The sequence below is a fragment of the Vicugna pacos genome, chromosome 35 (assembly GCF_048564905.1).
Source record: "Vicugna pacos chromosome 35, VicPac4, whole genome shotgun sequence".
Classification (NCBI taxonomy): domain Eukaryota; kingdom Metazoa; phylum Chordata; class Mammalia; order Artiodactyla; family Camelidae; genus Vicugna; species Vicugna pacos.
The window spans coordinates 16,303,935-16,370,482 of NC_133021.1; the positions used below are offsets into that span (position 1 = coordinate 16,303,935).

A 66,548-nucleotide genomic window follows, 5' to 3' on the forward strand; every position below is an offset into this window, starting at 1 on the left:
TTATTTTAAAGTTAAAATATAGGAGGGTACAGGTATAATTTGGGATAATGGCAATGGTTTGTCACTGCATTGCTTGTCTATTGCCATGTAACAAATTATTCCTACACGTAGCAGTTTAAAACACTAAACATTTATTATCTCACAGACTTTCTAAGGATCAGGAATTTCAGTGGCTTTGCTGAGTGGTTCTTGTTCAGAGTCTTCCATGCGGTTGAAATCAAGTTGTTGGCAAGGGCTACAGTCATCTGAAAGCTCAAGTGGGACTGGAGAATCTGATTTTAATTGCACCCATATGGTTCTTGGCAGGTTTCAGTTCCACACTGGTCATTGGCAGGAGGCCTCCATTTCTCCCCATGTAGACCTTTCCATAAGGCTCCTCACATCATGGTAGCTTGCTTCCCTCAGAGTGAGAGATGGAGGGAGGGGAGAGAGAGGGAGAGGGAAAGGGAGAGAGGGAGAAAATGAATGAGAATGAATGCACCCAAGATGGAAGCCTCAGTCTTTTTCTAACCAAATTTTAGAAGTGACATCTCATCACTTCTGCCATATTCTTTTCTCTGGAAATCATTAAATTCAGCCCACACCCAATGGGAAGGGAATGAAACTCTACCTCTTGAGGGGAGGAGTACCACAGGGATTGTGGGCACATCTTTAACACCACCACAGTAACCAAGAGGAGAATAAGCCACAAAAAAAAAATCTGGTTATATGAAGATACAGAACATTTGCATGGCAAAATACTGTGAAAGTTAATGGACAAGAGACAGCTTGAGAGAGTTTGTAGTGCAGATAAGAGTAAATCTCTGATATATAAAGAATGTGTAAAATTTGACAAGAAATAGACGACCTGCTAGACAAATCTGCAAAGGATATTGAATCAGTAAGGACTTTCGTTTGACTGCTGTTGACAGAGACCCACCTGCAGTGGCTTACAGACTTGAGGGTTTGTTTGCTTTTGTAACAGGTCCAGAGGGAGGAGACTGCTGGCCCTGGTTCAGGGCTGAGATGTTTTCATTCACTTGATCTTTCCCTTACAGTTACAAATGGCTGCTAGAACTTTATTTTATTGAAGTACTGTCAGTTATGATGTGTCAGTTTCTGGTGTGCAGCATAATGTCCCAGTCATGCATATACATACATATATTCGTTTTCATATTTTTTTCACTAAAGGTTATTACAAGATATTGAACATAGTTCCTTGTGTTATACAGCAGAAACTTGATTTTTATTAAATCTATTTTTATATATAGTGGCTAACATTTGTAAATCTCAAACTTCCAAATTTATCCCTTCCTAACTCCTTTCCCCAGTAACCATAAGATTATTTACTATGTCTGCAAGTCTGTTTCTGTTTTGTAGATGAGTTCATAGTGTCCTTTATTTGTTTGTTTTAGATTCCACATATGAGTGATATAATATGGCATTTGTCTTTCTCTTTCTGGTTTACTTCACCTAGAATGACATCCTCCAGGTCCAACCATGTTGCTGCAAATGATATTATTTATACCATAACTTCTTTATCCAGTCATCTGTCAATGGACATTTGGGTTGCTTCCATGTCTTAGCTATTGTATATAATGCTGCTTTGAACATGGGATGCATGTATCTTTTTGAATTAGAGTTCCCTTCTGATACGTACCCAGAAGTGGGATTGCTGGATCATATGGTAGTCTATTTTTAGTTTTTTGAGGACTCTCCATACCGTTTGACATAATGGCTGCACCAAACTACATTATCACCAGCAGTGTAGGAAAGTTCCCTTTTCTCCACACACTCTCTAGCATTTATTGCTCATGGACTTTTGGATGATGGTCATTTTGACTGGTGTGAGGTGTACCTCATTATAGTTTTGATTTGCATTTCTCTGATAATTAGTGATATTGAGCATTTTTTCATGTGCCTATTGGCCATTCGTATGTCTTCATTGGAGAATTGCTTGTTTGGGTCTTCTGCCCACTTTTGGATTAGGTTGTTTGGTTTTTTGTTATTGTATGAGTGGTTTATATATTCTGGAAAGTAAATCAGTCACATCATTTGCAAATATTTTCTCCCATTCCATAGATTGTTGTTCTGTTTATGGTTTCTTTTGCTGTGCAAAAGCTTATAAGTTTAATTAGATCCCATTTGTTAGCAATGGCTAAGGGGGGAGGCAATGGAATGTTTGCCACAGCTATAAAAGAGCTGGAATCAGACTGCATTAAAATTTGAATCTGTATCTCTAGATACAAGACAATAGGACCCCTGCTTTGAAGTGGGGAAGGAAAAGAACTTTGACCTAGAGCTTTCCACGCAGTAAAACCACTCCAGGTAAAGCCCACAAGGGAGCGGATGTGGAGATAGAGAGCAGCCTGGGGAGTTTGGTTAGGAACCAGCCCTGTCGGAGGAAGGGAAGGAAGCAAGGTTAGGTGAAGAGTGAAACTGGACTGCACTGGAGCCCTGGCAGAGGCCACAGCAGACCCCAGGGGGAGCTCTCAGGCGGGATGGCCTTCAGAATTGCCCTGCATTGTGTGGGGTCTTTCTACTCCTATAATACGGACCAGTCTCTGGGTGCAGGATGCCCCCAGGAAAGGGAATGCAACCTTAGATGAGGCAGCTTCGTTCACCTGGGAGCCATTTCTGGAAAAGACTGAAAGGTGGGACTCCTAGCTGCTGGGGAACTAAGTTCTTCAGTCATAAGGGAGGGATCTGAGGGTCACATCCCAGCACGGAGCACAGAGATGAACATTTATTCGACAAATATTTTTTCAGCACCTGCTATGTGGCAGGCATACTTCGAGGCACTTGCTTATGGGCAGACAAATCATAAATGTAATAAATAAGAATGTTATATAGTTGGGCATCGATCAGCATTCAGCCAAGAAAATCAAACCACCCTAGGATTTTCAGATGGAAGGAGTTTTGTACAGAGAATTAATACAGGTATTGAAAGAGTGAGGGAGCCAAATGGGATGTCATGTGCCCAGAGTCAGCAACAGCAGGACGCTGCTACCATCTGTAGGGCCAGAGCAACAAAAGGAAGGTGCAGTTTTACTAGAACCTAGAAGCTGAGGCTACTGATGGGAGCTGGAGGCTCAGTGAGGGCAGCCTGGAAAGCACTGAATCACAGAGGAAGGGGACGCATGCAGGGAGGCGGAGTCACGGGGAGGACATAGATGACATAGGAGGTGCCCCAGGAAGCAGAGAGGGGAGGAGGACCCCAGTCTTTTTCATCTTTCCATCCTCAGCCTCCTGCCAGTACCTCTCATGGGCTGGATCCCCCAGAAACCAGAGGGCAGTTGAATCCAGGAAACTTCGCTCCCTGTGCCCAGGACAGGGCAGGAGAATGGTGGGGACTGATCTGTGAGCAAACCACCGTTGAACATCATAGTATGTTTAGAAGGCGATCAGTTTAAGGTTTTTTAATTTTAGAAATAAAAGAAATTGGGGAGCAAAATACAGGGAACCAGGGGTTTGAGAGTAGGAGGAGGAAAGGGAAGACCACATTGTGAGAAGGTGATATTTGAGCAAAGAATTGAGGTGAGGGACAGGGCGGAATGATTGTCCCGGGGAAGAACACCGTGTGCCAGAGAGGAAAGAGCTAGAACAGAGGCACGAGGTGAGCTGGCCCCTGCCTGCTCCTGTTAGAGACACAGTGAGGAAGGTGGGTTGGAGCTGGACAAAGGCAATGTGAGTGGCCAGTGGTGTGGCTGAGAGGAATGTGAACCAGGTCACGGTGGCACTGAACAAGTGTGACTTCAAGTAAAATCAGGAGCCACTGCATGGTTTTAATCAGAGGAGGGACATTCAAATGCGTGGTTTAAATGTAGGCTTTACCAAACCTGTGGACTTCTCAGCATGCCACCCACAGACTTTCTGAAAAAAAAAGATTACAGCCTACTAGAGGCTGTAATTCAGCCAGAAGAAAAATTAGTTCAGGAGGAAGTGGAGAGATGCAATGGTAAGGAAAATCTCGAGCTCTCTAAATAAGTCCTAACTGAGGAAATGTTTCAGAAGAGTGATCTGGAATTAGAATTCTAGATGATTTCAGTATGGAAGTAGGGCAGCGAGGGGTAGGTGCAAGCAGAGGGGTAGAAGAACACACGCTGCCTCTTGCCCTGTCTTGAGAAGTTACAAAGAGGGACCTCATTCGAAAAATATGTGAATTAAACATTTAAAGCTTAAAATTCAAGGTTCAACATTTAAGGGTAAATCACTGAGAGAATAAATATAGAATACACAACTTTCTAACTTATGGAGGAAAAAAACTGGAACTGAGGAGGTTTAATTCAAGAAAAGGCAAGAAAAACATGTGTGGGTGGTAGGCAGTACTGATAGAAGAAACAGAGAGCTTGGAAAAGGAAAAAACAAAATTAGGTAGCAGGAATCTGTTAAACATAGTTACCATTTGACCCAGCAATTCTCCTGGGTATCCACACCAAGCTGTACACAAATGTTTATAGCAGCATTATTTGCAATAGCCCAAAGGTAGAAACAACCCAAATGTCCATCTGCAGATGAATGGATAAACAACATGTGTATTTATATACCAGAATATTATTCAGCCCTAGAAAGGAATAAAGTGCTTACATTCATGCTATAGCATGGATGAACCTTGAAAACATTACGATAAGCAAAAGAATGCAGTCACAAATAGACCGCATATTACATGATTCGATTTGTATGAAATGCTCAGAATAGACAAATGTATAGCTAGAGAAAGTGGATTCAAGGTTGCTTGTTGGAGGGCAATGAGGATGAAATGGGGATGACCGTTGAAGTGTAGGACTACAGAGAGAAACTGATGGACATGCAGTGGTGACCAAATGGCTGATTTCTCCATGAGCTCCCTTGCTGTTAGGTGTGGTAGGTTCCCCTGCATCTCTGATAGAGTTTGCACAGCATTGGGCATTTGACAGATTTATTCAGCGAATGTTGATGGGCACTGGTGATGCCACTGTGAATGCCATGGACCCCTGCCTAGCCTCACAAAGCACAGGATGGCCACGGTCACGTGGGACATGTTGCACTGACTGAGAACCCTGAGGAGGCGTATTAAATCAGAATGGACCTCCCCGGAATAGGATGCAGGGAATGACCTTGAGTAGAGAGAAAACCAGGCTTCCATGTTAATTATGCATTCAGTGTTGGTGAAATGGAATTAATTATCTCTATCTTCGGAAATGCTGCAGCACACTTTCTACCTTTTTTTTTCACATTCCTGGAGCTACAGGCATCCTCACAATTACTTGCAAAATGTTTAAAAACAAGTGCTGCAATATAGTGGAGAAACAAATCTGAAGATTTTCTGAGTTTGATTACAGTTGGACTTAGCTGACCTGTGGTTTGTATGTGTGTGTGTGTTTGTGTGTGTATGTATATATACATTTTCTTTTTACTGTGTTGCTTTTTTTTTCAGCTTTGAGATACTATTGACATGTAACATGTAAGTTTAAAGCGCACAATGCGATGATTTGTTGTGTGTATGTATTGTGAAATGATGATATGTTGGTATATTTTGATTTCTACTTTGAAATGTGGATTCAGGTGTCTGTAGGCTTAGCCCTGCCTCTGTCTTTGATTTAATGTCTGTGACTTTGCAAAGGTGACTTAATTATTCCTGGATGCTGAAGGCTGTATCAGACTGTTTATATCGTCAGCACCCCTTTGAAAAGAGAAAATGTGAAAAAGCATTTTAGATGAAAACAATAGATTATTTTTCATTACCCCTAGCCCAGGGTTCATCAGCTCACCATGAAAGAGAATCTAGCCAATCTCTTCTTTCTTTAGGGAGTCTACCAAGTCTTTATACAAGATCTGGGTCTAATTTGGTTCTGGGTATTTCTGCCCCTCCTTCTGTTGATGGTGAGACTCTTTCATAACTCATGACTATGCATTTGCCACATGTGTTCCGTCTGACACCACCTCTCTGGCCGTGGCTGTCTGGACATTGACTAAAGCTCTGACCCAAGGCAAGTCCAACTACACACCAGTCAGTGACCCAAGTGGCCTGATTTGAAGGCATCAGTAGAGTCAATCAGATTCCCCTTTGTGGAGTGTGGAGTGAGCCAACAGACTGAGGCTAACAGTAGGAGGAGGCCAGAGGTGAGCAAATGCAATCAAGCTGCACAGGGGCCATGAGAAGCCCATGGCAAGGCAGTTAGGAGCGGGGAGAAGAGGAGGCGTTAAAAGGATTGAGCTGGTGTCATTCACCAACCTACCAACCTGAACCAGTCTGATGGCTTGGTGAAGGTCAGGGGCGTGGTTGGTATGTGTGTGACAGTGTCACAACTGGCAGCCTCACTGCTTCCTAAGTCACAGATCAAACTTGGCCAAGTGTTCTGGCTGTGCTAACAGAGATCTCCCAGCTTGTCTGGGGTGGGAAGAAGTCCCCCCTCCCTCTCATTCCCCTCTGGTTGTTCGACCAGCACTTGTATGAAAGGAACCTTCCCAAGTAGATGGGATGCCTTAAGGTGGGAGGTGGCAGTAGCCTCCTTAAAACAGACCAACCCCAGAGGAAAGGCTTCTATCCCCTGTGAGATGCCACATGATCAGTGGAAAGAAACAGACTCGGAAAATGAAAATAAATTGGGGACAGTGATGTGACCAGCATCTGCATCAGGGTTACATGAGCCGGATGCCTGAAAGCATCCGTGCCTGCATCTGTGTGGGACGGGCAGGCAGGAGAGTACTGGGTCCCCTTCCTCAGGCACTGGAAGGGATATCCACCTTTACCTGCTGGAGAGGGTCAAAATCTCTGCACCACAACATAGTAAAGGATTGGGGCATGATGCCAACATTTCAGTAGGTGAATTGCAGGACTTAAAAATGTTTTGAAACTACATTTTGAAGTAGAGAAAATAGCATTTGTTATTCCAAGAAATTGGGAGCTATCATTCCATTCATCCTCTCTTTCTCCACTGTGGGTGATTTTGTAGCTGTACTACGTCTCCCTTCCTTTGGACCCGATCTGGTTCATCCCCACTGGCAAGTGAGCGGAGACCCAAAGGGTGAGGCCAATGGAGCAGTGACTTGCTTAGCTCTGGATGGATGTTGGCTAACAGGGGTGATGAAAGAGGCTAACTTGAGGGGAGACAGGCAAAGCAGGGAGGCTGCTTTCCTGGAGACAATGTAGGGTTTATGCAAAGGGAGGGCAGGAAAAAACCCTCAGTGCTACTCCTACTGCAAATCATTAGATCTCACAGGCAGGCTGGCATAGTTGATACCAAATGAGAACTGTAAAAAAAAAAAAAAATTAAAAATTCATGTCCACAACCTATTTGAAAACCTACTGAAATTAAAGTACTTTAAAAACATTTTTTTTGAAGAATAGATATATTTTAAGGTATCACAGACTTTCAGAAATTCCCAGCTGGGACTCCAATATAGATAAAGACAAGTTGACTAGAAATTAATGCTCTTGAAATATGGATGGAAACATTTATTCCCATCCCACATATTTTAGATAACTTCGGTTACATCACACCCTGACTGTTTAGGATGCAGTAATTTAAGTAGCAATAACATAAACGATCCATGCCATTGACAGTGTTTAGCCTTGCTAGTGCTCCGTGTTGCTGCTCACACATTTTGCATTTCAGAGATGCATCCAAATAGATTGGAAAATGTCCTGATTTTCTCCTCTACAGGGAAATCAAAATGCCAGGCAAGCATTTCATTGCTTCTCTGAATTACAGATTGTCTGCTGACCCCAGCCACGTGTGTATGGAAGCCCCACTCTCCACAGTCTATTTCCTAAAAGCCAGTTAACTTGCTATGTGTTATTCTGGTTCAGTCCAAAGAGAACTTAAGCCAAGTGTTGAAAATTACAAAGGGAAAGATCAGCCTGTGTGCTGGTGGCCACTTACATGGTCTGAGTATTCCCTACGTGGACTTCTCTAGGTAAATGGAGAGAGGGAAGACTGGTAGTCATTTCATCAGACCAACAGATCCCTGGGTAGTGCTTTAATTTTATGATGAGAAAGCAATTTCTGAGAGGTTATATATCTTGCCTAAAATCACTCTGCAATGAACAAAGTCAGGAATCCAAACCAGACCTTTCTGACAAAAACTCGGATTTTTTTCACTCAATCCCTCTACTGCCTCACTGTAATCCAAGCCCAACCATATGAGCACTTCCACTCTTCAAAGCAAATATGTAGGTTTTGATTTTCTGGGAGATGTAGTTGTGGTTTAACTCTGAGCAAATGACAAACTTGTCAGTCCCTTGCCTAGGTCAGCTAATAAAAAACCATCTGAAGCAGGAAATGTCATTAACTAGACACAATGGAACAGAGATGAAAGTCTTCTGTCTTGTAAATCTTGTTTCCAAGGGTGTTTTGAAGAAATTGTTATGGATATCTGGGAAGACCTCATGTTTTGAGACCAGGCTGGTCCCAAGAGAACTGCATGTTGCTTCCTCTGGTGGGAATAAGAAAGCCTGTTGGCTGGTAGGGAGAATCCAGGAGCTACAGCAGACACTGTTGGCTGCCAGCCTGATGTCTGCCCCCATCACCTCCCACACACTCTTCCTGTGTTCCCAGGTATGTACCTCCTAATGTGCATACATCCCAGGTTTCAGATAAGGCTAACCCACTCTGTCCCCTGGGACAGGGGGGAGTCTGATGGAGTAATCAGAAAACACCTCTTCTTTTGCAGGTAATTGGATTAGGCAAGGGGTAGGGGGGTCACGATGAACATGAGAAAGAGGGTCTGGGGTCTTGAAGGGTAGGCTCTTTCTTTAGTTGCCAGAAAGAGGCAGAAACTCTTTGGCCTCCGGCTGTTAGTCTACTTGAGGCGCCTGGAATGGTGATAACAACTGTTGGGTGAGAGTGAGTTAGATTGAATGAGTTGGTGTGATTGAAAAGGTTGACTATGAGCCCATCATTTTTTGAGCCTGTCCAGAAGCTGTCCTGCTTATTGGGGATTCTTTTGTGTGAAATAATCTCCTTGCAGTTAAAGCCAATTGAGTTGGTTTTCTGTTACTTACAACTTCAGATGTTCTCCTTGGAGAGGGGGTGAAGGAGAACCCCTGGTATTTTGGGAGGGCTTTGGGACAACTGACAGCTTTAAAATGCCCAGTCCAGTTGAGAAACACACCTGGACAAAACGAGTGCATCCCATGGCTCCTGGGTTCTTCTTTATCCCCTGATTTCCAAGAGGCCTTGGGACCTCTCAGGTCAGTTCAGTGATGCTGTCTTTGATGGTCCTAAAAGTGCTTTCAGTTTTGAAAGGACATTGTCTTCCAAGGACTCCCTGTTGATTGGTGGTTTGTGTTTTATGATTGTCTAAGTTTTACATGTTAATGGTGGAGAACATCACAAAGGCTGCACAGAAAGAGAAATACTTGCAATCATAGCATTCAGTTATTTTGACCTATGTGCTGGGTTTGTGTGTGTGTGTTTCTGATTCATTTTCTCCCTTTCAAAAATGTGCACATATATATTGTATATGTAGTTTTATATCCCATTATTTGAATGCAAAACCATAACGTGAAGTTATTTTCCATGTATCATTAAATGTATTTGAAAACTTGCCTAATGATTGCACATTAATTTTTTGCATGAATATGTAATAAATAGTAAATTGGTTATATTTTACATGAAGAAAGCACTCGTGACAATCTTGTATAATTCAAGACTTTTTCATAAATAGGAATAACTCAGGTGTTTTCTCTCTATATTAATAACAAACACTAGTGACATTCAGCTCACCAGCTTTGGACCATGATTCTTGAAGAAGTTAGAATTTGGAGTTGATCTACATTATTTCAAAATTTGTCAACAACTGTTGGAATGCTTATTATGTGCTGGTCACCTGTCTAGGGTTTTGGGACTCTCTGAATAGGAGTTAACATTATAGTTGAAGGAAAACAAGAAATATCAGATTTTCTCATGGGTATTACATTAAAAGGTGTGGTTAGAGGTATGGAAAAAAGAAAAACACTGAGGCAGGGCAGGGGAGATCGGATCTGAATGGACAGCCTTGAGAACCTGATTAGCTTTCCTATCAGAAAAATGCTTTGCATTATGACTGATGAAGCCATTGACTGGTGAGGATTAATTTATCATAATGGTTGGTCAAAGAGCCTGGCAAGAGAGATGCTCAACTGATGTCTCCTTAATTGGGATAGATGCTGTCTGTCCAAGGAAATCATATCCTTATGGCTCCCAACAACAGCCAAGTCTCACAAAATGGAGTGATGTGTCTGAAGTCACTGACTGCCCTCCCTGGTCATCTTTTCAGGCTCCTCCTCCTGTATCCAACCTGTAAACATCTGCAGTCTTCAGGGCTCAGTCCTGGGTCCTCTTCCAGCCTCCACCTGCTCTCTTCCCTGGATTTCAATCCTATCTAATTGCAGACTGTTCCCAAATTTCATCTCGACCTTTGACTTCTCTGAGGTTTGTCCTCAACTCTCTAACCACCCACTCGACATTTCCACTTAGATATTAGCAGACAGATCTCCTCCTGCCTCGGTCTTCTCCTCCCTTAGTCTTTCCAATTTCAACAAATGGCTCCTCTCGCCACCCACTTCCTCCATCCAGAAATCAGCTGTCCTTCAGCAATCTATTTAAGAAGCAGGGAAATCTTCTAAAGATTTAAAAGACATACAGATTGGAAATGAAGACATAAAGTGATCCCTATTTGTGGATGACTTGCTTTTCTATGTGGAAAAAAAAATTCCAAGGTATCTACAAAACTCCTGGTATAAGTGATTTCAGCAAGGCTGAATGGTACGAGAGAAATGTACAAAAATCAACTGCATTTCTGTTTACTAACAACAAATATGTGGGAACTAAAATTTAAAAGATACCATTTACAATCACACTAAGGCAAATGAAATACTTAGGTATCAATCTGATACAACACATCCCAGGACCTGTATGCTGAAAATCATAAAATGCTGATGCACAAAATCAGAGAAGCTCTAACTAAAGGGCGAGACATCCTGTGTTCATTCATGGATTAGGAGACTCCGCATAGCAAGGATATCAGTTCTGTCCAAATTGGTTTATAGGTTTAACGCAATTCTGATCAAAATCCCAGCAAGTTTTCACTATTATTTTTTGTAGTTGCACATACATAAGCTTATTCAAAAAAATTACCTGGAAAGAGAAAGAAACTAGAATAACTAAAACAACTCTGACAAAGAAGAGTGAATCAGGGAGCCATCGGTCAGCCTGACTCTGAGACTTGCTGTGTGGCTACTGGTATAACTGGTACAGCTGGTATAACACAGTACACTACTGCAGAGTGATGGCTGCGGAGATCAGTAGAACCAGATACTGAGCCCAGGGACCCACACAAATATGCCCATCTGCTTTTTGACAAAGATGCGAAAGCAACTTAGCGAAGGGGTGGAGGGAACACCAACAGATGGTGCTGGAACAAATGGACCTTCGAAGGCAAAACGACCAAGAAACCCCAAAACCAACCTAGATCTGTCAGCTTACACAAAAAAAATTGATCAAAATGCATCATAAACTTAAAAACAAAACATAAAATTATTAAAAATTTAGAAAAAATAGAAAATCTTCAGAGCCCAGGACTAGATAAAGAGTTGACTTAACAGCAAAAGCCCAACTTACAAAAGGAAGCGGGTAAATCAGACCTCATCAAAATTCAAAACTTTGGCTTTGTGAAAGACCTTAAGAGGATGAAAAGACAAAGTATGGACTGGAAGAAAATATTTTCAAAGCACATACCTGATGAAGGATTTGTACATGGAATATATAAAGCACTCTCCAAAGCCAACAGTAAGAGAACAGTCCAGTTAGAAAATGGGCAAAAGACACAAACGGACATTTTACTGGAGGATAAGCAGATGGCAAATAAGCCCCTGAAAGGATGTGCAGCATCATTAGCCCTTAGAGGAATGCAGTTAAGTCCGCAAAATGAGATATCACTACATACCTTCCAGAGTTGCTAAAATAAAAATATTGATTACCACTGAATGCTGGGGAAGATACAGAGAAAGCTGGATCCACTCATACATTGCTGGTGGGAATATAAAATGTCCGGCCACTCTGGAAACAGTTTGCTATAAACCTGTTTGTTGTGAAACTAAACATGCAGCTACTTCACAGCCCAGCCATTGCACTCTTGAGTGTTTATCTCAGAGCAATGAAGACTTAAGTTCACACACAAACCTCACTCAGGGTCTTCCCTTTCCTCTCACTGGAAAAGGCTCTTGATCACAGGGTGGCTAGGGGGCTGGCACTGGTGAACATGTTTGTAGTAAGATGGTAACATTGGATTCTTTCTCCCTCATTCCCTTCTGGGAACATTGAGTTCCCATGAATGTCATTCACTCCAGAACATGCAGCCCATCTGACATGTATTTCTTGCCTGGCAGTGAAAGCAGACCTTTTCATTTCTGATCGCATGATCTGGTCGTTTGCTTTGTGATCTCTCTAACATTTGGGGGCATCTGTGATCCTTCTTTGCTGCCCTGTTGCCTCCACCATCTACTTGGTATATGGCGGGGGTGGGCTGCCCCTTGCCTGTTTTGAAGGCCGTACCTGTCAGCCTCCACCTTGGCTGAACAACTTTTCCTTTCCAGAAAGTGCAGAAGGTGACTTCCATGCATCTTTAAAAAGTGGGTGTGCTTTTATTTTTCTTTTTTCTTCAGAGACACTTTAACCTCTTTGGTCAACATTTTTCATCATTTTTCCGTTTCAGATACCCAAGGTCAAGTACTATTTTTAGCCATTGTTCTCCCCAGTAGGGTTCTCCTCAGAGCATCCTGGCTACCGGGGCTGTACTTTTATAAGCTTCTTCAAGGGATAATACATACGTAGTTACATCTCATTTCTTCCCCTTTTAAGTAGGTTAAATCTTCCACAGATCATTTGCTTGTTGCATATTTAGCTAGTCTTAAATAATAATGAGTATTGGAAGGGTAGGAACAACACATAGCGATGGTTGTTTTGAAAGAGTGCGTTATTTGGCAAATGTTCTTCTGGGAAAAGCACTGGATGTGTTTGAAAGAATTGCTTTTTAAAGTCATTGGGAATCAGGTGAGACCCCGAGGGGCTTGGGAGAGGATGGAACAGTCTGTGAAAGAAAAAAGCAAGGATTTGTGAGTTAATTTGAGTTTGGAGAAAGGAGAAGTGGAGGTGTTTGGAAGAGAGAGGGAATAGCCAGCAAGGTGGCTAAAGGCCATAGGTTGCAAGATGTGACCCTATGACATGGTCTCTCAAATCCCTGAAGTGCAGCTAAATCATGAAATACCAGCCATGCGTACATTTCTGTGTGTGAACTGGTGAAGCCAGATTGGCGTGATGCAAACTTGGAACATATGCTGCCAGGTTGAAAGCTTTGAGAAATACAAGGGTGTAAACCACAGGAACTTACAGAAATTGTGAAGAGGGTAAAATTAAAATCAGAAGCAGAACCTCCCCAGTTGGCTCCAAGTCCGTGGGAGAGAAATAGTATTCAGGGCCACTTTGTTACACCCCAGTTGTGCAGCAGTCGCTGACTTGTGTCACCCTCCTCCTGTTTAAAGACCCAGCTCTGCCCCTACCTTCTGTAAAAAGCCCTCTCTCCTAAAACTCGTGTTCTCAGTGCTGTCCCTCCCCTCTCAAATTCTACAGCTTTTCCCATCTTTGGTACACAGGTTAGTGCCTGCGTTAGTAAAAAAAGAAAAAAAAAGAAATTCAAAACAGAAAGCCTTCAGTGGCCTTGTGAGAGTTCTCTAGAGAAGAGAGACTTTGAGTGGGTCAGAGGGATGCAAACAAGTAGGGATAGCAGACAGTCGTCCTTGGTACAAGCACAGTGGGGAGAGGCAGAAGGGTCAGTTTTCTGGGAGTAACAATGACAACAGCATTAGTGGTGATCAGGGGCGGGGCAGTTCCCAGTGACCAACACTGTGCAGGGGTGCTGAGAGGCAGTCCCCGGTGGGTTGAACTTGGGTTCAGGTTCCATAACCTCTTCAGCCAGGTTTTTTGGGCATTCATTAAGCCACTCAATATCCCTTTAAAAATGTATTTTCTACTTAAATCAGCCAGATTTACGTGAAAACAACCAGATTTTGTTGCTTGCAAAGAATAACGTAGAGTATATAACTTTTGTAAGCACTGTTGTGATGAAAATCCTTGAGTACACGGTCTCAGCACATAGCTTTGATTGCTTCTCGAGGATGAATTCCTAAACTTGGCCTTCAGGTTGAGTAGGATGGAGTAAGCACGCGACCCATCACTCCCAATGATGTGACTATAAAACCTGTGCAAGGGGGGTGGGGTGGCTATTTGAGGACTTTGAAAAGTAAATGGTAGCAAGCAGATTGGGGAAGAACACTAGAAACCAGAGTACCATCAACCTGGCAGGGATTTTAACTTTTTCTTTCCCTGCAGAATCTCCAAGTTGAACTCAGTGTAGCCAGAAGCTCAGAAGTGAGCACTGCAGCAGAGAAAGGTGCCAGGAGAATTCTTCAATCCTTCCAGCTTGAGATGCTGGGAAAGGAACTCCTGAGAGAGAGAGAGACAGAGAGGAAAGTGGGGTGGGTAGGGGAGGAGACATTCCCAAGAGCAGCTGAGCAGAAATCCTCCTGGATTTAATCTTCTCTTCTCTCTCTTCCTGCAGCCCCCAAGCAGTCCTGTAGAGTGGGGGCAGTTGTGGATCTTTGATACCAAAAGGGTAGACCAACCTTTGTTGACCATTTTTTTTTCCATTTTTCAGTTTTATTAGGTAGAATTGTAATAATTTGACTGTACATATACAATATATACCATGTAAATACACATATGCAATAACCACGCGTATTTTTTAAAATTTACATAGATGTACTGTTCATTGTTTCTAAGAAGTTTATAACTTTAGCTTCTTTAAAAAATTGAGGTACCATCAGTTACAATGCATCCGCTTCTGGTGTACAGCACAGTGTCCCAGTCATGCCTATATATACATATGTTCATTTTCATACTCCTTTTCATTAAAGGTTATTACAAGATATTGAGCATAGTTCCCTGTGCTATACGGCAGAAACTTTTTTTAAATCTGTTTTTATATATAGGGGCTAAATTTGTATTTGTAAACCTCAAACCCCCAAATTTATCCCTTCCCACCCCCTTTCCCTGGTAACCATAAGTTTATTTACTATGTCTGTGAGTCTGTTTTGTAGATGAGTTCATAGTGTCCTTTTTTTTTTAGATTCCACATATGAATGATCTCAAATGGTATTTTTCTTTCTCTTTCTGGCTTACTTCACTTAGAATGACATTCTCCAGGTCCATCCATGTTGCTGCAAAAGGCATTATTTTATTCTGTGTTATGGCTGAGTACTATTCCATTGTATAAATATACCACAGTTTCTTTACCCAGTCATCTGTAAATGGACATTTAAGTTGCTTCCATGTCTTGGCTATTGTATGTAATGCTGCTATGAACATTGGAGTGCATGTATGTTTTCAAATTAGAGTTCCCTCCAGATACATGCCCAGGAGTGGGATTGCTCAATTATATGGTAAGTCTATTTTTAATCTTTTGAGAAATCTCCATACTGTTTTCCATAATGGCTGCATAAAACTACATTCCCACCAACATTGTAGGACGGTTGCCTTTCTCCACACCCTCTCCAGCATTTATCATTTGAGGACTTTTTAGTGATGAACAGTCTGACCAGTGGGAGGTGATACCTCATTGTAGTTTTGATTTGCATGTCTCTGATAATTAGCGATGTTGAGCATTTTTTCATGTGCCTATTGATCATTCATATGTCTTCATTGGAGAATTGCTTGTTTGGGTCTCCTGCCCATTTTTGGATTGGGTGGTTTGTTTTTTTCTTATTCAGTTGTATGAGCTGTTTATATATTCTGGAGATTAAGCCCTTGACAGTCACATCTTTTGCAAATATTTTCTGCCATTATGCAGGTTGTCTTTTTGTTTTGCTTATGGTTTCCTTTACTGTGGTAAAGCTTATAAGTTTAATTAGGTCTCATTTGTTTAATTTTGCTCTTATTTCTATTGCCTGGGTAGACTGCCCTAGGAGAATATTGCTAAGATTTATGTCAGATAATGTTTTGCCTGTGTTTTCTTCTAAGAGGTTTATAGTGTCTTGTCTTATGTTTAAGTCTTTAAGTCATTTTGAGTTCATTTTTGTGTAAAGTGTGAGGGAGTGCTCTAACTTCATTGATTTACATGCAGCTGTCTAGTTTTCCCAACCCCATTTGCTAAAGAGACTGTCTTTACTCCACTACACATTCTTGCCTACTTTGTCAAAGATTAATTGACCAAAAGTTTGTGGGTTTCTGGGCTCTCTGTTCTGTTCCATTGATCTGTATGTCTGTTTTTGTACCAATAGCATGCTGTTTTGATCACTGTAGCTCTGTAGTATTGTCTGAAGTCTGGGAGGGGTTATTCTTCCAGCTTCATTCTTTTTCTTCAGTAATGCTTTGGCAATTCTAGGTCTTTTGTGATTCCATATAAGTTTTAGGATTATTTGTTCTAGTTCTGTGAAAAATGTCCTGGGTAATTTGATAGGGACCATATTAAATCTGTAGATTGCTGTGGGTAGTATGGTCATCTTAACAATATTAATTCTTCCAATCTAAGAACATGGGGTATCTTTCCATTTCTTTAAGTCATCTTTAATTTCCTTAGTCAGTTTTTTGTGGTTCTCTGTGTATAGGTCTTTCACTTCCTTGGTCAGATTTATTCCTAAGTATTTTATTTCTTTTGGATGCAGTTTTAAAAGGGATTGTTTCTCTACTTTCCTTTTCTGATACTTCCTTGTTAGTGTAAAGAAATGCCACTGATTTCTGTATGTTAATCTTGTATCCTGTCATAACATAATCCTTAAAATGTGATACATGATACAATACACAATTATTCAGCATGTGGGGAAACACAAAAATTTCAAGTTGCACAGGAAAGGACAATTCATAGATGCCAATGCAGAGATAATACAGATGACAGAATTATCTGACTAAGATTTGAAGTCAGACATTAAAAAAATGCTGAAACAAGCAACCAGGAACACTCCTGAAACAAATGCTAAAAATGGAAAGTCTCAGCAAAGGAATAGAGAACCTGAAAATAAATAAACAATACAGTACACCTCCGCTCTGTCTCAGGGTGGAGGAGGTGTTTCCCAGTCTGGAATCACTCTTTCAGATGTGGGAAGTCTCTGATTAGGTCTGATTTGGATTTTTCCAGTCCCAAGGGGAGGCTCAAGTTCAAAACTGTGTACCTCTAGTCAGATCAGCCATGTCTCCTCCGTTTGTCCTGGCGTGCTGCTCCTTTCTGGTCAACAGAGAGGTGTGGAATGGCTTTCTGGGCCAGCATGGTGCTCCGACCCATCGGGGTACACGACAGGCACTGCTCTGGATGGACTCAGGGAGCTTACAGTTCAGTGGGGGATACAGTGTTAATCCAATTATGAAGGTAATGACCGATTAAAAACCCAGGCAGAGTTCTGAAGGAATGTGGTCTCTGAAGGTACGTTGGGAAGGAACCTGACCCAGACCTGGCCTGGTGATGCATTAACCAGTCAGCATCTGCCCAGGCCCTGAGGGACTCAGAGTTCCCTCCCAGGAAGAGGAGTGTGGTTTAGACCCACAGCCCCAGGCAGAGGGTCCTTCTCCTCAGGGGTGCGTTTACTCCACCTTCAGCCATTCCTGGGTCCAGTACCTGCCTCTTGGTGACACTGGGAGCAGGACAGCTGTTCCTGGAAGGCTTAGGAAATCCTACAGAAAGTCCCTGGCCTGTAAGGATCAGCGTTGTCAGAGTTAATGCTCTAGCGGGTCACATCCACGTGCTCTCTGTGGAGACCACAGTCAGATTTTATAAAGAAAACCCATTTCTCCAGCAGATTTTCACTATGCTTTTGCTTTTTCTTTATTTTCAATAGCTCTTTACCCCACACTTTTTTTTCTTTCCTCTAACCCAGATAAGGAGCACAAGGAGAGGTGGAAAGTTCAAGTAAGAAACCAAGCCTTGGGGGTGGGAAGGTAGCACTCAGTGTTAAGAGCACATGCTTAGCATGCACAAGGTCCTGGGTTCAATCCCCAATACCTCCAGCAAAAATAATAATAAATAAATAGATAAACCTACTTACCTCCTCCTCCCCCATCATTTTTTTTAAAGAAAGAAAGAAAGAAAGAAACCAAGTGGGGTTTCTAAGTTAGTGAGAAGGACTGGAAAATAGAGCTTTTATGTTTCTTTTGTCTTATATGAAATGATAACCTTGATACAATATGGCATCTCTACTTCAGATGGAGTTCATGGAGCATCACGGATTGACTGATTCAGTTCTGTGCATCAAACTTTGACCTTTAGTATGCTTATTTCGTGGAACCTTCCAAATATATTTTTACTTTTTACTAACTGAATTTAATCCTTTCCTCTAATAGAGGAAATTAAACAGAACTAATACAAAAATTAGTTTAAGGAAGAGCAAGTGTGGTACTTTGAAAGTGCCAACCCAAAATAAGTCACGCCAAACCAAGTCCTAAGCTGTCACCTTCACTTATCATTGACATTTGCACAGCATTGTTTCCCCAAAGTAAAACAGTCCAGTTCCCTCCTTCTGGGCATTTGCCTGTTAGTAGCTGGTAAAGGAATGTTTGCCTAATCTTTAAACTCCTTTGTGCTCTGTGCTTATGTTCTCTCTTCTGGAATAGGAGTCTCTGTAGCTTAACAGGGATATGATGAAAAATAAAGAACCAATGTTGGCAGTGTACTGTAACGTGCTGGATCAACACTGCTTTTCAGCATATTAAAGCAGTATTTCACCTTCCATTGACTGATTAGTGTTCCACATTTTGCTGCTCTGAAACCATGAGCCACGTGAATACTATACGTTATGTAATACTTTATATAATATTGTAATACAAAAGTGAAATCTTGAACACATAGGTTTCTGATTGAAAATTGTCAGTCCGAATATCCCTAAACTGAAACAGTGTTTCCCAAATCTTGTTAGATTCAGAACTTTCTCAAAGCCCCGGCCAGTTAGAATGGCTTGGGGCTTCCCCAGGGGCCCCAGCCATCTGAGACTTGAGAGATCACAGATTGGCCTTAAAGAATTTGTGATTCCAAGATGTGAGAGAGAAAACTAACAAATCAGTAGATGATAGCAAGCGGGGACGTTCGGAAAAGAGCTAAAAAGTCTAAGTGATGCAGAAGATGCTGGCAGTTGAAGAGTGAGGAAAAATCTAAGACAAATCTCTGTGCCCATTGGAATTGATGACCTTCTACAGTGACAGCAGTTTATGAAGTGAGAACATAAATTGTTGGTCCTATACTAGCTTTTATTACAATATATTCTTAATATTTTTATTTTGTGCTTTATTTTGAAAGTATCATAGCACTTAGCACACCATTTTGAGAACTATCAGGATATTTTCTTTTAAAAATGTATCAGTATAGGCTGCTGTGGGTTGAATTGTGTCCTCCAAAAGGTACGTTCAGGTCTAACCCCACGTAACCTGTGGATGTGACCTTATTTGGAAATAGGGTCTTTACAGTTGTAATCACATTATGATGAGGTCATATTGGATTAGGGTGAGCTCTCATTCAGTGGGATCCTTATAAGATGAGAGATACTTGGACTTAAACACATGCAGGGAAAGTGAAATGTGAAGACAGGCTGAGGTTGAAGTAATGTAGCTGCAAGCCAGGGGTCACCAAGGATGACTGACAGCCGCCAGAAGCTAGGAAGAGACAAGGAGAGGTCCGTCCCTGGAGTCTTCAGAGAGCATGGCCCCTACCGACACCTTGACTTTGGACTTCTAGCCTAGATCCGTTGAGACAATAAATTTCTTTTTTAAACCACTTGGTTTGTGGTATTTAGTTATAGCAGTCATAGGAAACTAATATGTAAGCTTCTGTAGTCAAAATATGATTCAGGGAGAAACTGATGCTTGATAAGGCAAGGTGGAGTGAGGAGGCTATTCTAGGCAAAGGAGATAACATCTTCAGAGTCACCTGGTTCCAATAAAGTGTAAAATACCTTGATGTTAGGGAGTCACCTAAAGTGCCATTACTTTATTTCTTTGGACAGGACATGTAAAAATCGTCAGCAAAGGAAGCATACCATATCAGAATAAAGGACATTTCTCTGGGTTGAATAAATGTGTCATTTTAAATGATTGTACTCATTTTTTTCCCATTCATTGAAAATTGGTGAAACAAGGACCAAAGTTTGGGGAACACTACAATTGTGATTCTCCAGTGGCTGTGCCCTGAGCCCTCTGGTGTGCAGATTCCGGTTCAGCACGTTCAGCTCCGCACCTGACCAGCTCCCAGGCCGTGCGGGTGCTGTTGTTCCAGGGACTGCGATTGCACATCAAGACGCTATACGTGGGGGGAGGATACAGCTCAGTGGTAGAGTGCATGCTCAGCACACACGAGGTCCTGAGTTCAATCCCCAGTCCCTCCTCTAAATAAATAAGCAAAACCCAATTACCTCCCCCTCCAAAAACAAACACACAACAACAACAAGAAAGACACTATATTATATTAATGCCTCCATGCCATAGAACTGTGAAAATGTTGTTCTTTGGAAAATCAAAAGTTTATGATCATTTCTCTTGACCATTTAAACTACAAAGCCTTCCAGTCCTTGCCTGTCACTTGCCTTTCTCTGAAGTCTCCTAAATATGTTAGTCACGTCAGTCCCTCAGGATAAGTATCTTGTCTTCAGCTCCCTCACTATTCCTTTTGGATGGCCTAGGGGTATCCTGATACATGTCCCAATCCTAGCTGGCTACCCACTGCTGCTTCCTGGTCTCCCGTTGTTCTCGTGCGCCCGTTGCCTGAGAGAGGATCTCTTTTTCAGTGAAGTATAGTTGATTTACAATGTTGTGTTAGTTTCAAGTGTACAACAAAGTGATTCAGTTATACACATATATACTCCTCAGATTCTTTTCCATGATAGGTTATTACAAGATATTGACTATAGTTCCCTGTGCTATATATATGGTATGGCCTTGTTGTTTATTTATTTTATGTATAGTAGTGTGTGTATGTTAATCGCAAGCTCCCAATTTATGCCTCCTCCCCTCCCTTTTCCCCTTTGGTGACCATAGTCTGTTTTCTACGTCTGTGAATCTATTTCTGGTTTGTAAATAGGTTCATTTGTGTCATTTTTTTTAAGGATTCCACGTATAAGAGATATCATATCTTTACTCTGAATATTTCTTTGGAATGAGAAGGGAGCTGCTGCTGTTTCTCTCATTTCTTCTCTTAAACCATCCTCTAGAGATTAGTCAGACTGATGTAATTAGGGTTTATTTCCTATTCCTAATAACTCCATTAGAATATTTGCCAGTGAAAATAATTTGAGGGAAAACCTTTGACTCTTCTGCATCCTGTAACTTGTCTTTGGACGTCACTGCTTTCTCTGCCGGCCTAATCTTGGGAACAGACTGAATTCCATTTGTCTGAAGAACACTTGACTTCTGCTTCTCTGCAGCTGTGAGTATGGATCAAAAGCTAGAATGACATGCAGGGTATGATCATTTAAAGGGTGGATAAAGTAAGGCAGATGTAAAGGGTAGCTCACTACAATGCAACACATCAGTCAAATTAATGCTGTCTGCAAATCACCTTCCCCTGTAATCCCTGCTAAGCTTTCTAAGCAAACATAAGTTCATGTTGAGAGAGATTTGGCCAATATAAATAAATCCCTGATAGTGCCGATATGATACGTGGAGGACTCGTCCTTTGTTATTCTGCCACAGCCAAATGCAACCCTCCTCGACTCAGAATGGTGAATGCTTATAAGACAACACTTAGTGATCTTCGTCTTTTAGTACTTTCTCATGGGCTGTGTTCCTGGCATTTAAGAAGACTTAAAAAGCAGCTAATGATAGTTGGATATGGGGGAGGATACTATTCATAAAGTGTTAATAAATTATCAATAAGAGGATGAGGTGGGGGAGGATATAGCTCAAATGGTAGAGTGCCTGCTTTAGCATGCACAGGGTCCTGGGTTCAATCTCCAGTCACTCCTCCAAAAAAGTAAATAAATAAACCTAATTACCACTGCCTACCAAAAAAATATATGAAAACGAATATATGTATGTATATGCAAGACTGGGACATAGTGCTCTACACCAGAAACTGACACACAGTAACTGACTGTACTTCAATAAAAAATGAAAATAAAAAAGGGTATATTTTAGAGGGAGGTTTATCATTTTTCAAATATGAATGTTTAATCTTCCAGAAAAACTGGGGACTTAAAAACACAGCCTCTCTCCCTCTTTTGTTGTAATTAAAAGTATTATTATGTAATTAAGACTATTACTAAGGTGTGCTCACTCAGTTACAGTATACTGGGGCTTTAGTTCACTTGCTTACACTGGTTATTACAGGAGTCCTCATAAAATAAACACCCCCTCTTTGCTGCAGGGACTTGGCAGATCTGTTTTGCACTTCAGTGAGCTCCCGATTGTGACAAAGCACATCTCTTTCAAGACTAGACCGCAAGCTCTTTGAAAGCAAGGGACCGCTCACGTGGCTTCCCGACCTGTTCCTGAACACAGCCTTCAGGGAGTGCTGCGCGAGCCTTTGGTTTGATTCTGCTTGGGAGGTGGTGTATTACCCTCTCAGCTACAGAATATGAAACAAAAAGCCAGGATGAATAGGACACCCAACTTGAAGATGTACTTTAATTCTTATCTTTATGGTAGAAGTCGAACAGTTTTTTATATTGTGTTATATAAATGCAAATCTAATGAACACCTCTCTACAGACCGCGTTGTCTGAACTAAAGCAGTCACATGAGCATCCTTTATGAAAATGGACAGCCCTCTGAGAAGTCACATCTGAGACCAGCCCCCAGCGCAGTGCAGAGGTGCCTTTGCTCTGCTCCTGGGGCTGCAGCCCTTGACCGCTGCCTGGTTAAATGTAGCTCTGTACCTACCGAGAGAGCTGGTTGGTGGAAGCTGGCCGGTCTAGGGGTATGAGAGCCCAGAGGTGGGTGTGCCCGTGAGGCACTTTGGGGAGCTGAGTGCCCTGCCCTGGGGGTAGACATCAGGTGACTTGAATCTGCTCACCAAACATTCAGATGCCCAGCAATTGGTAGTTACTAAATAAATATTTGTTGAATGAGCTCTTCTATTTCTAAAGCCATGTTTACTAAACCACCTTCTGACTATAAATTGACTCTACATGACCAAAAATAAAATATCTTAAAAATTATGCTTAAAGGAGCATTTCTGTTTGATAGATAATACACGATTAGCTCCTTCAGTCATTTTATCAGGTGGAGGGTTTCCAACTGCAAGTGACAGGAAACCCAACTCCAAATGCTGTGGGGGAGGGTAGAGCTCAGTGGTGAGCACATGCCTAGCACGCAAAAGGTCCTGGGTTCAATCCCCAGTACCCTCTCCAAAAATAAATAAGTAAACCTAATTACCCCCGACCCCCCAGTTTCTTTTTAATTCCCTCCACCGTAGGGAATAGCTGTAGATGAGGTTCCAAGGCTTGTTTGTTCAGAAGCTCAGCTGTGCCAGCAGGGACCTAAAGTCTTCCCACCCCTCTCCTCTGGCAGTATTAGCCTCATTCCTCACCCTTTCTGAGTCATAAAACAGCTACCGTTTGTCATCAGGGTACCCTTGTTTATGAAATAAAGTCCTTCCTGCCCGTCTGTTTGGGCCATGTTAGGTCAAATGCCTGCTCCGGAGTTACAGGCCGGGGAAATAACTCGCACTAATTAGACCGATCCTGTTTCTTTCTAATCCAGGGAGGAGGGGGCTGGGAATGACCATAATTGGTTTACAGTAACCAGCGCCTGTCCCGGAGCGCTGGGGGTCATGTCCCCTTAGATTACTTCGGCCCCTTGGGAGAATGACTGTTGGGCAGACAACTTCTACTGCAATAGCATCTCCTCTAGTCTCCAAAAATGTCGGCTGCACTGCAGTTTGAACATGTATGTACCAGCTAGTGGTCTTCCTGGAGCAGGTGACGGACTTCAGCGGCCCTTCTCACTGCCCCTCCTGCAGCGAGGACGTGGTCAGTGCGGCACAGCTGTGGGCCCTCCGCCTCGGGCATGTACCGAGGAGTATAGAGTTCCTCGTCTTCTTGGAAAGATCAAAATCTCTCTTGTTATCTTGCAGACACTTGCATTTAATCTTAGTTGTTACTGTCCTTTGTGAATCTGATAAAAAATATTTGGTGCTTTGAAGACTGCCGTTCACAGAACCACTCTGACCACAATGCTGCTTTGGAGGGAAAAATGGAAGCTGGTTATTTGGTGACCATTGCTCTTTCCCCACTTTTCATAAATTAGCACCTTGAGTAATTTTGTCATGAGTATGTGCATAAACTAGGATGCTCTACCTTTATGACAATGAAGTCCTTATTTTAGATTCCCTTTTAATATTAAAATCCAGAGACTTTAGTCTAGATGTTGACTGATCGAACGTCATTGGTAAAATTGATATTAAAACCAGTTTCTTTAATTGTTCACAACTGTAAAAGCATGAGCTAAAAGTGACCCATCTCTGTATTTTTTTCCAGTATACATTACTGAGTAATAAAGTTAATTTTCCCTAGTTACATTTTCCTAAGAGCAGTGTTATTTCATGTGACTAAAGGAGCTTTCAAATCAATATCCCTGAGTAAGATTCTTCTGATATTTACCTATTATTCTGTTTCCGTTGTACCTGGAAATCTTCCCTTATTGAGAAACCATTGGTGTGTTGGCCTGAATTACAATGCTAATCTCTAGATAAAGGGTGAAGTTAGAATAATCTACACAAAGTACTTGGCACCATGTCTTTCCTACAAGAGCCCCCCACTCCCCTTTTCAAGCCATGAGCTGCTCCCTCTCCAGGTGTGACACCCACGGCCTCTCCTTCCACCTCTTCTTCCTCCTTCAGCTGCACATGCTCTGCAGATCCTGACCCCGGTCTCCCGACCACCCGCCTTGCCTGCTGCTGTGCAGACAAAGCTCCCTTTAGATGGAGATCGCTGTGGATTCCTGGTCTCTGCGGTACGCAGTAATACTTAGCAGTCCTTTTTCCTATCCTGGCCATCTCACTTTTTCTCCATGTCCGCTGTTTTATACTTTCACTAATCTCTTCAAGCCTTTTGTCTCACCTCCAGGACATGCCCCTTCCTTCCATCCTCTTCTCCAACCTGTATTTACCTCCAGGCTTAACCTTAACCCTTTTCCTGTTGTCTCAGAAGAAATGATAGCGGATACGAGGACTCTGAAATTAGGAAGAGGCCCACCAAAGTGTGGGTCCTTGCTGCCGGATGTGAAAGGGTTCACAGCAGAGGCAGAGGGACAAAGTGAATGACTGCTTTATTGCTTCAAAAGAGGAAAAGGAAAGAAAACGTTGGAGCAGGGAAGAGGAAAGCGCTAGAGTAGGGAGCCGGCAGCCGAGATGGCCCATTGAGACAGCTCCAGGCTGGGCCACGTGGACTTTCATGGGAGACTTCTGTCCTCATGTCTTCCTTCTGGGTGTGATGGAGCCAATCGCCCTGTCTTCCGTGCTCGTACGGGCTTTTCCTGTTGCTGTCATGGCGCTGGTGGGTGTGTCGTTTAGCAGCTCATACACTGCAGTGTGCTTGAGGCTCCACTGGAAGTCAGATGCTCCGCCATCTTGGGCTCAGTTGGTTCTAACCAGTTCTTGTTTCTTCTCTTTGCAGCAGCTTCCTGAGAGCTAGATAAGAGTAATTGGTTTCTATTCAAAGGAGGGGCAGGGGTATGATCCTGGGAACAACAGCATTGATAACAAAACAGAAAGTTACTTTGAATCAGCATGCTGGCAATCTGGTGAACCCAGTGTCTCCCCTGCCCTCTCCAAAAAACCATCTCCAAAGATCCTGCTCAGCCATAAACAAGAGACAGGGGTTGGGGGCCAGAGAGGGGTGGGGCCTTAAGGAGGATCTGGGACCATGTCCTAAGGCTGCACTGCTCCTCCCCGTCTCTGCACTCCCTCCTTTCCCAGATTAGCTCCCGTTTGAATCTGCCCTTCTGAACTCAGGGAAGATGAAGGAGGCGGAATGAAGCCTATTTCCTACAAACAGGAAACAGGGAACACAGAACGATCTGTACCAGGGAGGACCCCTCGGGGTCCTGCTCAGTATCAGAAAGGAGGTCTCTCTTCATTTTTGAGACTAAGCTCTACCTTTTGCCTCAGACCTCATCTCTCAAGTCTCAGAATCTCCTGTCCCCAAGCATTCCTTTCTTTTTCTACTGGTACCTTCCTGTCTGCTGGCCGTCCGCACCACACCCTCCATTCCTGCCCCATCTCTTTCCATCACAGCCAGGGCGCTGCTGAGAGTTGGCAGTGCTTTTTATCTGTGGCGTGTCACTTCCTCAGCTCTTGGGCTGACCGCTCTTGGCCCCCCTCGTGTAAACCTGGTTGTACTCGGGGCGCAAGTAGGTGCACCCAAGGCCTTTGCAGCCTCTGTAATTTAGCCTCTCTTCACAGCCAGCCCTTATAAGAACTGCTTCCACGATCTCCCTGGTGGCTCACAGGTATTTGATGTTTCATCTCTCTAGATCTGCACTCAGTATTTTGTCACAAAATGAACACGTCCTCAGAACCCTCAGTATTTCTTATCTCAGTTATCAGTGTCACGAAGGAGCTGTTTGCCTAAGCCAGAAACCAAGGAACCCTTCTCAGACAACTCCACTGTCCCCGCACCGTTTCTGCCAAGAAGTGAACTGTGTGGAATGAATCCTGCAGTCAAGGCCATCTGCCTTTGCTCCCTTTATGACCTTTGGGAATCTCGTGGGAGAAGCTACGAAGGCACAGGTCATCTGGTGTACTCCCTCGGACTGAGCTTCCCTAAAGGCTGAAGGTCATCACTGACTGTCAGTTGTTGAGCAAACATACTGTGCTCTTCAATGCACTTTCCAGCCAGGTTCCCACTGTCAGCGGTTGTCATTGTGCCTGGAGCTCAGTCTTACTTTATGATGTGCCACCACTCTGCTGGGGTCTGGGAAATTCAATGTGGCTTGAAATGAGTGTAAAAACAAGTCAATAAGTTTCAAATGAGGTTTCTCCCTTGGAGTTAATGCTTTGGCTTTGTGTTAGCTATTTCAGTGGAGGCCATTTTTTCCAGACCTATATTTTTGTCTGTGTTCCTGAATGGCTGACTTTTGCCCAAGACTGATTTCTAATTATTTGATATCATTTCTGTTATCTCATTTAACATTTCTCATGCAGAATTAAAAATAGCCTAGTAGCATGTAGCTGGTTTAGATTTTCTATTTTGGGATATGCTCTCTCCCATGCCCTGAAGCTTCATTCCTTCTGAGGACACCCTCATCAGGTGAATGTAATTATCATGAATTGGATACAAAAAATTTCTTTGTGATTTTGAGCAAATTAACATCCACTATAATGAAACAACATCAAATCTAATTAAAGTAGACATAATTGTTTAAGTAGTTCATACTTAAACTATCTTATACAACCTAACAGTGTACTTACACATCCCTCCATTCATTGCTCTGTAGTATGACTGTGTACCTGCTCCTCTGAAGACTTTTTGTAGCTGTTAAGCACTGCACACGTGACATATAATACATATACATGACGTGCAGTGTATATGTCATTCAACTTCAAGAAAGGAAAGAGAAAAAGAAAGTAAAAAGTCCCACAGATTTTAAAAACAAAATAAGTCAGTAAAATTAGTGCATTTTGTACTGGAATCACAGATGTGGGCGTGGTGTGTGAGAGCCTCACTGCTGTAAAAAACCAGCGAACCTCACACCCTGAGGGGAGAATGTCAGGTTTTGTAGATCCATCTCTTGGCTCTCGGTTCCAAGGAGGGCTGTGAAATCCAAATTCCTTCATCAACAGGAGGAGTTTAACTGAACCTCTTCATTAAGTTGGATCCTTGTCACCTACAGGGAATGTGATTGCCCACTGGGGTGCTTGGTTTTATTTGTGTCAACCAAACTCAGATACTTCCAGACAGAAAAATACCGGGATGCACAGCCTGGTGCCTCACCTGCTGCTCCTTCCTTCTGGGTACCAGTTCCCCCTTGAAGCACATTCTTTGGTAATCCTTTCTGTTTGGATGTGTGTAGTAAACTTACAGTCATTGTCTGATAAAATCACCTATTCTAATTTTTATAAAACTTTCTGAGATCATCATGGATTCACAGGCAGTTTTAAGAACAGAGATCTCATGTACCCTTTACTCTGTTTTCCCCAGTGGTCACATTGCAAAACTGTCATGACATCACAACCAGGATACTGATGCTGCCATGGCTACTGACACAGATGACTTCTATCAACACAAAGATCTCTCCTGTGCCCTTTTGGGGACACATACTCTTCCTCCCTACTCCCCCCACCTCCTTAGCCCCTGGCAACCACTGATCTGTTCATCATTTCTATAATTCCTTTGTTTCAGGAGTGTTCTGTAAATGGCCTCGTGCAGTGTGTAATCTTTCAGGATTGACTTTTCCACGCAGTATGATTCTCTGCAGAGCCATCCGGCTTCCTGCGTGTATGAGCAGTTCACTCCCTACTCACTTATTGCCGAGAATTATTATTCCTTGATACAAAAATACTCATTTATTTAACCAGTCACCTGTTGCAGAACATCTGGGTTGTTTGCAGTTTGGGGCTATAACAGAGCTACTGCAGACCTTCATGGACGGGGTTTTGTGTGAACGTAAGTCTTCAATTTTCTGGGATAAACGCCCAGGGATGCAGTTGCTCAGTCATGGCGGTTTCATGTTCAGTTTTTTTTTTTGAGAAACTGTCCAGCTATTTTCCAGATTAGCTATACCATTTTGTATTTCTACCAGCAGTGTAGGAGTGATCTAATTTATGTGCATCCTCGCCAGGATTTAGTGTTGTCACTACTTTTTATTTTAGCCTTTCTGATAGGTGTGTAGTGACATTTCATTATGGTTTTAAATTGCATTTCCCTAATTTATTGGCTAACTTTTTTTTAAATTGGCTAACAGTCTTAAACATATTTTTATATGCTCATTTGCCACATGTATATCTTTTTCAGTGAAATGTCTCTTCATGTCTTATGCCCACTTTCTACTTGGGTTGTTTGATTTTGTAATTAATTTTTTTATTGAATTACAGTTGATTTACAATATTTTGTTAGTTTCAGTTGTATAGCAAAGTGATTCAGTTATATATATTTTTTTCAGATTATTTTCCAGTATAGGTTATTACATGATATTGAATATAATTCCCTGTGCTCTTTACAGTAAATCCTTGTTGCTTATCTATTTTATGTATAGTAGTTTATATCTATTAATTCCACACTCCTAATTTATCTCTGTTTCCCTTTTGGTAACCATAAGTTTGTTTCCTATGTCTGTGAGTCTGTTTCTGTTTGGTATATAGATTCATTATATTGTTTTTTAGATTCCACATATAAGTGATATCACTAATATTTGTCTTTCTCCATCTGACTTAATATTCTCTATGTTGCTGAAGTGGCATTATTTCATTCTTTTTTATGGCTGAGTAATATTCCTCTGTGTGTGTGTGTGTGTGTGTGTGTGTGTGTGTGTGTGTGTGTGTGTGTGTGTGTGTGTCTCTCCCACATCTTCTTAATCCAGTCGTCTATTGATGGGCACTTGGGCTGTTTCCATGTCTTGGCTATTGTAAATAGTGCTGCTGTGAACATTGGGATGCATGCATCTTTTCAAATTAGAGGCTTTTTTTTTTTCATCTTTTCTGGGTATATGCCCAGGATTGGGATTGTTGGATCATATGGTAGCCCTATTTTTAGTTTTTTGAGGAACCTCCATGCTCTTCTCCATAGTCGCTACACTAATTTACATTCCTACCAAACATGTAGGAGAGTTCCCCATCCTCAACACCCTCTCCAGCATTCATTATTTGTAAACTTTTTGATGACGGCCATTCTGACCAGTGTCAGGTGGCACCTCACTGTGGTTCTAATTTGCATTTTCCTGATGATCAGTAATGCTGAGCATCTTTTCGTGTGCGTGTGGGCCCTCTGTATGTCTTCTTTGGAGAAATGTCTATTTAGGTCTTTTGCCTATTTTTGATTATGTTGTTTGCTTTCTTGTTATTGAGTTGTATGAGCTGTTTGTGCATTTTGGAAATTAAGCCCTTGGTCACATCGTTTGCAAATATTTCCTCCCATTCCATAGGTTGTCTCTTCATTTTGTTGATGGTTTCCTTTGCTGTGCAAAAGCTTTAAGATTGATTAGGTCCCATTTGTTTGTTTTTATTTCTTTGCCTGGGGAGACTGCTCTAAGGGAATATTGCTATCATTTATGTCAGAGAATGTTTTATCTGTGTTCTCTTCTAAGAGATTTATGGTGTCATGTCATGTGGTTTTGATTTGCATTTTCCTGATGAGCAGTGATGTTGAGCATCTTTTCATGTGTCTGTTGGCCATTTGTAGGTCTTCAAACCATTCTGAGTTTATTTTTATATATTGTGGGAAGACATCTAATTTCATTGACTTACTTGTAGCTGTCCAGCTTTTCCAACCCTACTTGTTCACGGGACTGCCTTTTCTCCATTGTATATTCTTGACTCTCTTGTCATGGATTGATTGACTGTAGGTTTATTTCTGGGCTCCTTGTTCTAGTCCATTGATCGATATGTCTGTGTGCCAATACCATGCTCTTTTGATTACTATAGCTTTATAGTATAGTCTGAAGTCTGGGAGGGTCATGCCTCCAGCTTTGTTCTTTTTCCTCAGGATTGCTTTGGTAATTCTGGGTCTTTTGTGGTTCCATATAAATTTTAGGATTATTGTACTAGTTCCATGAAAAATGTCATAGGTAATTTGATAGAGATTGCATTAATCTATAGATTTGATAGTATGGCCATTTTAACAGTATTAATTCTTCCAGTCCAAGAGCATGAGATATCTTTCCATTTCTTTTTACTTCAATTTCCTTTTCAATGTTTTGTATTTTTCAGTATTTATGTCTTTCACCTCTTTGGTTAAGTTTATACCTAGGTTTTTTTTTGGATGCAATTTTAAATGGGATTTGTTTTCTAACTTTCTGATATTTCCTTATTATTGTGAAGAAATGCAACAGATTTCTGTATGTTAATCTTGTATCCTGCTACCTTGTTGAATTCATTTATTAGGTCTAGAAATGGGTTGTTTAATTTTTTTTACTGTGTTTTGAGAGTTTTTTTTTAATTAATGTATATATTCTAGATGCTAGTCCTACGTTGGATATTTTGCAGATTTTTCACTCAGTCTGTGGCTTGTCTTTTCATTCTCTTAACAAAGTTTTCTATAAAGCAAATGTTTTCTATTTTGATGAAGTTCAATTTATCAATTTTTCCTGTTATAGATTTTGGGGTGGGGCATCCAATCCAGTCTCAGACCTCTTTACTTTGTCCTGAAGATCTTCTCCTATTTTTCCTGAAAGTTTTATAATAATCTTTTACCTTTTAAGTCTGTGGTCTATTTTCAGTTAATTTTGTATAAGATATGAGGCTTAGGTCAAGGCCTTTTTTTCCCCCTTGTGGCTGTCCAGTTGCTTCAGCACCATTTGTTGAAAAGGCTAACTTTCTTCTATTAAATGGTTTTTGCACCTTCAAAGGCAGTTGGACATATTAATGTGGGTCTGTTTCTTAGTTCTCTGTGCTGTTTCGTTGATGAACATGTCTCTCCCCCTGCTCACCCCTCACAGTTGTGATTACTGTGTCAGGTGAAGTGATTCCTTCCACTTTTTCTTTTTCAAAATTGTTTTTGCTATGCTAGTTCCTTTGTGTTTCCATATAAATTTTAGAATCATCTTGTCTGTATCTACCAAAAAGTCTTGCTAGAAATAGGAAATTTTCTTAAACATAGGCATCAATTTGGAGAGAGTTAGCATTTTTGCTTTGTCCAGTCTTTAATCCGTGGCACAGTGTGCCTTTCTATTTAATTAGTTTCTTTTGTTTCTTTCATCAGCATTATTTCATTTTTAGCATAGAAATCCTTCCCATGTTTTGTTAGATTTATGCCATTTTTTCAGTGATTATAAGTGATACTATATTTTAAATCTTGATGCTGATGTGTTTGTTGTTAGTATGTAGAAATGTGATTGATTTTTATATCCTACAGTCTTGACCTTGTTGAACTCACTTACCAGCGATGAGATTTTTCTTTTTAGAGTCCTTCGATTTTTCTATGTAGATAATCATATTATCTGCCAATAGGAACAATTTTATTTCTTCCTATTTGATCTGTGTACCTTTGTTTCCTTACTTTGTATGCCTAACTCTTATTTAATATCACACAGGGATATTAAATAAGAGTGGTAAGATACAATCCAGCAATCCCACTCCTGGGCATGTATCTGGAGGGAACTCTAATTCAGAAAGATACATGCACCCCAGTGTTCACAGCAGCACTGTATACAATAGCCAAGACATGGAAACAACCTAAATGTCCATCGATAGATGACTGGATAAAGAAGTTGCCTATATTTATACAATGGTACTCAGCAATAAAAAAGGAATAAAATAATGCCATTTACAGCGACATGGATGGATCTTGAGATCATCATTCTAAGTGAAGCAAGCCAGAAAGAGAAAGAAATAAACCATATGGTATCACTCATACGGGGAACCTAAAAAAAGAGGAAAAAAAGAAAGAAAAAAGAGGATACTAATGAATGCATCTACAAAACAGAAACAGAATCACAGACATAGTAAATGATCTTATGCTTACTGGGGCAGGGGGAGGGGGTGGGAAGGCATAAATTTGGGAGTTTGAGACTTGCACATGTTAACCACTATATATAAAAATAGATTTAAAAGAAGAAAAGAGTGGTGAGAGCAGATAGTCTTACTTTGTTTCTGGTCTTAGGGAGAAAGCAGTCTTTCGCCATTCAGTGTAAGGTTAGCTGTAGAAATTTTTAAATGATCATTATCAAGTTGAGGAAGTTCCTTTCTGGTTTTTTGTTTTTGTTTTTGAGAGTTTTTATCATGAATGAATGTTAATTTCTGTGAAATACTTCTTCTGCATCTGTTGATATGACCATGTGATTTTTCTTTTTAGCCTGTCAATAGAGTAATTACATTGATTGATTTTTCAGATATTGAACCAGACTTTCATCTCTGAAACAAAGCCCACTTGGTCATAGTGTATACTTTATATGTATATGTAAAACTGAATTCTGTTTGCTAATATTTTGTTAAGTGTTCATGAGAGATACTGTTCTGTGGTTGGTGTTGTTTTAATACTGTCTTTTTCTGGCTTTGGTATCAGGGAAATACTAACTTCTGAAAATGACTAGGGAAGGGTTCCCTCCTTTTTAATTTTCTCAAAGATGTGGTATAGAATTGGTGCTGATTCTTTCTTAAATGTTTGTAGAATTCTCTAGTAAAACCATCCTGGCCTGAACATTTCTTTTGTGAGTTTTAAAATTACAAATTCAGTTTCCTTTATAGTTACAGGACTATTTAAGTGATCTGTTTTGTGTTGGATGAGTTGTAGGACTTTGTGTTTTCAAAAAATTGGTCCATCTCTTGTAAGTTGTCAAATTAAAGTATGTGGAGCTGTTCTTGTTCCTCCTTTGTCATCCTGCTGGGTCTGTAGTGATACACCTTGAAATTGGCTATTTGTGTCCTCACTCTCTCTTTTTTTTTTTTGATCAGTGTTTGTTATATCACTGAGTTAACGGTGGCCCCTGCACATTGGCCCCTCTGTGGTTTTCTTCTCTGCAACAAGCTGAGACATTAGTTCAAATCCTGCCAGCACCAGATTCAAATTCTTACATACTCAGTTGCTTTAAACACGGCCCAAAGAAGCACATCATTATTTTTAGCCATTAAGCGACTGCCTGCTTTGAATACCTGGTGAAGCTGCATTTACCGTCTACTCACCTTTGATCAGGCAAGCTTTGGGGCTGTCACAGACCTCCAGCAGATGCTGCCAAGCAACGTCACCTGGACACGTTAAGTCCCCTCAGAGGGGATGCTGGTGTGTGCTGTGACCGTCTCAAGGTCATGTCCTTTTCCTTGACCAGTCCCCACATCCTTCAGCTCACCAGTTTTGCTAGAGGTTTGTCAATTTTATTGATCTTTTCAGGGAATCAGCTTTGTTTTTCTGTTTTCAGTTTCATTGATTTCTGCTCTTGGTTTCCTTCTTTCTGCTTGTTTTATGTTTATTTTGCTCTTCCTTTGCTAGGTTTTGAGGAGCTTCAATAATTAATTGATACTTTTCCTCCTTTCTAATATATGCATGTAGTCATGTAGTGCTCTGAATTGTCCTTTCAGCACTGCTTTAGTGGTAACCCACAAATCTTGATAAGTTATATTTTCATTTCCATTCAGCTCAGTGTATTTTTCGATTTCCCAGGAGACTTCCTCTTCAAATCATGGGTTGTTTAGAAGTGTCCTGGTTAGTATCTGAGTAGTTGGAGATTTTCCTGTTGTCTTTATGTTATTGATTTCTAGCTTGATGCCATTGTGGTTGAGAACACATTCTTTGTGATTTCAATCATTTTAAATTTGTTAAAGTTTATTTTATGGCCCAGGGTGTGGTCTATCTTGATATACGTTCCATAGGACCTTGAAAAGAATATGTGCCCTGCTCTTGTTGGGCAGAGTGTTCTATAAATGTTGACTTGAACCTGTTGGTTGACTGTGCTGAATTCTTCTGTATCTTGGCTGATTTCTGTCTACTTGTTCTGTCAGTTGTTGAAAGAGGGGTGTTGATGTTTGCAGCCATAATCGTGAGCTTGTCTGTTTCTCCTTTCAGTTTTGTCAAGTTTTAGTTTGACTTATTTTATAGCTCCATTTTTTGGTGCACACATTGAGGATTCCTATGTCTTATTGGGGGATTTACCCTTTTATCATTATATAGTGACCCTCTCTGTCTCTGATCGTTTTCTTTGCCTTACAGCCTGCTTTGTCTGTTAACGATAATGATTGACTTTGATTAAAATTTGCATGATATTATTTTTTTCCATTCTTTCATTTTCAACCTGCCTGAAATCATAATTGAAGTGAGTTTCTTGGAGGCAGCATGTAGTCAGGTCATGTTTTTCCATCTAACCTGCCAATCTTTGTCTTTTAATTGGTATGTTTATATGGTTTATGTTTAATGTAAGTATTGATCTATTAAATTTGTTTTTCCATTTTATATTTTTACTTTCTATTCTGTTTTTTTATTTCCCTCTTTTCTTTTTCGAGTCTTTCTGTGGTTTATGAGAATATTTTTTAGAATTCCATTTGATTTACCTTTTTTTTTTTTAATTGAAGTACAGTCAGTTACAATGTGTCAATTTCTGGTGTACAACCCTTGTCCCAGGCATGCATATACATACATATATTAATTTTCATATTCTTTTTCATTACAAGATATTGAATATAGTTCCCTGTGCTATACAGAAGAAACTTGGTTTTTTAAATTTTTTTATATATAGTGGCTAACATTTGTTAATCTCAAACTCCCAAATTTATCCCTTCCCACACTCCTTCCCCCATAACCATAAGATTGTTTACTAAGTCTGTGATCTGTTTCTGTTTTCTGGATGAGTTCATTAGCGTCCTCTTCTTTTTCTAGTTCCACATATGCGTGATACCAAATGGTTTACCTGTTTTTGAGTATAACCTGTTTCCCTAATGTTCTGGGGTCTGTCTCTTCGCATAGCTGTTTTAGTGGTTGCTCTGGGTATTAGACTATATATACATATCACAGTCTACTGGTATCATCATTTTACCAGTTTGAGTGAAATATAAAACCATTACCTCCATTTACAGCCATGCCTTATGCTTCACAGAGACTGCATTTTTTACAAATTGAAGGCTCATGACAACTCTACATTGAACAAGTCTGTTGGCACCATCTTCCCAACAGCATTTGCTCACTTCATGTCTCCGGGTCATGTTCTGGTAATCCTTGCAACATTTTAAACTTTTTCATTATTATTATAGTTGTTATGGTGATCAGTGATCTTTAATGTTACTATGGCAAAAAGATTATGACTTGCTGAGGGTTCAGATGATGGCTTTTTTACTAATGAAGTATTTTTTAATTAAAGTATGTACATTGGTTTTTAAGACATAATGCTACTGCACACTTAGTAGACTATAATATAGTGTAAACGTAACATTTATGTGCACTGGGAAGCCAAATCCAATCCTCCATGTTACTTAAACTCTCATATTTTATCTCTCTTCAATTCTCTGTTCTGCCTCCTTGTAACTTTCTTCAGTCTCTATTCCAGTTCACTAACTTTCTCCTTAGTTTTGTTAATTCTACTCTTTAACTCATTTATTGACTTTTTAAAATTTATAATTCAATGAAATCTAAGATTCATAATGTCAGCATTTGTTAAAGGATGAGACAGATTTGTGAAATAGTCTCAAAGCACACGTTTTGCTTGTGGTGTTTGTGTTTTGTTTTGTTTTTTTTAATGAGGAGGAGGTAGTTAGGTTTATTCATTAATTTCTGCTTGGAGGAGGTACTGGGGATTGAAACCAGGTCCTCTTGTGCACTAGGCATGTGCTCTACCACTTGAGCTATACCCTTCCCCCATTTATTTTTAATGACTGCAATTTTTATTTCTAGACAGATTCTAGAAATCTACCTCTTTTTATATCATTTTATTCTTTTCTTATGGATTCAGTTCTCTTTTTGGTATTAATCAGCTTGAGTATACTTTATCAGGTTCTTTTTTTAATCAGATTCTTGAAAGTTTAATGTTTTGGGATTGCTGACTCATTCAAGCTGGATTGTTCCCTTGAGTGTTTTATAATTTTAGATTGTGAGCTCATCTTCAGAGGAGCTAAAAGTGTGGGAATCCTATATACCTTGGGCTGAGGGTGTTTCTTTCCAGAGTGATCTGCATTTGCTTCTTCCAGGCATCCCATTATTTTAAATTTCTTGACTTGAAGATTCATTTTCCACATGTTTTTTAAATTTGAACTTCAGACTCACATGATAAACCTTCAAAGTGGAATGTTTTTCTGCTGAGAGGCCAGGCAGAGTCAGAGAGGGCTCCTTGTCTTCCTGCACTGGGGAGAGGATTTTTCCCCAGCCTATCCTTTCACTTTCGGCTGAGCCCTGAAGAGAGTTCCAGTTCGGCTCACTACTCCTTCCTTCACATGGGCACATAAGAAACATTCCAATTTGTGTACACAAATTATTTTTTCTCTCAAGACTTACTTTTGCCTACATAGTGACAGCATCTTCACCTGATTTTCATCTTTCATATATTGATTGATTGATTGAAGTATAGTCAGTTTACAATGTTCTGTTAATTTCTAGTGTACAGCACAATGCTTCAGTCATATAGGAACATAGATACATTCATTTTCATATTTTCACTGTAAGTTACTGCAAGGCATTGAATCTAGTTCCCTGTGCTATACCATATAAACTTGTTGTTTATTGGATTTTGTGAGACTCCTCCTGTACTTCAAAGTGAGAGACATTCTGCCACAGTTCAGTAGGTGTCTGTGTAATTCAGTGGGTTTGCAGATGTAATTCTTGGTGTATTCATGGGAGAGGGTGAGCTATGAGTCTCTCTACTCTGCCATCTTGGTTCAACCTCTGATTTTCATCTTTTTTATGGAATATATTGGGCTTTATTTCTTAAACAGAAGGGGATATGGAACCAGATTGAGAAATTCCAATATTTTCATTTTAACCTGTCTTAACCATCTTCCCTTCAATTTCTTGGTTTGTAAAAGCTTTTCAATGAAAATGATTAGACTTGGCATATTTTATTTTATGTGTGTAGTAAAATGTACATTACATAAGATCTGCCATTTTTACCCTTTTTAAGTCTACAGTTCAGTAGCATTAAGTACACTCACATTGCTGTACAACTGTTACCACCAACATCCATCTCCAGAACTTTTTCATCTTTCGTATCTACTGAATGCAAACTCTCCATTTCGTCTCCCCAATCCCCTCCCCAGCAATCACCCTTCTACTTTCGGTCCCTATGAGTTTGATGACGCTGAGTACCTCATGTACTGGAAGTGGAATCTTCTGGTATTTGTCCTTCAGTGTCTCGCTTATTTCACTAAGCACAATTTTCTCAAAGTTTATCCATGTTGTAGCATGTTCCAGAAAGTCCTTCCTTTTTAATGCTGAATAATATTCCAATGTATGTATATAATATATTTTGTTTATCCATTTATCCATCAATGGATATTTGAGTTGGTTCCATCTTTTGGCTACTGTGAATAATATTGTTGTGAACACTGGTGGGCTTGCTTTTAAAATGGGCAGTGGGAAGCATAAAACTGTTGCTATTTTTAAATGCTGACAATTCTAATAGCACTATCCTTTAAGTTTAATTGCCTACAACCATTTGAAAATCATGAGAGGTTGACGACTTAATCTTGGAGTGATCATGAATGTAGTTCTTAGGAAACAGGGCTGGCCCAGGCACCAGCAAAGAAATAGACTATTTGGGCTTAATTGGGGGAGGGAAGGAGCCAGGGCCAGCAGTGCTTGGTCTGGGCTGGACACAGGAGTGTGGAGGTGACACCTTCAGGGGTGCACACAAGGGAACCAGGAGTGTGGAGCAGGGCCTTCAGGGCCAGGGGATGAGTCTGGCAGCAGAGGATGAGCAGTGGTGGGTCAGGATCAAAGGGTGAGGGTGGGAGAGGGGGTGAGAGCTCTGCAGGGCCTGGACTGAGTAGAACGAGAGTTCTTTCCTAATAAAAAGCAAAAATGAATCTCCAGGACCGTGTGAGGCTCCTAATGCTACATCACTGTAATTTACAGACTCCATGGTGGAAATCCTCTTTTTCTGGTTATGGAAAGTAGGATCCCAAATTAAATGTATTCCAAGTGGGGGAGGGTACAGCTCAAGTGATAGATCACATGCTTAGCATGCAGGAGGGCCTGGGTTCAGTCCCCAGTACCTCCTCTAAAAATAAGTAAATGAATAAACCTAATTGCCTCCCTCCCTGCCCCCCCTCAAAAATAAAATAATAAAAATAAATAAATAAATTCCAATGTGAAAAGAAGAAATGAAGAGCTTTCTCTACACTGAATGAGACAGACTTTTCACATGGAATACTGACCCCAGCTGGGCTTAAACCAGCCTTCCCACAGGTCACAGATGAGGGGACAGAGGCAAGACCACAGAAGTCCACAAGTGCGGGGAAAACTGACACCTATTTTTTTTTTTTTTAAAGGAAGGCGACTTCTCAAAGCCTCAAAGTCTACCAGGTTTTTTCTTTTGTACAGAAAACACTTGAAATTTCTGGATACTTTTGCTTGTCATTGCGTGTGTGTATTTTTTTTTTGAATAGTGTAGCAGAGAGACAGATTTTAGTCATTACAAGAATAGTTTTCAAACGTTCAGTATCAAAACAAATTGTCCCCAGTTTGAAATGGGATTGAGCACGCAAGCCAGATACAGAAAAGGTGGGGAGGTAAGTCAATGTGTTTATTGCTGTTTTCACAAAATACCGTTACCTCTTTTTTTTCTGTTATATTAGCAACTAAGATTTCATTAAATTTTTATGATTGTAACCTAAGAATAAATTCATAGCACCTGTTTTAAAGTTACTTATCACAATCTCATTTTGTCTTTCAGATTTTTTGTTTAAATTCTTGGTTATTGGAAATGCAGGAACTAGCAAGTCTTGCTTGCTTACCAGATTATTGAAAAAAAAATGTAAGTGACGCCATGTGGTCTGTATTCACACATGTCTCCTGAGAGCACGCTCCTGCTCGGATTTGTTTACAGCTAGACTTATGAATAGTTTTTTCAGGAAAAAAGTCGCAGTTCAAAAATATTTTTTAAATGATATTGAAAGTCTGTTATTAAACTTTTAGTAATCTGATTTTTATTTAGCATTTCAGCCTTATAGTGGTTCATAGTTCATTACACAGTGTACCATCTGTACATTTTCCAGATACTAAAATACAGTGGGATGATGTGGCATTTCATTTCCCAACAGGCTTGTTGTACATTTTGAATAAAGTAACATCTGTCCTCAGCAGCCTTGTATTGTCATTAAGGCAGTTGTAATCTTCAATTCTATTTTACGAGAAACAGAGGTTCAGAGAAGTGAGTGTGTACCTTTTGATGGTGACCTCATAATTGGTGAGACTCAAACCCAGACATTTTGACCAGAGAAAATAACTTGCAATTGACTCTTACTCTTTTGGTAAAGGAGGTTGAATTTTGTATTCCAAACTATTGTAAAAGATGGTAGGTTTGAAAGGCCCTTAAAATAAGTAGTGCTTTTATAATAATGGAAAAAATTGTGGAGAATGACCTGTCTGTTCGGTAGTCAGATGAAGACACGGAAACAGAACTAATTTCATTTAATGAAATGCATCTCGGGGGGAGGGTGTAGCTCAAATGGTAGAGCACATGCTTAGCATTCACAGGGTCCTGGGATCAATCCCCAGTACCTCTTCCAAAAGTAAATAAAGAAGCAAACCCAACTACCTCTGCCCCACCCCCAAAATTTTTTTTAAATTTTTTAAAAAATGAAGTGCATCTTAAAGATGTATGAGATACGTCAGGTGGTAGATAAAATGGGAAAAGAGGCAGCACAGGATGTCTTGGAAAGGAGCTTGAAGAATAAAATTCTAGAAATGCATTTTGTTCATTCCGTTTTCATCAACCAAGAGCTTGTTGGAACCTCTATATAGTGACACGGACCCAGCATGGCTCAGTCACGGAGCCAGTCCTTACTGAATTGAACACGTCTTCACTCACCGGGTGGTCCAGGCTTCTTTGCCAGTTACCAAGGCTGTTCCTTGCTCCGTCTCAGAAGCGAGCATCCGGACGACAGTGGACCAGGCACCCAGCCTACTACTCTCCCTCTCCTCTGTGGGGAACTCCCCCTTGGTCGCCCTCCCTGTCGCTCCTCACCATCACAGTAATGATGTCACAAGGTTTCACTTTATTTCTCATGTAGCCATGACCTAGTCAGGATGCCCTTGGCCTTTGGTTATGGCCCTTTGAAGGCTTTTACTCCAAGGTGTGCGCAGTGGCTCAGTCTAGCAGGATGTCCAGTTCTGCACTGTCCAGGCGTGAGACAGGCTGCTGGGGTCCCTGTTACCCTCCCCTACCCTCATGCCCCCAGGCAGCAATAAATGTAGCTGTCAGGTGGCATCCCTGACTTCTGGTACAATTAAATTTTATCCTGCAGTTATAAAATATAAGCCAGCATAGTGGACCATATGCCCACGATATTCATCACAGAAATTTTCTTCTATAGACGGCTTATTCCAGTTGAGTTTAGCAGGCTACTTACTTCACCCGCCTCCCCGCCCATTCAAACAGTATTGATTTCTCCAGAGGATTCATTCCAGATTACCGCCACACAGTGCTAAAATTCAGGAAATCCCAGCAGCTGTAGTGTGCATAGAGTTTTTGTTTTTTGGGTTTGTTCTGTTTTTCACACTATCTTTTCCTCGTTTCCCCTTAATCTTTGATGTCCATTAAGTTTCTTTCTTGGGCTTCAGTGCCTTTCCTTCCCTTTACTTTTATTTCTTTAGGAGATTTGGCTGAATACTTAAAACCATTACTGGCCAAGTTGCAGGTCTGCCCCTGGGCAGTGAGGCCTCCACGTGGTACCCAGGCTTCCGTGCAGCCGCCATTCATAAGAACCTTAAAAAGTGAACAGGGAGACACCATCTCCTGTGGTGTGGCCTCCTCCAAGCCCCAGCTTTAAAATATATGGTTTGTTTAGGATTTTTGAGGAAAGCTTTTATTGTCTCTTTAAGAACATGGATTGTATGTGCTCTCTTTAAAAGAACAAGTACTTGTTATCATCTGACTGTTGGAGAAATGAATGGCTGAAGTAAATTGCATTTTCCATTGACTTAACTCTTGATTTTAATGTTACTCGTTTAAATCTGAGCCTATTTCCTTAATGTCCTAAAATGAAATTTCTTTTTCTTTTTCAGTCAAAGATGACTCAAATCATACAATAGGAGTGGAATTTGGTTCAAAGATAATAAACATTGGTGGTAAATATGTCAGGTTACAGATAAGGGACACAGCCGGCCAAGAACGATTCAGGTAGCTTTTTCTCTAAGTTAAGAAAAATATTTGAAAATCGGGTTTGAAATAATCAGTTATATTCTCTTAATATATATAGTCCTTCCCAACCCCCTCCCCTAGAGTTTAGCAGTTTTGCCTCCGGAAGCTTTAAGGCAAGCAGAAGTCAGTTTTTCTCCATGCAGCACTGATTTATGAAAGAATGCATTAGAACCTCTTCCAAGTGAATGCATCCTAATTTGGAGGCTAATTTATTCTTCGAGACTAGTGAGTGCATTAGGAGGGTGTGGCGTTGCCTGTTCCACACTAGGCTTTTAGATTCAAATCAAAGCAAAATAGTAGCACAAACAATTCTTCTCTGCATTTTACTTTAAAAGGAGAATTTTTTAAAACCTCTTTGGAAATTGGTTTTGTTTTACGTTAAAACATTCCACAAAATATTCTCTCTTCTCTCCTCAACACTTTCGTTGCACTACAGTCACCATCGATGTTTGGAATGATGGCCCCAGATCACTGCAGATAAGGTTACATGTATAATATTCTGTAAGTACTAAAGCAAGAAAGTAGATTAATATTTTAGTTGTGCTTTTTGAACACATACCCAAAGTCAAGCAGAACAGATAGTCACAATTTCAAAATTCAGCTAAGTAAAACTTAATCCCAGTGCAGGCATTTCATTTAAAGTCAGGTATATATTCTCTGCAGAAAGATGAATAGCCCCGAAGGAAAGGCTTAAGGATGCTAATATTTTGGTTTCCCCAGTGAAATAGCCCAATCTCTGTCTAGCCATCTCACAGTAAAGCCTCCAGCCCACACATAAAGGGGTGTTTTTTTCTTAAGACTTTTGCATTCCTTGTTCTTGAATATAATTGATCAACCAAGGATCACCAGACACTTGAAGGAAGTTTCTAAAATAAAAGAAAGAGCCCAAAATAAAGAAAATAGAAACTTCCAGGGAATAGGAGAAAACAAAAACTACAAACGGGCAATCAAATAATATATTAAGTAGAGTAATGATCTTCCAGAAAGTTAAACAACAAACTTGAGATGGGAAGGGGAAGAAACAACAAAGAATCATCCAGAATTAATTCAGGAGGTCCAATGCCTGACTAATTAGGCATTCCCGAAGAAGGAAGAACAGAGGAAATACTAAAAGAAACAAAGAAAACTTTCCACTGAAGGAATGAGATTCCACATTTATTGGCCCACCTTACACCAAATACAGATGAATGGGAGAAAGTCCAGACAGGGGTGTGCCATGCAAAATTTCAGAGCATCATGGATGAAGCGAAGATACAGAAAGACTCCAAGAGGCCAAAACAGTCACACATAAAGGATTAGGCATGGACTGTTCAACAGCAACATTTGGAAGCTAGAAGATAATTGAAGCAATGCCTTCAAAACTCAACGTGAAAAAAATTTTTTCCAGCCTAAAATTGGAAACTTAGCCAAACTATCCATTAAGTGTGAGAAGATAAATCAGAATATCTTCAGTTTTGCGAGAATGGGGGAAAACAACGGTTCTCTCCCATGGATTCTTTCTTAGAAACTTCAGGAAGACACACCTCACCAACACAGGGGAGTAAGCCAGAGAGGGAGAATGCAGCTGCCGGGACCGGCCCTGCCAGACGGGGAGACGGCAGGGGCAGGCGCCACAGGCTGGTGCCTCTCTGATGCTCTTTCTCTGGGAGCTGAAGCTAAAATAGAAAAGAATTGCCTCCTACTATATGTGGAAAAGACCTGCCCCCAGGGGCTCCCTAGGGGAGAGCTGACAGCCGGCCCCCCTCACCCCGCAGCTCTGCGGGCTCTTAAAGCCGTGCCCTCTGCGGTAGCATCTGTAAGGAGAAGGGGGACGCTTCGAGCCTGGGAAATTTAAGGACTAAAAAGTAAATTTAAAAATAGCTGCCCTTTTCAAAGTATCAAAATATAATGAGCAAATTCTGTTTGTTTTTTGTAAGTTCCACGGTTTTCTTTTCTCCCCAGAGGTAGGCACTGTTTGTTTCTTTGGTGCCTATTTTTGTTTCTTTCTTTCTTTTGTTTTGTTTTGTTTTAACTTTTTGTTGAAGTGTAGTTGATGGTGGTGCCTCTTTTCTGACCCCAGGTGAGTGGCATTTTTCCACACCACTCTGTGACCAACAATTCACTTCGATTCTGACAGTACCCAGAGTTAGCACCAGACCCCACAGGTTCAGGGCTCAGTCCCCCAACTGTCCACCCTGCACACACCGGTCACTCTCGTGTCTGCCCAGCAGTCAGTGAATTCAGGGCTTCCACGGCCCTGCCCCCAGTCTCCCGAATTCACTGGAACAACTCACAGAGCTCAGGAAAGCACCAAATTCAGTGTTACCAGTCTATTATAAAGGGGGCAAGTCAGAAATGGCCAAATGGAAGAGATGCAGAGGGCACGGGTGTGGGTCTCACTTGCCCCATTCCTAGTGCTCAGAAGTCACCTGCAGCTGGTGGCCGCTGTATTGGACAGTGCAGATCATAGAATGTCCTCGTCCTCTAAGGAATCCCATCAGTTGGTGCTGATCTCAGTGTTCGCCAGCACCACCTCTGAAATATGTCATCTGAACTGTCATCTGGGGGCTCCTTCTGGGAAGACGCTTGTCCAGTGAGAGGGTGTCTGTCGCACACCTGGCCTGTGTTCAGAATGAGGGGCTCTGGCGAGAAGGCGGGCAGCCCTGCCGTTCTTGCCCAGGGCTGAAGGGCTCTGCCTGCCCAGGTGTGAGGCCGCACCATCAGAGTGCACCAGCAGAGGAAACTGGCCCTAGGTATATGAGGACCGAAAACAGTCCTGAAGGCGGATGGACCTGGTCAAATCCTGGCTCTGCCACTGGCCCAATGTGTGACTTAGGGCAACTCAGTCAGTTTCTCTGGGCCTCGGGAGTCTCATGGGAAAGGGAGATAGTCAGAATCTATGTCATAGAGTCCCTTACAAAGAATCCAGGTGATAACTTCCTGGGAAACAAAATACCAGCATGTTGCAGGGATTCACTGAGTGGCAGAGGTGAGCTCTCAGGTGTCCCTCACCACGTTGCTCGTACTAAGAGCTCCATGAATACTGTAAAGTGAAGGGAGCAACTTCTGTTTCCTTTTGTACCCCAACTGGGCAAACAACAGACCACAGCTGTCTGACTCCCGGTCTCATTCTCCTGGAAACAAAGTGAAACAAACTGTGTGGGTGTGGAGCACACTCCGGACGTTCAGGTTGTCTGAGTTCCCTTCAAGGTTGCTGGCATTGCCCCACGTGTTTGAAAGTGGTGTGAGTAGTGTGAATGACTGGAAAGAGTTGCTAGCTTTATAAAATACATGTACTGTTTCCACAATCTTACATTACGCCGCCGAGAAACCTACAATGCGCTGACTAATTGGTTAACAGATGCCAGAATGCTAGCGAGTCAGAGCATCGTGATCATCCTCTGTGGGAACAAGAAGGACCTGGACGCCTATCGGGAAGTCACTTTCTTGGAAGCCTCCAGGTTTGCTCAAGAGAATGGCAAGTGACCTCTCACCTGTTACCTCTACTGGAGTTTTAAGATGAAACTATATTTAGGAAATGTGGAACTTCCTCTTGTTCTTACTGTAAATTTAGACTTATTTAGCACATTTTCACTGTATTGCATTCTGCCTACAAAAGTTACTATAATGATAAAAGCAGATATCTTAGTGTTCTGTAATGACTTTTTAGGCCAGGATTTCTGAATGTTACAGGTCTTGGTTTCAAGTGAAATTTATCACAGTAATTTCCAAAGGCCTTAATCAGATGGTGTCATCTTTCTTGTTTTAAGTTTTTTAAATGGGGAAGGTAATTTTATATTTATTTATTTGTTTATTTTTTTAAACAGAGATACTAGGAATCGAACCCAGGATCTTGTGCATGCTAGACATGCACTTTGCCACTAAGCTGTATCCTCCCCCCAATGTCATCTTTTTAAATGTAATTTGAAGCTAAGTTGGTGAAATACTTTATCTAAATAGAAAGGGAAGTGGTAGAAGAAATACTGGACTTACTGGCTTTATTTTACTACATTAATTTTAAGTCATTTGGCTATAGTTGCCTTTGAAACTTGTCTGAATTTCTCTATGAAATACATAAGGGTGATACATAAAATTAATAGTTGCTTATAGATAGCAGAGTAAGAATTCAGACATTTTAAAATTACTTTAATCTTTAGAACCAGTCAAGAACTAAAATATCCTGATATCAATTTTTAACTGGACTCTGGGGCTGCCAAATTATACTCTTGCAGATTAACTGGTTTTCTAAGAAAATTAACACGTGGAATAAAAACATGAGTTTGTACAGAAACAGACTCACAGACATAGTAAACAACCTTATGGCTACTGGGGGAAAAGGGGTGAGAAGGAATAAATTTGGGAGTTTGAGATTTGCAAATATTAGCCATTATATATAAAAATAGATAAAAAAAACAAATTTCTTCTGTACAGCACAAGGAAGTATATTCAATATCTTGTAATAACCTTTAATGGAAAAGAATATGAAAACAAATATATGTATGTATATGCAAGACTGGGACATTGTGCTGTATGCCAGAAACTGACACATTGTAACTGAAAACTGAAAAATCTACACCAGTAGATTTTTTAAAAAATGAGTTTGTAAAGAAGCTGTTTAGAAGCATGCAAGCTTAGAATATTGAAGCTCAAAAGGAATTTATCTGTCATTTAAATGAACCTGATCTTTACAAGTAAGAAACAAGTGTCTAGAGAGCTTGTGTTAGCTCACAAAAGCAAGGAGAGTGGGCTTTGTACCGTAGTGAGTGACCACATGATGGTCAGAAGCGTATTTGTTCATACAACATCCCTTCACTGTCAGGACGTCACACGGCCATGTAGTCCCCCCAAAGTGTGAGCACCTGTAGGTTGTATTTGTGGTGACGTGAAGGTGATTGGAGAAGGAAGTTGCTACTTTATTTCATATTGACCACAGGGCGGTTTCAGCCAGCTTGCTTCGTTACTCAGCCTTGGTGCCTGCTTAGTTTCTTCAAAAGCTTTAAGTGCTGGCACAAGATACTAGTTACTTTTCAGAAAAACTTAGAATTCTTCTGATATTTAAAAACATTTTTGACATTTGTTGATTTTATATTTGCAGAAATAATGGTTTTAAGTAATAATTCTATTTCGCCTGCTATTCCAGGAGAATACTAAACAGGCTGTTATTAATTGAATAGTTGTGGCTGTCTTTTAAATATGGCTTTGTATTCTGTTTGTTGTCAGTTTTAGAGCTGATGTTTTTGGAAACAAGTGTCCTCACAGGGGAGAATGCAGAAAAGGCCTTTGTACAATGTGCCAGAAAAATACTTGACAAAATTGAATCAGGTAAAACACTTTCCATTCATAAACTTTCCTTCAGCCTCTTTCACTCCCTGGCTCAGTAGTATCCATTTCCAGTATTTCCAGGAACAATTTGGTCAAAGAATATTCTCTCTACACCTGCCAACCTACAGTTGCCAGTTACGGGTTTAAAGGTCTTGTCCCTGTGGCTGAGGGGAAAGCCCACCCCTCTCTTCCAGTGGCTTCCTCGGTCCCACTGATGCAGGGGCCGAGCCATCAGAGTGTCAGGCAGTGTTTGCTTTTAGAACCACAGCCTTTTTTGTATCTATCACTTAAGGAAGACTGGACCTTTGTCCCCCCACTTGCAACACCTCGCTGACTCCGCTGGGCCAGTGGTCATGTGTCATGGCGGGGGGTGAGCTGGGTGATATTAAGTGAGTTACAAGTACATTGCATGATGATGCTGACTGTGGATTGGGCATTGTGGAGAATTTTTTTAAATTTAATTTAATTTTTCTTTGGTGGAGGGAGGGAGGTAGTTTACTTGTTTGTTTTTGGAGGAGGTCCTGGGGATGGAACCCAGGACCTCATGCATGCTAAGCATGCGCTCTACCACTTGAGCTATCCCCTCCCCGCCGAGAATTTATTTCTGACGCTAACTGAGCATACCTCAGTAGTACTTTGTCTCATTGTTGTATTTGTTGTTTCAGTAAAAATGAATTTAAAATAACCCTGATTTAGGCAGCTGACAAAATAATATGTAGTTGTCATTTATTAAAGCTGATTTTTATTTAAATATCACCAAAATTGTATGTGGACATTCAGTTTTTAATTGATTCACTCAAATACCTGAATGCCTATTCTTTATCAGGTCCAGGGATACAAAAATGAATTAATCACAATCCTTGTTCTCAAGAAACTGTCTTTCATGGGAAACAATCAAAAGATAATTCTAATACGGTGTGGTTGATATGAAAATTGAGCAGTGCACGGAATCTGGGGTCACACAAAGATGGAGAACCTGCCTGTTCAGGAGATGATGTCAGGAGGGGCTTCCAGAAGGAGGTGGTGGCTGGGCTCAGGCTTTCGAAATGTGGGGAGAGGCCGGGCAAGGGAGTGAGGAGAAGGGTTAGACCCCAGAGAGCCTGGCATGAGTTGAGATTGGGAGAAAAGTTGAAGGAACAGAAGGACTCGGTGGGGAATGGTGGGAAGGAGGATCGGAAAGAGGCAGCAGCCAGGCCAGTGATAGTGACCTGGGGTCTGGAACTTGACCTTGTGGGCGACTGAGTCTCCACCCTGGCCAAATGCTAGAGTCACTGGGGCGCATAAAAATTTGAATTCCAGGCCCCACTTCTGAGATGCTGAGTTAATTGGGCTGACATATGGCCAAGGCACCAGCATCTTTCAAAGCTTTCTCATGTGACTGATCCTGGTGTCCATGGAAGCCTGAGAGCCCCTGCTGTGGGGACGGGAAGCCCCATGGGTGGTTGGCAGTGAGTGACCTGGTCAGATTGTGATTGGAGACAGATCATTGTAGGCAGTTCTGCCAAGGACAGACTGAAGGAACAGGGCTGACGGCCAGGGTACCAATGAGGGCGTGTTTGAGAACTCCAAAAACTGATGACCAGTGAAAGCCTTGACAAGGATGTGGCAGTAGAGATGAAGAGATACAGATGGATTTAGGAAGAATTTTGGCAGGGGCATCATGATGGTCAGTAAATATCAAAGCAGGGCACTTGACTTTGGGGAGGAGAGAGAAGTGGGGTCAGGAAGGGAGGAGGAGCGACACTTGAGGTCACATTTGAGTAACTCAGTAAAGAGCTGGCAAAGCCAGAGGATAAGCCAGTTCCAGGGAATAAAGATGGTTCTGTGTAGGGTGTGTTCCCTTGGTGGTCTCACTGGAATGAACACGTGGAGGTATCTGGTCAGCTTTGGGGAGAATTCCAGGCTGCTGGTACCCATTTGGGAGCCATCAATATATGGGACTACTTGAGATTCTGGGAGGAATGTGATCACCCAGAGAGCAGTGGAGACAGAAGAGCAGTGACCCAGAGCGAGACCCCGGAGACTGAGGATGAAGGAGAGAAGGTTGGAAAAGGTCAGAGATGTGTGATGAGAGCCAGGAAGGTGGGTGTCACTTCAGCCAAACTTGAGCCAAAGGATCGTTCATTACCACATGCAATAAAGTCTCATCAGCTAAGACCTAAGCTGAAAAATATTTCTTGGGGTGGGTAGGAGAAGGTCACCGGTCATCTTTGCCAGCAGAAAGATGAAAATAGAGGACAGAGAGCATCTGAGCACAAGGAGGAGGTGAGGAGGCAGGAAGTGTTGGCCCCACCCTGGAGGACGAGGGTGCAGACGGTTAACTGAAAGTGAGAGGTTCCAGTAAGGGAAGAAGTTATGAAGATGCGGGGAGAGAAGAGAGAGGCAGGGAAAGGAGAGAAGGGCAGGAGGAGGGCTGACAGAAGCGGGGGCTGGGAGAGGTACCCGGGAGAGCCTCAGGCCCAGACAGAGAGCTGGTCTCTGCAGGAGAGGGGACTCTGCATCCCTCTGGGCTCTTTTGATCTGAAGACAACAATAAAAAATCTACTCAACTTGGTACAAAACTGATTTTTAAAGACTCTAGCACGAATGGTTATCATTAAAATTGGCAAGATCTTGAGTAATATTAAGCTCAACATGAGGTTTCATTTAAATGACCTTCATACTTTAATATTGCATCTGTGAATATCATGCATGGAAGTGAACTCACACAAAACGTTCAAGGTCTTTTTCTTCTGATGTCATCAAAATCATGATGACATCTGGTGAAAAACTGTAAGAATATAAATTAGAATTCTTCAGCAATACTTTTTAATTTTAAATTTCTAAATAGGCAGTATATTCATATGATTCAAAAACCATTGCTTTTTCTCCCCCTTTTTTTAAATAAAAGTTAGCATACTATAAATTCTGCATTTACTATACCTACCGATCATTACAAATCAGTATGCAGAGACTTCCATCTACAGATACATGCTGATATACACATATACGCAGCGTGTGTGTACTATTCAGTTGTGTGTAGTGCCATAATGTAAGCAGTCTGCTTTGGACATTTGGGTTGTTGCCAGTATTTTGCTATCACAAACAACATTGCAGTAAATAACCTTTTTTATATATCATTTCACCTGCATGTGACAGTGTGTGTAGGATAAATTCCCAGAAATGGAATCGCTGAGTCAAAGAGCATAAGCATTTGGAATTTAGGTAGAGCCCGTCAGATTCCTCCGATCAAGATTGTAGCAGTTTATCGTCCCACTAGTAATGAATGAAGGTGTTTATTTCACTAAACCATGCCTTCAGGGTTTATTTTCATACTTGGGTTTCTACCAGTCTCATAAGTGAAAGATGGTATTTTTATGGTTTAATTCTTAAATTAATCTTTGTATACATAGTATGTTCACATAATTCCAAATTCAGAAAGTACAGAAGAGGATACAGTGAAAGTCACCCTTCATTCCCCCGTCTCCTGTCCCCTAAGCCATCTAGAACTCTTTCTTGAAGTCAGCCATAATTATCAGTTCTTTATGTATCCTTCCAAAGATATGTTTATGCCCTCACAAGCGAACATGTATATTTTTTACTTCTTTATTCAAAATTATGGTGTCTGTATGCGGTGTTCTGCACTTTGCTTTTTTCACTTAATGTGTTTTGGGGCTCACAAAAACATGAAAACTTTTTCTAAAGACTTGCTTGGTCCTCAGGTGAGCTGGACCCAGAACGAATGGGCTCAGGTATCCAGTACGGAGATGTGGCCTTGAGGCAGCTTTGGTCCCCTCACCGCGCACAGGCCCCGAGCGCTCAGGAGTGTGGCTGTTGAAGCAGCATGGGTGCACCAGGTAGGTGCCACATCGCAGCATCTCTGCTGCCCCTGGCCTCGTGCTCTGGTCACCTCCTGGAGCTCCGCAGCTTTAACCGTAGGGGTTACCGTTGCTTTTTGCAGCTACATTATGAAAAGGAGAGGGGACTGTATACTTAAAAGATAGATATTCTTAACAGTGAACTACACATTCTTCTCACGTTTATGTGGAACCCTTACCAAAATAGACCACCGTCTAGGCCATAAAACACACCAGAACAAATTTAAAAGAATAGAAATCATACAGTGTCTGCTCTCAGACCACAGTGTTATTAAACTAGAAATCAGCAACAGACAGATAACTGGAAAATCCAAAATACATGAGGATTAAACAACACAATTCTAAATAACAGTGGTCAAAGAAAAAATCTCAGTAGCGATATGAGAATATTTTGAATGAAAGGGAAAAACACAACTTATCGAAATTTGGGGCGAATTCAACAGAAACAGTGCTTAGCATGAAATACATAGCATTGAATGCATATATTAGAAAAGAAGAAAGATCTAAATGTAATCATCTAAGTGTCCACCATAGAAAACCAGAAAAAGAAGAGCAAATTAAATCCAAAGTAGGCAGGAGAAAAGAAATAGTAAGAATTAGAAATGAATGAAATTGGGGGAAGGTGTAGCTCAAGTGGTAGAGCACATGCTTAGCACGCAGGAGGGCCTGGGTTCATTCCCCAGTACCTGCTCTAAGAATAAGTAAACCTAATGACCTCCCCTCAGCCAAAATAAAATAATTAAATAATACAATAATAAATGCATAGAATTTTTTTAATGAATGAAATTAAAACCAGGAGCTCAATAGAGAAAAATCAATAAAACCAGAGCTGGTTCTTTGAAAAAGACCAATAAAATCAATAAGACTCTAGCCAGGCTAAGGAAAAAATGATATAAATTACTAATAACAGAAATGAAAGAGGGGACATCACAGCAGATTCTATGAACATTAAAAGGAAAGGAAAGGACTACTGTGAATAACTCTGTGGCTAATCCTTCGAAGACACAATTTGCCAAAACTCACACAAGATGAAACAGACAATGTGAATAGGCCTGTATCTATTAAAGAAAGAGGGCCAGTAATTAATGACCCCCCAGAATGGAAAGCGCCAGGCCCAAATGGGTCACTGGTGAACTCTATCAAACATTGAAGGAAGAAATTATACCCGTTTTCTACCATCTCTTTCACAGAACGAAAGCAACACAGGGAGCCAGGTTCTCCCTAACTCATTCTGTGAGTCCAGAATTACCTTTATTCCAAAACCAGGCCAAGGCGTTACGAGAAAAGAAAACTTCACGCCAGTATCTTCCATGAACATAGATGCAAAAATCTTCAACAAAATACTAGGTTGAATCCAACAATGTATACAAAGAATTACATACCACTCCCAAGTGGGATTTGTCCCAGGTGTGGAAGGCTGGTTCAGCATTCCAGAATCACTTAGTGTGATTCACCGCATCAACAGGTTCAAGAACAAAAACCACATGGTTACATCAAGAGATGCAGAAAAATCACTGGACAAAATCCAACATCCATTCATGATGAAAACTCTCAGTAAACTAGGAACAGAGGGGAATCTGTTCAACTCGACAAAGAAAATCTACAAAAAACCTACTGCTAACATCATACTTAATGGTGAGAATGTGGAAGCTTTCCTATTAATATCGGGTACAAGGCAAGGATGTCCCCTCTTACTATTTCTCTTTAAAATCATACTTGAAGTTCTAGCCATTGCAATAAGAAAAGGAAATAAAAAGTATACAGGTTGGGAGGGAAGAAATTAACTTTGTTGCAGATGACATGAGTATCTATGCAGAAAATCCTAAAGATTCCACAAACTCCTATGTAAGTGATTATTTAGCACACTTGCAGGATACAAAGTTAACATATAAAAAAGCTCATTGCTTTTCTATATACCAGCAATGAACAAATGCAATTTGAAATTAAAAACACAATACCATTTACATTAGCACCCCCCAGAAAGGAAATACTTAGGCAGGACTCTGACAATATATGAAGAAAACCAAACCGATTCTAAAGTTTATGTGGAGAGGAGGCAAAAGAGCCAAAATAGCCAACACAGTGTTAAAAGAGAAGAACAATGTTGAAGGACCATCGCTACGAAACTGTAACACACTGTAATGCTGCAGTAATCAAGGCAGTGCAGTGTCGGTGAAGTAACAGACGCGTAGCTCAGTGGAACAGCATAGAGGGCCCAGAGGTACACCCACACGCACACGGCCAGCTGATGGTTGATAAAGGGGCAACGGCATACAATGGAGCAAAAATAGTCTTCTTAATAAATGGTGCTAAAACAAGTCATACACCAAAAAAAAAAAAAAAAGATCCCAGACCTTATATCCTTCACAAAAATAACTAAGAATGGATCATAGACCTAAATGTAAAATACAAAACTCCTAGAAGATAAAATAGGAGAAAATGTAGGTGACCTTGTGTGTGGTGAGGACTTCTTAGATACAACACTAAAGACACAATCCGTGAAATAAATAATTGATAAGTTAGACTTCATGAAAAGTAAAAACTTCCACTCTGCAAAAGAGAGTTAAAAGACAAGCTACAGATGAGGAGAAAATATTTGCAAAAGACATAGCTCATAAAGGACTGTTATACAAAATATACGGGGAACTCTTAAAACTCAACAGTAAGAAAACAAACAAGCTAGTTTGAAGATGGGCTAAAGATCTAAACAGACCCTCACCGAAGAACATACCCAGATGACAGTAAATGTCTGAAAGGAGGGCCCACATCATATGTCATCAAAGAAAAAGCAAATTAAAACAATGAGATCCCACTTCAAACCTATTAGAATGGCCAAAATCCAGTACACTGCTAACACCAAATGCTGGTGACGACGTGGAGCAGTGAGAATTCTCGTTCATTGCTGGTGGGAATGCAAAATGGTACAGATACTTTGGAAGACAGTTGGGCATTTTCTTATAAAGCTAAACATATCCTTACTGTATGAGCCAGTAGTCTCACTCCTTGGTATTGACCCAGAGGAGCTGAAAACTTATGTCCACCCAAAAACCTGCACACAGATGTTTACAGCAGCATTATTCATAATTTTGCCAAAACTTGCAAGCAACCAGGATGTCCTTCAGAAGGCAAATGAATAAATTGTGGTACATCCAGAGAATGGAGTATTTTTCAGCACTAAAAAGAAATGAGGGATCACGCCATGAAAAGACATGGAGGAACCATGAGTACATGTTACTAAGATAAAGAAGCCAACCTGAGAAGGCTACATACTGTATGATTCCAATTGTATGACATGGGAAAAGGCAGAACTATAGAGAAAGTGAAAGGACCAGAGGTACCAGGGGTTGGGGATGGGAGGGGTGAGTAGAGCACAGAGGATTTGCGGGACAGTGAAAGTACTCTGTATAATACTATAATGATGGATACGTGTCATCACATATTGTATGTCCACATCACCCATGGACATACAACACCAAGAGTGAACTGTAATTTAAGTGTGGATTTGGGATAATTAAGATGCATCAGTGTAGGTCCATCACCTGTAACAAATACATCAATTTGGTGGGGTTCTTGATATTAGGGGAGGCTATTTATGTGTGAGGGGAGGGGGTACATGGGAAATCTATGTGCTTTTCCATTCTCAATTTTGCTTTGAACCTAAAATGGTCTGAAAAAAAATCCTAAAGCAACCAGTGAAATCACACAACAGAGAGTTTGGGCTGTTAAGCCAACATAGGAATTAAAATGGAATAAACACCTGATTAATCTAAATAATTCAAAAGTAGGCAGAAAAAGAGGGGGGGAAGTATAAAGAACAGGTGGGAAAAATACAAAACAATAAGCAAATGCTGGATTAAACCCAGCCTTGCCAATTAAAAAGGCAGTTAGATATTCTCCTTGGACTGTTTATAGGAAATCCTTATGTTCTTGTTCAAAAAGAAGGGCAAGACGGTAGCTGATGAGAGTGACTGAGTCAGACATTCCTCTGGATCTTCTGTCTTTATAGAACTGAGGAGTCTTCCTTGCGTTAACTGAAGTCTAAACGAATGTGCCTGTAGCTAATGCTCATTTATAAAAATTACAGATGGAGATTTTAACTTTGTAAAGCTGCTTCCTTTTCCCCGTTTACCACAGTGGACTTTGTATGTGTGGTCAACATTATCTAACAGGCATAGGTAAGTTTAAATAAAAGCTGGAAGCAGTCCCTGATGAATTCCCTTTGTGACTATAAGCTGTGTTTGCTTGTACACTTATTGTCATGCATATTTCTAAATTATTCTTAATTTTTTTTAGGTGTTTGGACAGTGGTATTTGGGACACAATTGTTGGAGCTTGAAGAAGTTTTTTACCACCATCTTTTTCTACTTTATACAGAAGTAGATCTTTGTGTGAAAAAAATAATTTGGAGTGTTATGCAAGCTAGTAGATGTGGTACAGCAAACTGTATAATAAATCCATGTCACTGGACAAGACCATTAAGTGTATACACGTATGTAAAAATGTTCCGTTCTGTATTTTCCCTTCCACCTTTGGTTTGACTCCTGGCTCTGTACTGTATATGTGCTAGTCCAGTACATCTCCACAGCATGGTTTCTGATGTATGATATGATAAAAAGTTGCATTAATGCAGTCTAATATTTTATTTTTTTAATCATATGAACTAAAATCTATTAACTGTGAGATGTGCTTTGATCATCAAGTCGGTTATATTGCACAGTTGGTTCTATTTGTAACCTGATACTCAAAAACTGGCAATTGGTGGCCAGTGCAGTGCTTAGTTAATTACGTTGACCACAGTCCACAAGGCGTTTACGTGAGCTACACTTGAAAGATTAGATCGGTAGTTACTCATAGGCTGAAATAAAATGAAGAATGGAGTTTTCCCATGAGCCTTACATTCTCCTGCTTTTAAGGCATCTTCATCCAGATCAGTTCAGGAAGTCCAGCTGGGTACCTGCTCTGTCTTAGGCGCCGTGATCAGCAGTGAGGACTCGGTACCTTTAACCAAGCTTACTAGGCAACCGAATCTACTCTCAGCGGCTGGTAAATGCAGTAGATAAACCACGCCACTGGGAGCTGCTCGCCTATCCCGGCTTGCTGAGCTCTATGGGCTCCCTGTCAGAAAACACGTTGTTGGCCACTGTGCTTTTTCTGGGGTCCAGTATTAGAGCACCACTGCCTCTTTTTAAGGCTTTTATCATTTTGTGTTCATTTTAAGGAAACCCACTAAATCAAGTTAATATCAAAGGGATGCCACTAAGCTAAGGGATTCCGTATAGCTGTTGCTGAATACTTAAATGCCTTACTACAGTTATCAAGTCGACCTGTTTTTAATTCACATGAGGTATATTGAAGTCTAATACATATTGTATTACAAAGACTTGTTCTAATGTTTTAAAATGTTAATGCAAAAAATATATAATAGCACTTTTCTTTAAAGTTAAAATACAGTACTATTTAAAGCTGAAAGGTTAAAAAAAAATTCTTTACCTTTTATATGTTCTTCCACTGCGACTTAACTGCATAAATTCCATTACCTTTTCATTAGAAGCTGCCTGTTGCTTTAATGTGTTATTTTAATCAACAGAGCACAGCAGCACATAGACTCCAGGAAGTGACTTGGATAAAAGCATCAGGATGTTGTCCTGTTAGATATTTTAATTTTGCTTTTCTTCTGTGTTGAATATTTGATTTGGAGAAGTTAGAATATGAAGCAGGTTCTCAGACTGAACTACTTCTTGGATCTCACTGGAAGAACGTTCATTCGGTGTCTCATTGGCAGTAGGTTTGCAAGCCGCTCAGTTTTGAACAACTTTTTGCATGGGTTAGGAGCATGTCCACTTGACCACATCAGTTTATTCAAAAGCAAACAAGTTTTAAATAAGATAAATGTTAAGTTGGTTTATGATGAGCCTGTTATTGAAACTACGGGTACTGCATATAATTCCGTATCCCTTGACCAATGAAAGTTGCTAGAGAACCAAACCATGGTGGTTCTTATCAAGGCCTTCAGGGAAAATGGAAGAGGGGAGATCACGTGGTATTGGTCCCTGGGGTGTTTTCCAACCCTACCAATCATCTTCTGATTCTTCAGACACCAGATGGGTGTTCTGCAGTCCTCTTCTGACACGATCTACCTGGAGATGGCATCAGCTCCCACAGGTTACGGGCTAAATCTGCACCCCCCATCCCCCCCACCGCCTGACACACACATTTCAGATGCCAATCACGAGTCCAGGTTGTCACCTGTGCTTCTGACCAACCAGCTGTAGATCATTTTCATGAGCCCCTACTTGGGTTCAATTCACTTGCTAAAGCAGCTCACAGAACAGAGAAAAAATTAACTTATGAAATTACCAGCTTATAACAAAGGATATTAAAGAGTACAAATGAACAGCCAGATGAAGAGATACAAAGGGCCAGGTCTGGAAGGGTCCTGAGCACAGGCGCTTCTGTCCCTATGGAATTGGGGATGCGCCGCCGCCCCAGCACACCACGTGTTCCTCTTTACCAACCCAGAAGCTCAGAAGCTCGTCAAATCTTGCTGTTGAAGAATTTTTCTAGAGCTTAATCTTCTCCCCTGAGGTCAGTTCCCACCCTCTAATCCTTTGACCTTTCTGGTGACCTTTCTCACACCCTGAGGCTTTCCAGAAGTCAACTCACTAGTATAAATTCTGCTTAAGAGGAAATCATCACTCAGGAAATGCCAAGGTTCTAAGTTAGGAGCTTTGTGCAGGAGCCAGAGACACAGAACAGACACCTCTAGTAGCAAACGTTCTGTGTCCATTTCCCACAACTTAGTACGTTTTTCAGGATGCTCTTAATTTGCATTTCTAGAAGAGCATTTTTCAGTCTTCCTAAAGAGAGATTCTAGACTGCATTTAGACTTGAGGTGGCAATTTATTCTTTCACAGTCTAGCATTTAAGCGAAAAGGAAAACACAATTTGGGAAACTATAATGGTTTTATTGAAAACACATTGCTTGTGACTTATGTAAGAGATTCTGAAATCTGTAAGAACATTGACTCCTAGCAGATCAACATTTTTTCAGAGTGAAGAATCTGATGCTAAAATTAGTGACTTAAATGGTTTGTAAGGCATACTGTGACAGCACATGTTTCTTCATTTTCTGTCAAATTTGTGCTTTTCTTCCTTTTTCTGGAGGGGAAAATTGAAGGAGCTTTAAAACACCTGTGAATTTTAAATAATGTTTTTGCTCTGGTTATAAAGTGAATTCTCTTACTAATCAACCTACCTATTCACATGCATACAGTCTGAGTTTGTCCCAGTTGTTGCTTGGTTACAGCCTGATGGTATTAACTTTAAGAAATTGTTTTTAGAATTTTAGAGAGAGTTATTTATCTGAGAACACTCAAGTTGCCAGATCAGGAAGAGGGGTGACTGAGTGGGCAGCCATCGCCCTCTAAGGTTAGAAAACACTGCTTAATGCCAGAAAGTAATGTGATCAGGGAAACTTTGTTTTTTCTTTTAAAATAGCATTTATATTCTTTTCTTTTTTTTTAGTATGGAGTTTTCAAACATACACAAGTATGGAGAAAAGAACACACAGAACCCCTGTATCAGTTAGTGTCCACAATGTCTACAGTATGTCAGTCTTGTTTTAATCTACCTTTGCTCCACTTGTATTACGCTGTAGTATTTGAAAGCATCCAAAACATCTGTCATTTCACCCAAAAATAGTTCAGTGTGCATCTCTGACAAGAATATATTTTTTTAATTTTATATAATCAACATACCATTGGGAACTTCTTAAAAGATACTATTTACGAGCCAAGAATGTTCTTTTTTGTTGTTGTTCTTGCAACTATATAATGTTTTTCTGGCATGTATTGAAAAAACTAAACGCAGGGGGAGGGTGTAGCTCAAGTGGTAGAGCGCATGCTTAGCATGCACAAAGTCCTGGGTTCAATCCCTGGTACCTCCATCGAAAAAAAAGAAAAAAATGCACATCTCTCATACAGTATTATGGGAAGTGATTTCTCAGTATGTGGCTAACTGTACCAGAAGTTCTGTCCCCAGGTGCAGGGGACAGTCATACCTTCAGTAGTGACACCAGGGCAGCCAGCCTGCGACCCACAGCCAGTGTCCCACTGACTGTTAGATGTGCTCAGTGTCACCCCCACTGGTGCAGTAACATGGGCGCACTCAGTTTCAATGATCTCAACGTGTCTGTATGAAGAATGTATTTAACTTTGACCCATGCATCTCTGGAACTTAGGCTAACCAAACACTAACCACGTATGAGGCGGACTCAGCCTGTAGTGATCTCAGCATATGCTCCTTCGCGCTGGTGGATACTGTCCTGGACCTGTGGGAACTGACTGGAAAGGAGATAAGCCTGTGCTCTGACGGTACCTTTCTCTAACATCTTGATGTCTTGTGTAAATTTCATTTTAAAGGAAACTAGCGTTTTAAAGAAAACAAACACTAAGTGTCTGAGTATTTGATAGTCCAAAATACCATAGAGACCATTAGGTTCACCAGATATTTATGAGAGTAAAATGCTAGTTTCTGTGTGTTGGGTGGGGAACCCTCAAATCCTCTTACATTGAATAGGGAGTGTTGTGATTAATTCAGGGTAAGTCCGCCACATCACGTTCCTTTCCAGAAGAGTCATCCTGTTGGTTTCTCTGGCCACAAGCGAACGTCACATGCCCTCATGCTGTGCCTATTTCCTGAGGAAAATGGTGCTTTTATCAGTCACTCTCGTGTTTCTCTGAATGCCCCTTGCTTTCTCACCACTTCTGAGCCTTTGTGTGGACTGTGTTTTGTTTCCCTCACCTGCAGTGCACCCTCCCGGCTCTCCAAGTCTGCCAGGCTGCAGCCCCTCGTCCTGTAGGGCGCAGCATAAAGCCTGTCCACTGCGAGCCTTCAGTGACCTCCTCCCACCCAGACATAGACAGACACACACAGCCCTCCCGTCATGTGCTGTCCTAACCTTTCTTTTGGTTCTGATCACATTGATCTATATATTGTCTTTATTTGTCTTCTGTCCTGGGCTAAGACTTCCCTATAGGGAAGGGCTGCCTTCTGTTTGCCCAATGCCTGACACATGGAAAGGACTCCAGGGCTTGTGGAAAGGACAGATGGTCAGAGTCAGCTGTGTCCCCAGGTCTTTCTAAAGTACCTGGAGATAAGCCTGTCCACTGCAAGATGTCTTTTTGCAAAATCTCCCAAAGGGTGGTCATATGATCTTGCTCAGTCCTTTCCTTTCATAACTCCAAGAGCCCATTTTCAAGCAACATCCCCAAGATGGCAAGGTGGATGACACCAGCCTTCATCCCCCTCAACAAAGATCGACAGCTATCCACAAAGAGAAACATCTCTGGGAGAGCTCAGGAGTCCACTTAGGACACTTCGGCAGCACAGTGGACCAGAAATCTGAGAGTGATCACACAAAAAGGGAAGAAGAGCTTCGTGCTGCCTGCATCATCCCATCCCCCGGGCCGGCAATGCTCAGCACCAAGAGGGAACACCCCCACTAAAAGCAATTGGAAAGGGAGATGAGGTTGAGTGACCAGCTCCCCCAGCCTTGCAGGGCTCTGCGCTGAGGACCTGCTTCAGTTTCACCCCAGCCAGAGACCAGCAAAGCTGACAACAAGCTGTGAACAAGGAAGTAGGGAAGGGGCTCTACCAAGGAGCCCAGCAGCTTTCACTAGTTATCCCTCCCCCTCCCCCCTGGTATTCCCATTCACAGGCTCCAGATGCCTGAGTCCCTCCCACCCTCCCCCTATCCCCATCAGGGCCCCGGATCTGCACTGGCAGCCTGCCCAGGCCTCTGCAGCCACACGACTGCAATATGCCAGCCTGGGCCCCCACGGCTGACCCCCCGCCCCCACTGTGTGCACACATGTGGCCAGCCCCTTCCATCTGTGTAATTGCAGGCTACCAGCCTGGTCCTCAAGGCCGTGGGAGTGCACGCTGAAGCCGAGGCCCCCGCTGGGTTCAGTTGTAGCCAGCCCCCCAGCTGTGTACCTGCACACCCCCAGACCAATCCCTGTCACCAGCCTCCACTGCTGTGTACAAGCCTGTGGGGAGATTCTGCAGCCCTGGGAGAGCATACCAGCAGCCAGGGCCCCCCCAGCCACTGTGAGCCACGTGTGGCTGAGGCCCCTGCTGCTGGCCCTGTCCCCCACCATTGCCTGTGTCTGCAGCTAGCCCCAGCCACAACACAGGCACCTGCAGCTGGCCTCCACAGCTGACTGTGTGCACATCACCGGCTCTGGCCATCACTGCTTCCTGCCCTGGTCTCCAGCCACTGGACCTGGAGGTGCCACTGAGGAGCCCACCAGCTCTTGCAGCCACTGGAGACCCCCCCACAGTGCTTGCCAAGAGCCACACAGCTGATACTGTGAGCCTCAGCGGCCTGAGCCAATGACACGTCATCCCTCCCACCCCAGACCACCACACGCCCCTGCTCCTGGTACCCAGCACCACCAGGCCTGGGTCACAGCATGCTCCAGCTTGCCCCCACCTACAGCTGGAGTCTTTGCTTGCCAAAGTCAGTCCATAAAGTCTGGAAGAGGTGACTGCTTCTTCTAATGCACAGACATCTATGCAAGACTTCAGGAATCACAAAGAATCAGGGAATCATGACACCACCAAAGGAACACAGTAAACTTCCAGTAACTCTCTCCAAAGAAACAGAGATTCATGAGTTCCCCAACAAAGAGTTCAAAATAATTGTTTTAAAAATACTCAGAGAGCTACAAGAGAACACAGATAGAACAATTTAACAAAACCAGAAGAACAATACCATAAGAACAAAATAAAAAGTTCAACAAAGAGAGAGAAAACAAAAAAGAACCAGACAAATTTTGGAGCTGAAGAATGTAATGATTGAACGGAAGAATTTAAGCAGAGCTTCAACAACAGACCAGATAGAGCAGGGGAAGAGTTGGTGAGCTTGAAGACAGATCATTTGAAATTATCCAGACATAGAAGCAACCAGAAAAAAGAATGAAAAGGAATGAAAAGCCTACAGGGCTGGAATCATCACTGGAATACCAGAAGAGACAGAGGGGGGACAGGGGGTTTATTTAAAGAAATAATGGCTGAGAACTTCCCAAACCTGGGAACACATTTGGACATCCAAGCATCAATCCAAAACTGTCTTCTCCAAGACATGTAACAAAACTGTCTGAAATCTTCACTCCTAGAGCAGCCTCTTCCTTTGTGGCTGTTGGCTTCAGTGCACAGTTACCCAGTGGTCTTGTTTTACATTCTAGGGTTAAGAGTTTTACTATTTTGGTTGCAGGATTGGCTGTTTGGATTAGCATTTCTTGGGAATATGTCTCTGCCCTCTCCGTTGGCCTCCTGACACGTCTTGGTAAAACCACGGACAAGCAGGTGTCCAGACTGCTGTGTTCCCTGTCTGCACCGACCTGTCACTGTAAGGATGGAACTTTAGGCTTAAGGTTGTGAGAAGAAACTGAGGATATGTTTGTCAATAAAGCTCTGCTTTCAAGCCTAGGCATGCCCAGCTGTCCAGGAACTGCAGGACGGGTCCTTGATGCTTGGGGTGAAATGTGTTGAATCTCTCAATCCCGTTAACTACACACACTCTGTTACAGTTGACAAGTCCCTGTGTTGAAACAGAAGCCAGTGCTCTGAAAACCCAGAAACTGCTGCCTTTTCAAAGCCGTAGTAGAGAAATGGCAAATATTTGTTGTCCTGCTCTACTTTTAAGATGCAATGATTTTACCTGAAGCTTTTAAATTCTGTATTCTATTTCTGTTGTTCACACATGTTTCTTACCTGAATTTTCACACTATCTATCTGAGCCTTGAGAATGATCCTTTGCATTTGGAGGAATCCGGTGCCCTGGGGCTTCTGTCACTGTTCACTGTGTCTGTGATCAAAGCATAGAGTTTCAAGCCCACTTTTCTCTTTTTCTTTAAAAAACAGTTTATTGAGAAATTACTGGAGGATTTTTAGTTTCACAAACTCCTCATTTTTAATACTGTCATTTGAAAAGTCCGTAATAAAACCTTGAAGGGGCATCGCAGTTTTTTCAACTTAGGAGTGTTCTTACATTTAACATCTCCTTTAACCTTCAAAATGACCCTTGGCAGTGGTGCAAAGCGGATTAGGCCCGTCTCACAACCCAGGGGCCCTACCTGTGGGGGGCTGGAGCTGCCACCTCCAGGAAGCAGCCTAGGCCTGGGTGCGGCCCTGTGGGGTCCACTGGTGCAGTGTGACTGGACAGGGCACTGGGATTCCTGTTGACTGGAATCCTTTTATTTTTTTTCCAAAAGTTATGGAAATTTTAAACACACATGTTTATTGGAACTTCAAGAACTATACAGAGTTCTTCTAACTGGTAAAGAGTATTTTCCACATGTAAAAATACTTTTAGTGTTAAATTGTTAGAGGTGAGACATAAGTTGATTCCATCACTGTGAAACCATGTTTTGATTTAAAAAAAAACTTGCAAGTTTGATAACTTGCTTTTTTGTGCCTGCCTTCTGGAAATTGAAAATATTCTAAATTAAACATGCAAAACTGCAAATGCGTGCCAAGTGCCTTTCAGAACTCTTGTCAGAAACCTTCTTGTCTTTGTGGTTAAAGCTGTCCCGAGGTTGCTTGTGAGTCAAATATTTCTCTCGTGAAGTTAAGAGTGTACCTGTGGGTCTGTGCTAGTGGCCAGGTCCCTCACCCTGTGGGGAGGGTGGTCCCTGCCTTACCTGTCCCTCCCCGACCCGATGTCTAAGGAATGCATCCACTGTGGCAACGTCGCTGTGCTGTCTGCCAACAAACTCTCCACCCAGACTGGCCGTCACCTGTTTTGCTTCTCTGCTCTGTTTATTTAACTTAGTCCTTGAGCAAGAATAAAAGAAAAATTTCATTACGTACTCAGGATTTTTTTTTTTTACTTGATCTGTAACCATCAGGTTATTCTACTCTGGCCATCCTGTTTTCCGCTTTTTATTTCCTGGAGCAATGTTGGCTTTAAACACTAGCCTGTAACTCCAGGTTTTTACCAAATGTAGGTATGATTTGGGCTACAGGGAGCAGCCTCCACTTGAGGCCACGTCTGGTGTCTGTCCTCAGGGATGTTTCGTCAAGACAGTTGTTGGAGATGTTCTCATGGGTGACGTTGCGCAGCAGAGGACTCAGCTGGGCACAAGGACCAGTCTAGTCCCATAGAAGATGTCACAGCAGGTGGTGTTGGGAGCCACCAGAGGCCCCAACAAGATGAGCTGTGGGAGAGGGGCTCTTGGCAGGAAGCGGCCATTTAGTCCTGACCCCCAGGGCTCCTCCCAAAGACCGGAAGGCAACACAGAGCCAGGAGGATCCCCTAGTTCTCCCGAAACCCTCAAGTGAAAGAGAAACGGTCATCTTGGTTGGGTCCTAGTCAACACCTAAGTCATAATAACAATAAAGGATGGATTAATGGTGATGTTAGTTTTCACAGTCAACTTAACTGGTTCAGACTACCTGTCACGGTCAACAGAGCCAGCATTTTAGGTTGAAATTGAAGCCACACACACAGAAAGATCTCAGCCAGCGGGGATCCCATCCCAGATCCCTTGTGTCCCCTTCCCACAGGCAGCCAGACTGCTTCCTGAACCCTGTGCAGACATGAGCAGACAGCTTCCACCGCGTCTTCCAGATGCTCAGGACCGCCCTGCACTTTCCTTTCCTCATTCCACCCCTGTAGGTAGCTCCTGATGGGGGCAACATGTGAATGCCCCCGCCCTGCCCCATCTGCCCAAGATGCTACGCTGTCGTGAACTCCCTCAGCCAGGATGTCTGCCCACGTGGGTACACTGGGAAATGCTCAGGAGTGAAATTGCCAAGTCGAGGATATGTTCCTGGCAAAGAACATATACAGGCCATTCATCAAAGAGACAGATGACTGATGAACATGAAAAAGATGCTTCCCTCACTAATACTGAAATTCAGATTCAGATAACCACATTTCATTCCTGATATTGCTAATGTGTGACTTGTTCATTTATGTCAAACTTGCTAGAGGTTTATCTATTTTACTGATCTTTTCAAAGAAACAGCTTTTGGCTTTTTTTTGTTTGTTTTTAATTTCATTGATTTCTGCTCTTTTTCCTTCATTCTTTAAGATGTGGGTTTGTTTTGCTCATTCTCTTCTAGTCTCTTAAGCTGGAAACTTAGATTATTGATCTGCAATTTTCTTTCCTAATATAAGCTCTCAATGCTATAAATTCTGTCCAAGCACTGCTCTAACTGTGCCCACTAATTTCAATATGTTGTAGTTTCATTTTTCTTCCATTGAAAGTATCTTCAAATTTCTCGAGACCTTCTTTTTGGTGGATTATTTATGAGAATGCTGTTTAATTTCCAATGGATTTTAGATTTTCCTATCTTTACTGATTTCTAGTTTAATTCTATTATAGTCAGAAAAATACTTTGTATGATTTTAAATGTAAGATTATTTTAATAACCAGGATATGAACTGTCTTGATGAATGTTCCATGTGCACTTGAAAACTTTGTGTTCTGCTTTTGTTGGATAGTGTTCTATAAATATCAGTTACAGTGATTTGATTAATGATGTCATTTAGCTCTTCTATGTCTTCACCAATTCTTGTCTACTGGTTCTGTGGCTGATAGGAAGGAGTGTTGAAGTCTCCAAATGTAATCATAAATTTGTCTAGTTCTCCTTTCAGATGTCAGATGTTCCTTCAAATACTCTGCCTCAGGACAATCTTCCTTGAAGATCAGCTTAATCTTCCCAGCATGGTCACTGTTTGCTGTCATAGTGCTACCTTCCCTGTGCCTGCAGAGAACACTTGTTCATCTTGGATTCTGTCATTTTGTAGGGTTGAGGTCTGCCACACTTCCTATAGGAGTCTGCCAGGTTTTACGAACATTCACATGCTCACGCTCAGTCACTCTTAGCACAGATGCTTGTCTATTTGGAAACTCTGTTGTTAGGTTCCAAGGAAAAGCCCATCCCCGCGTGAGTCTCCTCCACTCTTGACACTCCACTACAGCACTACTCCACCTCTGACCCCAGATGAGTGCAGGCTTTCCACACATCCAGTAATTCTTTGACACCAGCTGTGTGTCCTTCAATTCAATTCAATTCAATTCTGACACTGCCTACCTGGAGATAGTGTCAGGTCCCATAGGTTAAGGGCTCAGCCCCACAAGACTGCCCTCTTCCCCACATCAGATGCCAATCACAGGTTGTTACCTGTACTTCTGACTAACCAGCTGTAAATTGGAGGTTCCTGGGACCCTCCAACTTGGGTTTGATTAATTTGCTGGAGCAGCTCACAGAAATCAGAAAAACAGTTTACTTGCAATTAGATGACTGCATTATTGTAGAGGATGTATCTCAAGAAGAGTCATGTGGAAGAGAAGCATAGGGCGAGGAACGGGGAAAGAATGCAGTTTCCAAGCTCTGCGGGCACACCACTCCACTCACATCTCCACCTGTTCACGAACGTGGAAACTCTATGAGCCCCAACTGCTTAGATTTTCACAGAGCCT

The 66,548-nt window shown here is 41.5% G+C and overlaps 3 long non-coding RNA genes across 3 annotated transcripts; 2 read left to right on the top strand and 1 right to left on the bottom strand.

Annotated features, from left to right (window-relative positions):
* Positions 1-25,215: 25,215 nt before the first annotated feature.
* Positions 25,216-28,097, bottom strand: LOC140691573 (uncharacterized). The gene is made up of 2 exons (XR_012067315.1): positions 27,901-28,097; positions 25,216-25,595 (listed from the first exon to the last, which is right to left on the bottom strand). It is a non-coding gene; the product is annotated as an uncharacterized lncRNA (long non-coding RNA).
* A 396-nt stretch (positions 28,098-28,493) lies between these two features.
* LOC140691455 (uncharacterized) lies at positions 28,494-39,744 on the top strand. Its single transcript, XR_012067078.1, has 3 exons — positions 28,494-28,572; positions 35,642-35,753; positions 39,425-39,744. It is a non-coding gene; the product is annotated as an uncharacterized lncRNA (long non-coding RNA).
* An 11,153-nt stretch (positions 39,745-50,897) lies between these two features.
* LOC140691454 (uncharacterized) lies at positions 50,898-55,530 on the top strand. Its single transcript, XR_012067077.1, has 2 exons — positions 50,898-51,030; positions 55,345-55,530. It is a non-coding gene; the product is annotated as an uncharacterized lncRNA (long non-coding RNA).
* The last annotated feature ends 11,018 nt before the right edge of the window (positions 55,531-66,548 follow it).